Genomic DNA, 63,283 nt, shown 5'->3' with positions numbered 1-63,283 from the left:
TGTGGGCCACCCACTGGCGTCTGCTCCCAAGGGTGCTGGAGCACACGAGCTTGTCAGGCAGGAGGATGTAGAAGCGGCAATCAGGGCAGGCAGGCTGCCCAGGTGAGAGGGTGCTGGGTGGCTATGGGATGTACGAGCCTGTCAGGCAGGAGGGAGTCAAGGTGGCAAGCTGGGCAAATGGGCCACCCAAGCAGGAGAGTGCTGAGGTGATGATGGCTGGGGGCATGTGAGCCACTCTGGCAGGAGCCCTTCCTAGTGCCTGTGGAGGCAGGGGCCGGTGTGTGAGGAGAGAGGCTGCAATGGGGGCCCCGCCCTTTGTGCATCACTCAGCAGTGGCACTTTGCTTCTATGCTGGTCTGGGCTTCCTCCAGGAGCATTCCTTGTTGTGGAGCTCCTCACTCCTATCCCCTTGAGCTGTCTCCTCACAGCCAACATCATTCCCCTTCCTGGGTCTGCTCTTCAAACCCCACATTCCAACACTCAGCCCCCGTGTGCACCAGTGGTCACCAGTGGCTGGGGCATGCAGAGCTGTGGCCAGACCATCTGTGTAGGCCTCACTCTCTCCTGCCTGCCACAGACTGGCTGCTGCACTGTTCTCTGAGCCACCAAATTTCTCCTTCTGCCCCAGCTTCTCTCCCCGCTGCTTCCCCAGATGCGGGAACCTCTTCTCACCTTCAGCTCCGCTCCCCTGCCCAGGGTCACAGGTCACGTCCCACTTCATCTGCTCTTCCTTTTCCCTTCTTCTTTCTTTCGTCCTACCTGGTTACGTGGGGATCTTTCTTGTCCTTTCAGGTGCCTGAGGTCCTCTGCTAGTGTTTATCAGGCGCTCTGGGAGAATTGTTCCATTGTAGATGTTTTCTTGATGCATTTGTGGGGAGATATGAACTCCACATCTTCCTACTCCTCCGTCTTCTTGACTGACTAATCAGCAGTTTGAGTTTTAAAAGGCCACTTTTCCCCCTTTTTTAACCTTGGTTTCAGGTTCTACCTAATTTAGCTAATTAGGCTCAGTCTCAGGTCATTGTGGTCTGTATTTACATTTCTGATTTGTACCGATTTGCAAGACAAAGACAGTTGCTTTTAATTCCCCAAAGAACTGGCCTGTCACCTAAATAATATTGAAAGATTGATTTGCCCAACTACGTTTTCTTTAATTTGCTTTTCTGTATCAGTGAGAAGATTTCCAACTAGACTGAAATTTCAGAATTCTATAGTCTAGAACTTTATGGTTTAATTTATCATACCTTCAAAACTTGCATAAGGCATTCAACAAAGACCCTCTTTCTGAGTGCACAGATTAGACCCAGAGTAAAGTCTCCATTCTTTATTTTTATTATCCCTTAAATATTAGCTGTCAGTTTTTACTTTATATTGTATAGGCTCAGGTAATCCCACTGGTTTCCTTTAGTATGTTTAATTAATATTTCCTTCATATGCCGTCTTGTAATATCAAACAGGGGAAGAATTTGCCAGTGAAACATGTCTATCCCACACAATATAATTAGGCAAAAGAGAGGTAATTATCTTATACAATGCCCATTTAAACATACCAATTTTTATAAAGACTCTGGGGTCCCCAGAGAGTGGTTGAGCCAAGGGACTCAGGCACTTTTGTCAATCTTTTAACTTGATTAATTGGTCTAACTTTTGCCCCAAGTAATTGTTGGTCAGGTATCTCAGTGTAATTTTACATGTATAAAATTTATATGTAATAAAATATACTTATTTTAAACTGGGGTAAATAGGGCAGACTTGTTTGGGTCTGGCCCTTTAATGTTGATGACAAGTAGGAGATCCCTTTGGCCCATCCAATCTTAGGTAGTATTGTATCCAATCTTTGATTTATCTCATTAATGTCTGTTTTATTTATCCCACTTTAAAATAACCATCTAAAGATTTCTTATTCATTTAGAAGTCCCTTTAAAATTTTCACCTTGTTGGGAAAAAGTTTTTAGACTTTTCCTTCAGTTTTTTCCCTGTTACTTAACCTAATTAACAATAATTATTCTAATGTTTTTATTAGCATCTGTAAGACCCATTTAGGGGAAGCAGAGACCACAAATAAGGTTTCCCAAACCAATTTTTTGGGTTTGTTTGAAACTAAAGGAGTTTTTAGGTTAACCATTATATGTCTAATTTCCCACATTTCCCCCCATAGGAGCCAATGAAACAGCTGTTTATAATGAGAGCTCTCTAAAAATTTACCAATTTAGAAGTTTCTCCAATTTGAAGGATCCATGATCTGCCCATAAATGAGGTATACCTTAATAGTGACTCAAACCAATAAGACGCAAGAGGCTTCCCCACAAAAGAGTGTAAAGGATGCTGTCTAAATAAGATCCAGAAAGTTTACTCCCAAAAGTAGTTTAAGAAAGTAATGGTCTTTGTTGTACAGGCTGACACAATGAAGGTTAAGATGGCAAAAAGCCCCTGAGAGTCGTACAGTCAGACAAAAGACTGCTCAGAATCCCAGTCTATTTGACTGGCTGCCAAATGTACACCATATAAGTACTTTTGGATGGTAGTGACCAAGTTCTCAAAACACACACACACACACACACACACACACACACTCTGAAGAATATCAGAACACTTACATTTCAAAGACACAGGAAGAGAAATGCAAGTTTCCCCTAGAAAGCCTTTTGTTTTTTTGAAGTCAGAATTCTGAAAAGATGTTTTTATCAAGCCAGCTTTTTCTAACTTAACTGCATATGCAATAAAAGAGTCCTATCTTAGTCATTTTTAGGGCAAGATTTTCTTTAAGTCCCAAGTAAGTAAGCACTTGTAAATGTAAATTTTGTATGTACATAAACCTGGCCAGGATATCCGTTGGAGGCTGGAAATCTGTTGTTCCTTTTTCTTTTGTATTGAAAGCTAAGTTCCCCATTCTGAGTTCAATTTGTGAAGATCACTTTTATTTTGACAAACTCTATTAAAGTAGCCAATTCAAGGAAGACAGGTTAGTCTTCCACCTAATTACCCAGTCCAACTTTACTCAGTGTCTTTCACCTGAGCAAAGTCTCCCCAGTCTTTCAACTGAGGATAAACCACACAGTGTCTAAACTGGGCAAGATCTTCCCAGTGTCTTTTAAGTGAGGCTAACCCACTTGAGCAAAAGTCTTCCCAGTGTTTTTCTACTGAGGATAAGCTCTCAGTGTTTAAACTGAGTAAAAATCTTCCCAGTGTCTTTCACTGAGGGTGACCCAGGTACTTCTTCTTGAAACCAAGTTTCAAGGATAACCTACTACTCAAGAGAAGAGTTTAACACCACTGAATAAAACTTAGGATCATCAACCAAAACTGGAGATCCAAGAACCAGGAGATACTCACCCAAATTCGTCTGGACACTCTGAGAAAGCGGACAGGCCCAAGAAGCCTCTGCTGGCGCCAGGACTCTGGATCCTCATAGAGTTCAGGCAAAGAAGAAAAGTCTGCTCTGGGCCCCTTCATTGGTTGCCAAGACTGCTGACTGAAAAATATGCACAACCCAAAAGGAGGATTATGTTTTATTTGGCAGATTTTCTGAGGACTTAAGCCCAGAACACAGCCCGTCAGATCACTCTGAGGAACTGCTCAGAAGACCTAAGGGAGGAGTCAACCAAAACCAGGTAGTCAGAACATCAAAAGATTACTATTAATTAAAGAAAACTAGACATCTCAAGTTAAGGACTTTAGCACTTTTCTATGTATGAGAAGATGAAAGAATCTGGGCTCCGTGAAATCATTCCTTTGAGATGCACCTTAACTCTAGAATCAGTACCCTGTTTTTCTCCATCCCGAATCCCCTCAAGGTGCTCAGTTGAGGGTTCCTGCTTTGACGTCTGACTTGATGACTGCAACATCCTTTGTCTACGGATATGGCAGGGAATATTTTTCATCCACGGGTAAGAAATTGAGGAGAAAATTAACATAATTCAAGACATAAAACCATTACAATATTAAAAATTCCCAAATGTCAAACAAACATAAGTACCCTTGACCTGTAAAATGGAAGATGCCAAAGAAGGGGAAAAAAGAAACACTAAAGAAAATGTAGAAAATAAAGCATAAAATAAGATGGCAGAAATCAATAACAGTAGAACAATAATTAAATAAATCAAGATAAATGTTATCATAAGATTTTTAAATTTCAAAAAAAAACCCCATCAAACAAAACATATTGAAAATAAAGTCATAGAGAAAATTTAGAGAGCAAATATGAATGCAAAGAAGACCTGTTAGGTAGTTAGTGAGACGTTAGCAGCAAGGAGGTGACAGTGGTGGGAAAGACAAGAAGAAATTGAGTCACACGCAGCCACCTGGGGACCCTCCCTTGACTCCACCCAGAACGGGAGAAACTATGGTCGGGTGGTGGGCAGCTTATCCTGATAAAGAGAGGCACAGCAACACCAGGGGACTTCTCCAGGCTGTGCATGCCCAGACCAGACAGGCGCATAACCTACAGTAAATCCAAACTCATTATACCATAATTACAATAAATTACATGTGGTTTTGCCCCTCACCCCACCCAGTAGGAATCTCTTGGGGATTCAAGGATGAGAGCATGTGCAGCAGAAAGCTTGTTACATAGCTCAGGACTGTCAATCAAATAATGATCCTTGTCACTCACCCCCACCTCTCTGCAAAATGCTCCTTAAAAGCACTCGTAAGCCTTTCTAGGAATGTGCTTTCAATTTGCAGAAACAGTACACCCATCCCCCCCCACCCTGAGAGTGTACCTTTGCTTCGATATACTTTGCTTTGGGCCTGCTTCACTTCGCTGAAATAGCCTGTTCTCAGAAACAGCCTGCTCTTTCTCTCTCCTCTCTCTCCCTCTCTGAGAGTGTACCTATGCTTAAATAAACTTTGCTTTGTGCTTAAGCTTAACATGGTAGTTTGCGATCCTTTGCTTACTATCATGGAACCAAGATAGCTGGTCCAGGCCTTCCACTGACCTCCTCGGTTGAAGCTATTTTGTTACAAAGCATGTCCACATGGTGACAGACCTAAGTCTAAATTTTGATAAAAGGTTGAATTAAGGTGAGAATATCATATGGGAGGAAAAGACTGTAGGAAAAATAGTAGATGTAGGAGATATGTTTGTGAAAGTGCACATTCATGGCAATATAGCCAAATAAACTCACATGCTCACGTTCCCACTAAAACTGTATAAAATTATGACCAAGAAGCAGAGAATACACATTATTGTAAAGCCCTCATGGGGCATTAAGACATATTTACCATGTGAATCCTTCAGTGAATCTTGTGTTACTGCTAAGGGATAGAAAGTGGTGTCATAAGGGAATTTTGTGTAAGACTCAAAGCTCCCTTTCTATATGGTTCAGGCTGGACTTGAAGCTTCAGGGGCCTGGGAGGATGGGGCAGGAAAGGCAAGGCACACTCAGAAAAGAGAATACATACATAACACACTAGGAATATCTGAAGAGGCTGCTCAAGACCTGGCTCAGCCCCAAGGGTTTGACTCCTAGTCCTACTCTTCACCCTACAGCCCGTTAGGGTCAGGACCTTGGCTCCCCTAACCCATTCCTAGCTTCCGGGTATAGAATGAGTGCACGTCTGAATGTTAATGTTCTCTCAAAATTTACATGTTGAAATCCTACCTCTTAAAGATAGGAGGCGGGGCCATGCAAAAGTGCTTATGAGCTTTCATGAATGGGATTAGTGCCTTATAAAAGAGACTCCAGAGATATCTCTAGCCTCCTCCCATCATATGAGGATACAGAGAGAAGGCTCCAGCTGTGAACCAGGAAGAGAGCTCTCACTACGAGGTGGCCATACTGGTGACTTGATCTTGGGCTTCCCAGCCTCCAGAACTGTAATAATAAATGTCTGTTGTTTTTAATCTACCCAGTCTATGGTATATTGTTATAGCAGCCTTAATGGATTAAGACCACATATTTCAAAATTTATCTGGAGAGTGGGGACTGTCTTATCGTTGCAAACTAAGAAGTTGGGTTGAGACAACATATGAAAGATTTTTTTTTAAGTAGAAAATTATGGATTATTGGATTTGAAAGTACTAGATTGGTTAAGGAAAATGAGTACGTGTGTGTGTGCGTGTTTGCAGTGTGTCCCAAAAGTTTTTGTGCAGTTTAAAGATTTACTAACTCCAGAATTATAAACACTATAAACTTACAAAAACATCATTTGAAGGTTTAACTGTTACCAGATGCAAGTCTGTGTGCCTGATGCACAGTGAGGCTAAATACTGAAACATCAGAATTTGGAGCAGAGAAAGGTTTACACAGTGCCATGCAAGAAGACACGTGGCTCATGCCCAGGAAAAACCCCAAACTTCCTGAAGGCTTTCAGCAAAGCCTTTTTAAAGGCAAGGTGAGGGAGGGGCATGGCTAATTGTTGCAAATATCTTGGTGTTGGATCCTTTGTTCTAGCAGCTGGCCAGATGGGTCAGATCCTGGTCAGGTCACGTGTTCCTGTAAACCTCCAACAAAACAATTATTATTCTCTGTTCTGCAACTTTTTATCTCCATGAATGGGCTCTTAAAAGTCAGAGCCTTAGCAATAGGCTATCCTGTATATTTCAGGCTATAGGCAACATTGTTTTCCAAAAAGTGCAGAGCCAGCCTGGGTCACAGGGATGGACAGAGTTAGCTCCGGCAACAAAGCATAAAGATTAAAGTAAAGAAGATCTAATGTGGAGTCAGATTTGTTCTTCCCTATTACATAACTATTTATCATTCTTTCATACTTATGAATTTTGAAAAATAAATTATTTTAATTTTTGTGTGTAGTTCCCTCTGATAGAAAATGAGGCAAAACATACACTATTCACAATTCACAAAACTAAATAAGTGTAAAAGAAATTCAAGTTCTATCCCTGGGTTTACACAAGACACAAACATGATGTGGGAAAGTTGGAGCTGAGGACAAAGGAAATCCTGAGTAAAAATGTCTGTGAAACAGCCAGTCTTCCAGGGTCAGCTTAAGATGTTCAAGAGTTATCAAATTGGTGGGCCTCAAGTAAAGGTCTCTAATGGATGAAGGAACCAGGTTCCAGATGCAATGAACAGAAAATTGGCTAAGGTCTCTCTGACAGGATGAGAGTAGTTGGAAGGAGGGATCTGGAAGCCCCAGGAGGGTGCAGGTGTCTGTGGGTCTGGATGGGAAGGCGGGGCAGTGATTCAGCCTGTTTCTCTTATTGCCCCTCCCCCACACTCAGGAGCCCTTTGTGACAAGGCCACAGCTCTGTGATGCAGGCCTGGGGTTCTGCCATCAAGTGAACTCCCAGTGCTCTGTTGCCTGAGGGCAGCAATGCAATTCAGAAGATGGAGAATCTCTTTTCTTCGAAAAACATTGTTGCTATCTGGCTGAGATGCAGCCCAACTTCCTGGGTGATTAATATCATCCTTGGGTTCCTGTGTGGACTGGTGCTCTTCCTAATGTTACTCCCCTGCTTCCAGAGTAATCCATTCTTAGCACCACCTAGGAAACATAGAAACATCAGGAAGGTAAGAAACCTTTGGCTTAATCCCAGCAGAGATTATCTCTTTTTTTCTTATTCTTGTTTCCACTTTTCTAAACCACCTAGAGAGACTCCTGAGATGGGAACTCTCAGAAAAGTATAGAACATCATCCTTCTAGGGAAAAGCCAGGCCAGAGAGGGGTTAGAGTGGGCATGAGGATTTCTAGCCTAAGATCGTAGACCAGGAGTTCAGGTATGGTAGAGGGCTCCAGGGCAAGTCCCAAATGCAGTGACTAATAATGGTCAAGGACTGGATTACTAAGAGTTCAATCTCTGCAGGAAGGCTGACCCCTGAGCCCTGGTTCACCAGCCACCTACCCACAGCGGGTGTCACAAGTGAGACCTTCCTCTGTGTTGGGGCTGAGCCCCTGAGAGCCTGAGAGAAGAGGCTGGAGTGGAGGTCTGGCCTTGGGAAGCAGAATCCTATCTGACAAAGCTCACGTGGACATTTAGGTCTGAGAATGTGTGTGTTTCTTGATCAGAGGAACAGTGACAGAAGAAATCTATGGTGATTAAAACTTAAAAAATCCTTCTTGGGCTTCCCTGGTGGTGCAGTGGTTGAGAGTCCCCCTGCCAATGCAGGGGACGCGGGTTCGTGCCCCGGTCCGGGAAGATCCCACGTGCCACGGAGCGGCTGGGTCTGTGAGCCATGGCCGTTGGGCCTATGCGTCCGGAGCCTGTGCTCCGCAACGGGAGAGGCCACAGCAGTGAGAGGCCCGCGTACCGCAAAAAAAAAAAAAAACCTTTGCACGCTTCAAAGAAGAAAAACTGAAAATATTGTTATCCACTTTAAAAATAAGTAAAAGGGGAAGAAAACCCACAGAGTTTTAGTTAAATGTAGAAAGTCATGTTGTTCATGAACACAGCTTGCCTAGATAGAGGACAGTGAGAGTTGGGTGTTCGCCCCTCATTTTTTCTTCTCTCTCAGCATCAAGTAGAGCTGAAGGGGAGGAGCAGGAGTAGGAAGAAAAGTGGATCTTTGAAAGGTAAGCCTTTGCCATTCAGCCCTGCGCGCCCCCGAGAGTTAGCTTCCATCTCTCCTAACCCTGAGGGCCCAGCTTCACGGTCTCTGAGGATGCCAGTGGCAGAGCTTATTCCTCAGGAAACAGAGCCTGAGCCTAATTAACGTGGAAGCACTTTGCAAAGGACAAACCCTTTTCAAGTGAGACTTACCATCACTGTCAGGGACATGTGGCCTTGGACACTGATACTTGGGCTCCAGAGTCTAATCCTCCAAAGATTTCCCTTAAAGGGCCATTGCACTCAGCCTCCTGAAAGACTCTTAGGCCTCTGCCTTCACCACCATGACCCAGTCTCCTGATTTCCAGCTTGCAGAGATTGCCTGGAAGAACTGGAGGGGACTCACAACCTGGTTTCACTTCTGCAAAGGTAAAGAATCTTTCCCCTTCTCTCCTGGGTCGTCCTTCCTCCCAGAGCCTATAATGTGACCCCAGCCCTGGGAGGGGGAGCCATGGGAGGGCGTGGCTAAGGCCCTAGAGTGAGGGAGAGCAGGAGCTTTATGAAGTCAGTGTGGGGGCAGAGGAGGGTTCTTGGGCTGCAGGTGCCCACCCCTGCCTGTCCTGTCCAGCCATCCTGGCCCCATCTGCTCTCCTACAGCTGCCTGGGGAGGCTTCCTGGCAAGGACAACTTTCATCAGCTCTCATGTCAAGACCCTCCTGGTGAGGCGTGCAAAGCAGTGCCTGCTGGAGCCTGTGGAAGACACTGCTTGAAGGGTCGGGAACCCTGCATGAACACCTCCTGTAGGGTTTCCTTCCTTGATCCAGACACTCGAGAGGTGCTGGAAGCACATATTATACGGTTTGGGGTAAAGCACAGGTGGACCCTACCCCTCAAGGTCCTCAAGGCCATAAATGTCTTTAAGTTGAAAAAGTTCCAACCCTCCACCGTTCTGCAGTTTGCCTCTTCCCCTGCAGCTACCTGTGTGTCTGGGTCCCACTCAACAGTCCAGTTTGCTGAGTTCCTGGAGAAACCTCCTCAGGCTCATTCAGGAGAGAAGGTGAGAACAGAAGAGTCAGTTCCTACCCTGAAGAGGCCTCTCCTTGTCCCCTCAACTGTGTGTAAGGAAATCCAGAGTGCCCTGGGAGCGATTCCATCTGGTGACTGCCATGGGCCCTCAAAGGCTTCTCTGACTGGACAGGAGGGCAGGCCACCTTCTCAGTCCCTCACACTCAGCCTTGTGGGCAGAACCTGGAAGAGTGAGACTGTGGAATGGGTCAAGAGGGACAGCCTAGAGCCAGGTCCAAGTTCAGCAATGGTCAGGAATGAGCCAAGAGAGGAGAGTGGTGGTCAGGCCTCAGGAGACCCCTGCCATAGGGTAACAGTGATGGAGGTGAACTTAGGATCCCAGTCTTTGAGAGGTGAAGAGGCCAGGGAGGCTGTGGAGGCCAAGGAGTCTCCTGCTCTTCAACCACAGTCTCGTGTTATCTTGGAAACCAAAGTGTTGACAAAATCCCAAACCACAAATGTACATATGAGGAGTTTAGAGGTGCCAGGGGCCAGTAAAAGTTTCCTACTACCTAGAATGTCTGTTTTCCAACATCCAGGTGAGCCATGCCTTAACATGGAGGTTGCTAGTGAGTTTAACTCCAAAGTAAAGGTACAGTCAGACAACCAGCTTCAGGACTTTCCCAAACACAGGTTCCCTGCTGCAGACAACTTGGCTTCTCAGGTGCCTCAGTGCCATCCCCAGAGAGTCCCCACCAGAGACAGGTTAGCTTCCCAGGAGCCAAGTGGCCTTATGGAAGCCCAAAGGAGCAACCTAGGGCAGCAGGAGCCCAAAACTTCAAAACTCCAAGACTCATGGAAGAGCCAGAGCAAGATGATTGCCCCTACTTACAAAAGAGAGGACTGTAGGGGGCATAAACCAGGAGAGCATGAAGAAAGGTTTAAAGAATTAGGGACCTCTCAAGCTGGAAGTATGCGCCACCCTGCCCAGGTCAGGGGAATAACGGACTCTATTGGGAGCAGATGTCTCCAGCGCATGCCAGAGAAGAAACATAGCCCTCCAGAAAGCCTCTTCAGAAAAAGGATGAGGCTATTTTTAAAGTGGATTTTCCCCAAGAAAAAAGTCAATGGTCGAGATGCTCTGCAAAAAAAAAAGCCCATATCAGCCACTGCCCGGAGTCACGGATCAGTCAAAAGCAGATCAATCTTGAAGAGTGAGACTGCTGAGGGTCAGGCACGCATGGCAGCTGTTGGACAGATCCTAGAAGAAAAAAGAGCAATTCACCATGGACTTCATGCCACAAAGTTAAATGAACACAAACTGGAATTCCAAGTCCCAGTATGTGGGTGTTTCTGCTACCATAGGCTTACCTCCTACCCAGAGCAAGGGAGAATGATGGGTTATACAGCCTGTAGTCATAAAGCCACCTCCAAGGGCCAGAGTTGTTCTATGAGGGAAAGGAAAGTCAGACACCAACATAGTTTGAAAAGTGTAAGGTTCGAAGATGAGCAGCTGGGCCTAAGGTGCCTCCCATCCTTGCCCCCCAAGAAGGGTTTGTTTCTAGTTAGTACCTGCCAGTATGGGCCAAGGATTCCAGGTGCCCCAGCCCGCCATCAACACTGTCCAAGGCATTGTCATCTTTGGGGAGGTGTCTTGCCTGGTCGACAGTAAAATCCTTCTTTAGTCTTCCCTTTAGTAGGAAAACATGTCTCCAAGTAAAAATTCAGTCCATATAGAGAAAATGATTTTCTCATTAGCACATCCAAGATATTTAGTGTTCCCCAATACATGTATATATATATATTTTTTTTTTCCTAATAAAAGCATAGTGTAATGGCTGCTGTCTGTGCTGTGCACTTTGTCTTCTAGAAGGGATGGGCATGGAGGGAGGTGGACAGTAGCATCACAAGCTTGCTCCTTGTCTCGTGTCCCTTCATTGCACCTTATAATACTGTCATTACACAAACCAAAATTACTCTAACAATGAGACGGGAAAAACCTATGAAACCCACACCCAAGGATCTGGTTCAACCAATCTTTCTCCTTCTTCTATGCTACTTTGAACTTTATGCAACTGTAGTGGATAGGTTTACACGATAGGGCTGGAGATTCCAATTCAGTCTCCAGGAAGTGTCAGAGCCAAGTGGATGGAAGTTTGGGGGGAATAGAGTATGGGCTCTGAGTTCAGAAACAGGAGAAAGCTTGCCCCTGGATCTCTTGGTAGGGAATATACAACATCTGCTCTTAAGAGTTCCTTCTCTCTCTGATGAAGGCTGGGATTGAGATATGCCCTATGAACCCCTTTTAGCTTAGCCATAATAAAATGTACAGCATCACCCTCCCCCACCTCTGTTTTTCCTATACTTTAGAGCAGCAGCAAGGATGGCATTTCCAGCTGTGTGTGTGTAGGTGAGGGGAGTATCAGGGAGGCTGCTGAGGGCTGTGTTGAGTCCAGTCCCATATAAATGAATGGCTATGTTCATGGGTCACCTACCTTCCACTCTATGTTAACCCCAGAGAAGGAGTTTTGGATGAATGGAATAGGGGTGTGACTGTGGGTAGTAACTACCTGATGGTCAAACACTGTGAATTTAGGGTGGGATGTAGGTGTAGAAAAATCACTGGATCCAAGGAAGGAGGCAAAGTGGTACCAGATTCCCATAAATGTGCAGTTCTGAAAGAGCAGCCCCCTGACATACAACCACCATCTAAAGGCCTAAAGGGGAGGAAAAGTTAAGGGTCCAGTAGCTCATCATGGCCCCACCCCAGGGTCTCTACCCTATTCCAACTCTAAGATCACAGACCTAGAGAAACCACCTTTAGGTCAAAACAGAAAGTCAAACTTATAGAAGTAAAGCAAATCAGGGAAGGTTAATCTCTTAATACTATATTTAATAAGCTTACACATCATCTCCTCTTGACTTTTAGAAAGGATAACTTAACAATAGGTGTAAAAGCCAGGACTAGGGAACTTGGGATGTGACTCCTAGTCTGGTGACCTTCACATAAACACATGGCCCAAGGACTGCTCCAGGGGAGAGGTGGGGACTGGCTTGTGATTGTGTAGTAAGCCTTGCCTGTCTCCCAGTCCTTGATCACCCCAGAGCCTGGCAGGTGAAGAAGCAATCAGACAGGATTTGTGGTGGTGTGGAGGTGACCTGTGCAAAGTGGATGGGGCCGGGTGCAATCCAGGAGTGTTCCACTGATCTGCTTCTGGCACAGCTTTTCTTGTCTCCTGACCCCCATCCATATGGAAAAGCAGGGAGATGAGGAAGAATTTCTCTAGAGTGATTTGGTGCTTTCTGCCATGTGCAGGGCGCATGGTGGACACAGCTCCAGGTGGTGTCTTTCTCAGTGTGGAGATTTCTGTTCCAGCTGATGCCCCTGATCCAGATGACAACAGAAATGGACCCCATCCCCCATCCCTGTCAGGCCCCTCAACACGTGGAAATGCTGTGACCTGGGGTGGAGGGGGCAGAGTGAGCACAGGACTGCTCACACCCCTGGTTTCTCCCTGGAGCCAGGCCCTACCTCTGGGCCCCAATTCCCAAGGCAGCCTCCAGAATGGGCACAGCAGTGAGAGTGGAGCCAGGACTTGTGGGAGAGGTCGGTACCCAGAGGAAAGAGTTGACAGGGCTGGGACCTGAGCCTGGCTGCTGCTGGGTCCTCTCAGGGGCACCCAGAAGTGAGTTCTGGGAATATGGGGAAGCTGGACTTGGACCTCTCGGCTCCTGCTGGGAGAGTGCCACAGACAGGTGATGCTGATGGAACAGCAAGAAAACAGAAAGAAGCAAGTCCCTTTGCCCTTCTCTTGCTGCTCCATCTTCCATAAGGTACAGTAAGACAAGAAATTGAGAGACCAAAAGAAAAAAAGAAATGGAGAGACCCAGAGACAATACACAAAGACTTCACAGACACACCTCTCAAGAGAGACTTCTCACGCAAACACCTTTCTCAGAGATCACATACTGAGACCTCACACAGGGACCTCATGTTGCTTCACAGACCCTCAGACAGAAACCTAGCACAGATTTAACAGATTTCCCAGAGATACCTTCCAAAGGGACCTCATACAGAGACTTCACACAGAGATCTCACCCAGAGACAACACACAGAGACTTGGCACAAAGACCTCACAGAGACCTCACATCTATTCTTCAGTATCCATTGACAAGTCTTTCTTAGTGAATAGGAAACCACTTAGCAAACTGGCAACATGATAAATATATCATCAGTTGTGCCCCTCTGAGATCCACCAGACACTCACTGTCAGCATTACTCTAAATGGGGAAATGTTTGAGAAGTTTTGTTCTTTTGTAATGTCACTGCCTCTGAACAAAAGAATTATACATTCCAAATGTAGATTTGCAAATTTCATTGTTAGGTGTTCATTAGCTTGAAAATCACAAATTACATTTTTTTATTTTTATTTATTTTAGAAGAATGAAGAAAATAATGTTTATTTCTTAGAAATGCATGTAGTACTCTATTTTTTATTTTTAAAAATTTTTATTGGAGTATAGTTGATTTACAAATTTGTGTTAGTTTCAGGTGTACAGCAAAGTGAGCCAGTTATACATATACATATGTCCACTTTTTTTAAAGATTCTTTTCCCATATAGGCCATTACAGAGTATTGAGTAGAGTTCCCTGTGCTATACAGTAAGTTATTATTATCTATTTTATATATAGTAGTGTGTATATGTCAATCCCAATCTCCCAATTTATCCTTCCCCCCTTATCTCCTGGTAACCATAAGTTTTCATTTGTACCCTTTTTTTTTAGGAGAATCACAAATTTTAAGCACAACTAGAACACTGTCAGTCTCCAGTGAGGGAAAATATTTGTCCAGTTTTAGTTATCATCCAGTCAAATGGTATCTGGCACATTTTTTACTTTATTGAGGACAAAACTTAAACTTGAGATGGCTTACTTGTTTCCTTTGGAAACATAAGAAAAACCTGCAACAAAGGTACTCTAGGAATGAAATAAACCAAGAAAGAAGCATCCGGACTCACATTCACTTCCCAGAGGGCTGTGTAACTAGCACATTATTTTGCACATAATAGCTTGCATCAGGTTTGTGGGGTTTGCTTTATTTTTTAACAGGCCAATAATCATGTGAGGATTTTTCACAAGTCAAATTTCTGGTTTTAAATTTTACATTCTGGCAAAATTATGCTTCTGAATATTATTTTATTTCTTAAAATGTGGTAATGCCCTAAAATGATATTACACAATCATAACGTTCAGCTAACATACTTAAAAAGATGGGCTATTAAGGCTTCATTCTTAAATAATTCTATGAAATGCACATTTTCTAAGACATGCAGTTAGGATCCATTTTATATTCATTATAGGGTTAACACATTGCTTTAAAAATTTTTGAAGGATTATAAAATATATGACTTAGCCTATGCTTGACATTATACATGTTACCTCATAAAATTACTGAGGGAAGGATACCTGAATATCTGAATTGAAGGTAGTCTACATTTAATCTACATTTGGCTTATAACAATGAATAATGAAAGGCTTTCATTTATTATATATCTCACACTTTCCAAAGGGTACACTTCTAAAAGACTACTGATTTCTCACTGCTAATAAGCAACCTATTGTCCTTGCCTTGGTAAAATCTATTTTAATGACAGCTGGTTGTCTCCCAGATTATCCATTGGTATTACAGCGTCGCGGTCTTTTAAGAGGAGCAGGGCTGACACGAGGACTCTGGGCTTATTTCTACAAGAAATTTAGTTTTTCTATTCTCCTAATTAACAAATGTATAAGTATTAATTTTTCACTTTACTCCCTTACGTCGTTGAATCAGAAAACAATGGGCTGTGGTCACGTATGTCATCTAATACTCTATCAGATCACTTTGTTTTAATAGTGCAGCTTACTCAGGTAACTTTACTGATCCGAACCAAATGGAATCAATTAGGAAAAAGTTCACACAGGAAAATATCCTTTTCAAAGTTGACTATTTTAACACAGTTAAATAAGCGATTATTTTTTAATCCTTTGAGTTAAAATTGTTCAGGGTGGCCAAGAAAGTCTGGAAACATGAAAAATGTCCATAAAAGCACTTTATTACTATAATACGTTGAATGTGTTGCTCCTCATTATTAATTCACAGTTCATTAAGCTGGGCAAAATCACAATGAGCAATGTGCATTAAAGCAAAATTCCCATCAATCATTTTCCATCTGCCATACATTGTGTCAGATGATTTGTGTGTCTAATTTTCATGGAAAAACTTGTACTTTTACTCCAGAATAAGAAATCAAAGGGGATCAATCTATTAAAAAGATATTAATATTCCCAGACTCTGTGGCCTTCAGTATTTTCTTTTTAAGAAGATTCACCTACTGAAAATCTTATAAATATTTTTACCATTTAATATGCCCAGACAAAATGGATACAAAAATTAGATAAAAGAGAAAACAACAAAAACAGATCCCCTTTGTTTTCAAAACATTTGATGTTTACATCAAAATATTTTGTTGAAAATGAAGTGATTTTTAATCTATAGTTAAAAGACACTCTAATGATATTTAGAACATATTACAGATCTGGATTTTTACAAATAGATTTTTATTTAAAACAGGTCTCACACTGGTATCAATAAACCAGGCACTCTAGAACAAAATGTGGAGATGGCAATTATGCGATGACTTTTTAATACTCCGAGGGAAAAAGAGTTTTTCCAAAGTAGTCCATCTACAATATTAACCCTTAAGATCTACTCCCCTTGATAGGTTTCAATATTATTTTCTGTTTTATACACATTTACTTTATAATTAACTCCTACAGGAGGACATTTCTGGAAATGTTCCCAGATATCTACAGCCACACTTTCTGTCATGATCACACCATGGAAAAAGTAGGGAACATCCAGATCCTGATGATCCAGGGGTTTCATAATTACCCCTTTGAGGTCAGTCAGAATTATAATCATTCCCAGAACAGGGTTGGTCTTTACATTTGTGCCCCTAGACATGCAGATTGTAACACTACCCACCCAAAGGCAAGTTGTCTTCCTTACTCAGGTTTGCAGGGGCACCACTCACTGTGGTAGCTAGAAGAGTCCGTTGCCCCCACCCCGGACCTGCATTCTGTACTCTCCACAGACACATCGTACTACAAATATACAAGTGGTGCTGATGAAACTTCCAGAAAGCTATAAAATAATGCATGCCAGGCATGGTAGATGAGGATTTAGAAAATGCTAACATCTTCTCTAGGAAATAAAGGTGACATACCTATGTGGCTTTAAGCATTTTTGTGCATTAGCTGGCCCCCTGGATCTGGGAAACAGCATCTGATTTTAAAGTTTCTCAGCCTCATTCTCTGCAGTGAAATCTGAAGCTCTTCCTTCCTTCTCTGAGTCCAGAAGCTGGAATTGATACAGTCTGCTCTCTGTGATTTCTCTCTACCATTTGTTTCCAATGACCACTTCAACTCAGATATCTCTCAAATCAGGGATCACTCCTAAACTTCAGGAGGAAGGTCACTGCCCTTTTTATTCCCACCACAATTTTATGCTAGTAACCCTTTACAGTGTCAATAAACTTATTTTGTAGAATGTGCCCCCTGGACTCCACCTGCTAAATCTGTTTTTTGGGCAAATCATTTGTTACTTACCTAAACAAATTTTATAAAATCATATTTCATAAAATTGTATTTTATAAAATGTTATTTTCTTATTTTATAAAATTGGTAAATCTAGGGATTTAGGCTTAATTATTATTTTTAAAAATGTTGGTACTCATTTTGCCAATTTTTCTCTTTTTACATATATCAGAAAATATGTTAAGAACTCAACTGTGAAGATACCACTATTTTTATTTTTTTTCACTTTTCGTACTTAACTTTTATAACAAACCTTTATTATTGCACAGGAAACATGAAAGTTTGTTCCTTGGAAAACATCAGTCTTAAGAACGTACTAAGTTAAAGCTTAGCATGTTAGATCTGCGAGTAGCCTTGCCTTTTTTTTTTTTTTTTTTGCGGTACGTGGGCCTCTCACTGTTGTGGCCTCTCCCGTTGCGGAGCACAGGCTCCGGACGCACAGGCTCAGCGGCCATGGCTCATGGGCCCAGCCACTCTGCGGCACGTGGGATCTTCCCGGACCGCGGCACGAACCCGTGTCCCCTGCATCGGCAGGCGGACTCTCAACCACTGTCCCACCAGGGAAGCCCAACCTTGTCTTTTTTTTAATGTTTTTTTCTGAATTGTTAAAAAAAAAAAAGCCTTAAGAGCTTAGGAACAGAAGCAAATTGAGAATTAAAATCCAACTCATTCAAATGAAGTTTGTCAGAATAGTTTGTGTGTGGAGAGGACAGCTTCTAGGCACTTCAGAGAAACCAGCAGGACAGAATTGAGAATATCCAGCACCTTACAGGGCTTCTCACAGAAATGCTTTAATGCAAAGAGGTGACTAGATTTCACAGGGAGACCAGGGAGAGGATGCAGAGATAATTAAATCACATTCAAGCATCTGTTTACCTGGGAGGTAAGTTCCTTCATATTGTGGTCAGATGCTGTTTAGGGGGACACTGGTGCAGGGGAGGTGTTGGGAGGATGAACTCTTTTCTGAGTGATTTTGCAAGTGTGAAAATTCATCCAACAGAGATGCTAGAAAATTTTGCTCCTAGTAGCGAGCGTCCAACATGATATTTTGGGACAAAAATATGTATTTGGAAGAATTTTTCACAGAAGAGCAGTGATGGGAGGAAAAGATACATATGGGCCTGGCTAGTAATATTCTTCCTTCACAATTTTCTTGTGGGTTCCTGAGGCCTGTTGTGACTGCTTGGAGACCTGGTCCCCAAGCAATGGCCCTCTTTGTCATACTCAGGGTAACCCAGGAAGTTGCTTGTCTGAAGCAGAAAAGGTTCTCCCTTCCACTCATGTCCTCTTGCTGATCAGATGAACACATGGCATCATCTACAGCTGAGAGGTGTTTGTTAACTAGCTTTGTTTCATAGGACACAACTCATATATACTCTACAGTAATGTTTATCCCTGTCTTTTATAATCTCAAGGTAAGAAGTAATCAGTGTTAAAATCATTCTACTGGAATAACAAAGCACATGATTTTTTTCCCCTAATAGTGATTGTATTTGTTTGCTAGGGCTGCCATAACAAAATACCACACTGGCTACTAGGTGGCTTAAACAACAAAAATATATTTTCTCATAGTTCTAGAGGCTAGAAGTCCAAGATCAAAGTATCAAGTTTAGTTTCCTTGAGGTCTCTCCTTTGATGGCTACCTTCTCGCTGTGTCCTCACATGGTTGCCCCTCAGTCTGTGTTCTAAAATTCCCCCCTTATAAAGATACAAGTCATATTGGATTAGAGTCCATCCATATGATCATTTTACCTTAATTTTCTCTTCCAAAGCAGTATTTCCAAGTAGAAGTTAAGCTTACTGTACAAGCAATCAGGTATTTAATAAGAGGCATTGCTATGGAGACAAAAAAACAATGGTTAATAATTGAGGCAAATTTCGGATCAGTTTTTGAGTTCTGAGGGTAGACAGTTGAGAAGATCTCTAAATGTCAGGGTTAAAGCATCTTTTGTAGTTTGAATGTCCATCAGATGTTCAGGTAAACTTTCTGAGTGGTCCATATAGCAACAGGAACGAAGAAGATTGTCTAAACATGAGCTGCTGTGGAGATTTCTCTGAAGTTTATATTAACGGTAACTACCTTCAGTTTGCAGGACTTCAGAAAAAAAGGCAGTTTTAGTTGCAATGATTCCAAGTCAAAAGGGTGGGAGAAAATTTGGAAACACTAGTTTGGAGAGTTGTAGTCAGGTAGTGGAGGAAACTAGAAAAATTCAGGATACAGTTCAGTTTTCAGGTAATTAACAAAACTTCAAGGAAAATTAATAGCACTAGAATCTAATATCCACAATACGTATTTTGGTTTCTATTGAAAGATAATTTTTCCCTCTAAAATCACCCTCATTTCTATCAAAGATAGCCAAATTAAGACAAATTTGTTTGCAAAATAAGTCTAGATTCAATAAACTTGGTCTTATTTATATAAGTATAGCAAGGATTGTGACTGACCATATAGGCTTGTTTTTTATTTTTATTTTTTGCTTTTATTAAGAGAATTTATTGCCTCTCTCTCCTCCCAATAGCTCAAACGTGAAGAAGCAACATCAGAGGAAGACAGACAGACAAATGGCTCTTTGAGTTTGTCCTTCTTGGCACTGGTGAAGGAAGAGGCAGCTTTCTCGAAGTTTTTATCTGCTTAATTGGATGTAGTGGAGAAAGGCAAGGAAAGTCAGAGGATAAGTGAACAGGCTCTGCACCTACCAAGGATGTGTTATCCTCCTAATCGTCCCAGTAGGAATATTCCATTCATGTTCTTTGATCTGATCCTTGCATTGGAAGACACTTCTTTTTTTAATCTCTTTTTTAAATTTAATTTTTATTTTATATTGAAGTATAGTTGATTTACAATGTTGAATTAGTTTCAGGTGTACAGCAAAATGATTCAGTTATACATATACATATATCCATTCTTTTTCAGATTCTTTTGCCATATAGGTTATTACAGAATATTGAGTAGAGTTCTCTTTGCTATACAGTAGGGTCTTGTGGATTATCTATTTTATATATAGTAGTGTGTATATGTGAATCCAAACTCCTAATTTATCCCTCCCCATACCTTTTCCCTTTAGTAACCATAAGTTTGTTTTTTAAGTCTGTGAGTCTGTTTCTCTTTTGTAATTAAGTTCAATTGTATCATTTGTTTAGATTCCACAGATAAGTGATATCATATGATATTTGTCTTTCTCTGAATTACTTCACTTAGTATGATAATCTCTACATCAATTCATGTTACTGCAAATGGCATGATTTCATTCATTTTTATGGCTGAGTAATATTCCATTGTATATATGTTCCACATCTTCTTTATCCATTCATCTGTCAGTGGACATTTAAATTGCTTTCATATCCTGGTTATTGTGAATAGTGCTGCACTGAACACTGGGGTGCATGTATCTTTTGGAAGTATAATTTTCTCCAGATACATGCCTAAGAGTAGGATTGCTGGATCATATGGTAGTTCTATTTTTAGTTTTTTAAGGAATCCCATAATATTCTCCATAGTGGTTGAATCAATTTACATTCCCACCAACAGTGTAGGAGGACTCCTTTTCTCCACACCCTCTCCAACATTTTTGTAGTCTACAGTTTGTAGACTTTTTGATGATGGTTACTCTGACTGGTGTGAGGTGATACCTCATTGTAGTTTTGATTTGCATTTCTCTAATAATTAGCGATGTTGAGCAGATTTTCATGTGCTTTTTGCCCATCAGTATGTCTTCTTTGGAGAAATGTCTGTTTAGATCTTCTGTCCATTTTTTGATTGGGTTGTTTGCTTTTTTGATATTGAGCTGCATAAGCTATTTGTATACTTTGGAGATTATTCCATTGTCAGTCCCATCATTTGCAAATATTTTCTCCCATTCTGTAGGTTGTCTTTTTGTTTTGTTTATGGTTTCCTTTGCTGGGCAAAAGCTTTTAAGTTTTATTAGGTCCCATTTGTTTATTTTAGTTTTTGTTTTCTTTCCTCTAGGAGGTGGATCCAAAAAGATATTGCTGCTGTGAAAGAGTGTTCTGCTTGGATTTTCCTCTAAGAGTTTTATAATATCCCATCTTACATTTAGGTCTTTAATGCATTTTGAGTTTATTTTTGTCTGTGGTGTTAGAAAATTGTTCTAATTTCATTTTTTTTACATGTAGCTGTCCAGTTTTCCCAGCACCACTTATTGAAGAGACTGTCTTTTCTACATTGTATATTCTTGCCTCCTTTGTCATAGATTAATTGACCATAGTTGTGTGGGTTTATTTCTGGGCTCTCTATTCTGTTCCATTGATCTATATTTCTGTTTTTGTGCAAGTACCATACTGATTACTGTAGCTTTGTAATATAGTCTGAAGACAGTGAGCCTGATTCCTCCAGCTCCATTTTGCTTTCATAGTATGCTTTGGCTATTTGGGGGTTTGTGTTTCTATACAAATTTTAAATTTTTCTGTTCTAGTTCTGTGAAAAATGCCATTGGTGGGGGCTTCCCTGGCGGTCCGGTGTTTGGGACTTCACCTTCCAATGAGGAGGATGCGGCTTCGATCCCTGGTCAGGGAGTTGGGATCCCACATGCCATGCAACCAAAAAAAAAAACAAAAAAAAACAAAAAACAAAAACCAAAAATCAAAGCATAAAACAGAAGCAATATTGTAACAAATTCAATAAAGACTTTAAAAATGGTCCACATGAAAAAAGTCTAAAAAAAAAATTCCACTGGTAATTTAACAGGGATTGCATTGAATCTGTAGATTGCCTTAAGTAGTATAGTCATTTTGACAGTATTGATTCTTCCAATCCAAGCACATGGTATATCTCTCCATCTGTTTGTGTCACTTTCGATTTCTTTCATCAGCATCTTAGAGTTTTCAGAGTACAGGTCTTTTGTCTCCTTAGGTAGATTTATTCATAGGTATTTTTTTCTTTTTGATGTGATGGTAAATGGGATTCCTTCCATAATTTCTCTTTCTGATCTTTTGTTTTTAGTGTATAGGAATGAAAGAGATTTCTGTGTATTAATTTTGTATTCTGTGACTTTACTGAATTCATTGATGTGGTGTATCACACTGATTGATATGTGGATATTGAAAAATCCTTGCATCCTTGGGATGAATCCCACTTGATCATGGTGTCTGATCCTTTTAATGTGTTGTTGGATTCACTTTGCTAGTATTTTGTAAATGATTTTTGAGTCTATGTTCATCAGTGATATTGACTTCTTTTTCTTTTTTTGCAGTACCTTTGTTTGGTTTTGGTATCAGGGTGATTATGGCCTCATAGGATGAGTTTGGGAATATTTCTTCTTCTGAAATTTTATGGAATAGTTTCAGAAGAACAGGTGTTTAGTGTTCTCTAAATGTTTGAGAGAATTCACCTGGGAAGCCATCTGATCTTGGACTTCTGTTTGTTGGGAGTTTCTTTTTTTTAAATAAATTTTTAAAAATAAATTTATTTATTTATTTTATTTTTGGCTGCATTGGGTGTTTGTTGCTGTATGTAGGCTTTCTTTTTTTAGTTGTGGCAAGCGGGGGCTACTCTTCATTGCGGTGCATGGGCTTCTCATTGCGGTGGCTTCTCTTGTTGCAGAGCATGGGATCTAGGCACGTGAGCTTCAGTAGTTGTGGCATGCAGGCTCAGCAGCTGTGGTTCGTGGGCTCTAGAGAGCAGGCTTAGTAGTTGTGACCCATGGGCTTAGTTGCTCTGTGACATGTGGGATCTTCCTGGACCAGGGTTCAAACCCATGTCCCCTGCCTTGGCAGGTGGTTTCTTAACAACTGCGCCACCAGGGATGCCCTGTTGGAGTTTCTTAATCACAGTTTCAATTTCAGTACTTGTGATTTGTCTGTTCATATTTTCTATTTCTTCCTGCTTCAGTCTTCGAAGCTTGTACCTTTCTAAGAATTTGTCCATTTCTTCTAGGTTGTGCATTTTACAGGCATATAGTTTCTTGTAGTAGTCTCTTATGAGCTTTTGTATTTCTGTGGTGTCCATTGTAACTTCTTTTTTATTTCTAATTTTATTGATTTGAGCTCTCCCCATTTTTTTCTTGATGATGCTGGCTAATGGTTTATCAATTTTATCTTTTCAAAGAACCAGCTACTAGTTTCATTGATCTTTCCTACTGTTTTCTTTGTCTCTCATTTATTTCTGCTCTGATCTATATGATTTCTTTCCTTCTACTAAATTTGGGTTTTGTTTGTTCTCCTTTCTCTAGTTGCTTTACTTATAAGGTTAGGTTGTTTATTTGAGATTTTTCTTGTTTCCTGAGGTAAGATTTTATCACTATAAACTTCCCTTTTAGAAATGCTTCTGCTGCATCCCATAGGTTTTGGATCTTCGTGTTTTTGTTTTCATTTGTAGGTATATTTTTAATTTTTGCTTTGATTTCTTCAGTGATACATTGGTTGCTTATAGCATATTGTTTAGCCTCCATGTATTTGTGTTTTTTACAGTTTTTTTCTTGTAGTTGATTTCTAATCTCATAGCATTGTGTTTGGAATAGGTGCTTCATATGATTTCAATTTTCTTAAATTTACCAAGGCTCACTTTGTGGCCCAGTGTGTGATCTATCCTGGAGAATGTTTCGTGTGCACTTGAGAAGAATGTGTATTCTGCTGCTTTCAGATGGAATGCTCTATAAATATCAATTAAGTCCTTCTGGTCTAATGTGTCATTCAAGGCCTGTGTTTTCATATTGATTTTCTGTCTGGATGATCCGTCCATTGATGAAAGTGGGGTGTTAACATCCCCCAATACTATTGTGTTACTGTCAATTTCTCCTTTTATGGCTATTAGCATTAGCCTTATATATTGAGGCGTTCCTGTGTTGGGTGAATATATATTTACAATTGTTGTATCTTCTTCTTGGATTGATTCCTTGATCATTATGCAGTGTCCTTCTTGGTCCTTGTTACAGTCTTTATTTTAGAGTCTATTTTGTCTGATATGACTATTGCTACTCTGGCTTTCCTTTGATTTCCATTTGTATGGAATACCTTTCTTTTACCCTCCCACTTTCAGTCTGTGTGGGTGTCTAGATCTAAAGTGAGTTTCTAGTAGGCAGCATATATATGGTTCTTGCTTTTGTATCTATTCAGCCAGTCTATGTCTTTTGGTTGGAGCATTTAGTCTATTTACTTTTAATGTAATTATCAATATGTATGTTCTTATTGTCATTTTGTTCATTGTTTTGGGTTTGTTTTTGTAGCTCTTTTTTCTTCCCTTCCTCTTTTGTTCTCTTCCCTTGTGGTTTGATGACCATCTTTAGTGTTGCATTTGGGTTGCTTTTTCTTTGTGTATCTATTGTAGATATCTGGTTTGCATTTCCCATGAGGTTTTGATATAGCAGAGTATATATAAAGTTGTTTTAAGTTGCTGGTCTCTTAATTTCAAATGCATTTCCAATATCCTGCATTTGTACTCTCCTCTTCTCATGATTGCTTGTTTTGATATCATATTTGTGAGTAGATGATTTCCTACCTTTACTGTATGTTTGCCTTTAATGGTGAGCTTTCCCATTCATAATTTTCTTTTTTTCTAGTTGTGGCATTTTCTTTTTCATCTAGAGAAGTTCCTTTAGCATTTGTTGTAAAGCTGGTTTGATGGTGCTGAATTCTCTTAGCTTTTGTTTGTCTATAAAGCTTTTGATTTCTCTGTCAGGTCTGAATAAGAGCCTTGCTGGGTAGAGTATTTTTGGTCGTAGGTTTTTGCCTTTCATCACTGTAAATATAGTGGGCCACTCCCTTCTGGCCTGCAGAGTTTCTGCTGAAAAAATCAGCTGATAACCTTACTGGGGTTTCCTTGTATGTTATTTGTTGTTTCTCTCTTGTTGCTTTTAATGTTTTCTTTGTCTTTAATTTTTGTCAATTTGATTCATGTGTGTTGGCATGTTCCTCTTTGGGTTTGTCCTGTATTTGACTCTCGGTGCTTCCTGGACTTGAGTGACTGTTCCTTTTCCATGTTAGGGAAGTTTATGGCTATTATCTCTTCAAATATTTTTTCAGCCCCTCTGTCTCTCTCTTCTCCTTCTGGGACCCCTATAATGTGAATGTTGGCACATTTAATGTTGTCCCAGAGGTCTCTTAGACTGTCCTCATTTGTTTTCATTTTTTTTCTTTATTCAGTTCCAAAGCAGTGATTTTCACCAATCTGTCTACCAGCTCACTTATTTATTCTTCTGCCTCATTTATTCTGCTGTTGATTACTTGTAGGCTATTTTTCATTTCAGTTATTGTTTATCTCTGTTTTTTAAAACTTCTAGCTCTTTGTTAAAAATTTCATCTATGTTCTTGGTCTGTGCCTCCATTCTTTTTCCAGTTACTTGTATCATCTTTACTATCATTACTCTGAATTCTTTTTCTGGAAGATTGCCTATCTCCACTCCACTTAGTTGTTCTTCTGGAGTTTGATGATGTTCCTTCATCTGGAACACATTTCTCTGCCTTCCGTGTTTGTAGCCTCCTTTCCTCAGGCTGCAGGATCATGGCTCCTCTCACTTCTGGTGCCTGCCCCCTGATGGGTGAGGTTGGTTCAGGAGCTTGTGAAGTCTTCCTGGTGGTAGGGACTGGTGCCTGCCCACTGGTGGGTGGAGCTGGGTCTTCTCCCTCTTGTGGGCAGGGCTGTGTCAAGTGGTGTTTAGAGGCGGCTGTGGGATCAGAATAACTTTAGGCAGCCTGTCTGCTCATGGGAGGGTCTGTGTTCCCACCCTGTTGGTTGTTTGCCCTGAGGCATCCCAGAACTGGAGACTGCAGGCTATTGGGTGGGGCCGGGTCTCAGTGCCCAAATGGTGACCTCCAGGAGAGCTCACAACAAAAAATATTCCCTGGGTCCTCTGCCACCAGTGTCCTTGCCCCCACAGTGAGCCACAGCCAACTTCTTCCTCCCCAGGAGACCCTCCAAGACCCTCAGGTAGGTCTGACCCAGGCTTTTACAGAGTTACTGCTTTGCCCTGGGTCCCAGTACACATGAAACCTTGTGTGCACCCTCCGAAAGTGGAGTCTCTGTTTCCCCCAATCCTGTGGAGCTCCTGCCCTCAAGTCCCACTGGCCTTCAAGATCAAATGCTCTGGGATCTCCTCCTCTCATTGCCATGTCCCCAGGCTGAGGAGCCTCACGTGGGTCTCAGAACTCTCACTCCTGTGGGAGAACCTCTGTGATATGATGATTATTTTCCACTTTCTGGGTCGCCCACCCAGTAGGTATGAGATTTGATTATATCACGAAAGCACCCCTCCTACCATCTAGTTGTAGCTTCTTCTTTGTCTTTGGATGTAGAATGTCTTTTTTGTATGTTCAAGTCTTTTTTGTTGATGGTTGTTCAGCAGTTAGTTGTGATTTGGGTGGTTTCATGAGAGGAGGTGAGCTCACGTCCTTCTACTCTGCCATCTTTGTCTCTACCCTCTCTCCTGAATGTCACTGTGAGGAGTTCTGGCTTCTTAAAGTCCAATTTTGATTGAAATTCATGAAGGACTTCAGGCTTTACCTCTGGTCAACCACTGTCTATGCAGAATATCTCCAGGGTTAGAGGGAAATCTCCCATATAGGCTCTTTTAAATCTGCTTTGCTGGAACTTTTTATAAGGAATCTCCAGATTAAACTTTTAATAGTCCCTTGAGGCTAAGAAGCCAAGCCAATCATTTGACATCCATAGATTTGGGGGAATTTTTCTCCTCAATGTCCCCCAAATATTCTGAGGTTCTTGCATTTGCCAGGAAGTGACCTTCCTTACTCAGCTAGTAAGGCTGCTGGGAACTCTGTAAGCAAGGTACCACACTATTTTCCCAAGGGGCTTTATTGGCTCCATGAAGTCAACCTTAGTTTCTTAAAGCTGTTTGGTCAAATCTAAGTTTATGTATATCTCTCTCAAATATGACATTCTAGGCAAAACTTTAGTAATATAATCAATGTTTGCAATTATGTGCTATTATAAGGAGAACAGATTCTTATTGAAATTATGCAAATAACTATATTGCCAAGAAAATAAGAATGTTCACTGAAAGCCTCTGAATTCTGGAGGAATCGGGTAGGGAGAAAAAGACAAATGATTCAATTTTGCTTACAAGGGTATAATTTACCAAATTGCTCTAAGCTTCCGAGAGAAAAACAGGGCTTCCCTTGTGGCGCACTGGTGGAGAGTCCACCTGCTGATGAAGGGGACACGGGTTCGTGCCCCGGTCCGGGAAGATCCCACATGCCGCGGAGTGGCTAGGCCTGTGAGCCATGGCTGCTGAGCCTGCGTGTCCGGAGCCTGTGCTCCGCAACAGGAGAGGCCACAACAGTGAGAGGCCCACATACCGCAAAAAAAAAAAAAAAAAAAAAGAGAAAAACAAATTTTCCTAAATTTGGAGAAACAAAACTTAAAAAAAAGAAGCAGCAATGTTTCAAATTTAAAAATCATAGGGCTTCCCTGGTGGTGCAGTGGTTGAGAGTCTGCCTGCTGGTGCAGGGGACACGGGTTCGTGCCCTGGTCCGGGAAGATCCCACATGCCGCTGAGTGGCTGGGCCCGTGAGCCATGGCCGCTGAGCCTGCTCGTCCAGAGCCTATGCTCCGCAACAGGAGAGGCCACAACAGTGAGAGGCCCGTGTACTACGAAAAAGAAATCATAAAATGGGGCTTTCCTGGTGGCACAGTGGTTAAGAATCTGCCTGCCAGTGCAGGGGACATGGGTTCGAGCCATGGTCCAGGAAGATCCCACAAGCCCCAGAGCAACTAAGCCCACACGCCACAACTACTGAGCCTGTGTTCTAGAGCCCATGAGCCACAACTACTGAAGTCCACGAGCCACAACTACTGAAGCCCATGCACGTAGAGCCCACGCTCCACAACATGAGAAGGCCACGCACCACAACGAAGAGTAGCTGCCGTTCGCCACAACTAGAGAAAGCCCACACACAGCAACAAAGACCCAACGCAACCAAAGATAAATAAAATAAATAAATTTATTTTTAAAATCATAAAACATTATAACCATCTTCTTCAGTTTACTTAGTCCCATGTAATTAATTCTTGTTTTGTTTGATCTTTTGTTAGAAGTTTTATGAAACCATCAATTTCTCCGTTAGGGTTTTGTAAATTCTTACTCAGTTCAGTGTAATGATTTGAAATTCATCAGAAACTTGTGCTCTAGAATACTTGTTAGATCCTTTTCCAAGAATTTCTCTGAACATGAAACACATTTTCAGGAAGCTTTTGTAAAAGCATCTGAGTGAAACCATCGTCTAAGTAATAAAAGACAAATATCCATTACTAAAAATTTGATTCATTCTAATGGAATTGACAAGAAAATTTATCTGTGACACAAAACATTTAAGATAATAACTAGAATTATGACTGATAACATTATACTAGGACATATCCAATTTTAGGAATTTCATATACTTTCTAGAACATTTATATTAATAACATTCACCCTTATGATATAACCTAGAGTTTATGATCATTTATTTAGCAATGCTTCCCATGTAAGTAACATACCAAATAAGCCTAATGAGTTTCATAGCTCTCTTTTCTAATAAGATAAAACAAATCTTTTTTTTTTTTTTTTTTTTTTTTTTTTTTGCTGTACACGGGCCTCTCACTGCTGTGGCCTCTCCCGTTGCGGAGCACAGGCTCCGGACACACAGGCTCCGCGGCCATGGCTCGCGGGCCCAGCCGCTACGCGGCATGTGGGATCCTCCGGGACAGGGGCACGAACCCGTGTCCCCTGCATCGGCAGGCGGACTCTCAACCACTGCGCCACCAGGGAAGCCCAAAACAAATCTTTTAAGGTGTTCCAGGGGGCCTCTGGAAAACCTGAACGTTATTTCCAGGTCAATAAGATTTCATTTAGAATTTGGTTTGGGGGAAAATCTACTTTTTCAAAAATAAAAATGTTTTAAAACACTTTGTCAAATACGATCATATGTCACTGTGAATTAATATTTAGTTATCAATTTAATCAAAGTGACAAAGATTCACATGTAAATACAGATAGTTAAATAGTTGTACAAAGACTTAGCTCTTTTAATATTGAAAGCACTCAGTTTTTCTTCAAAATTATCAAAGACTCATAAAGACAAAATGAACAATATTTGTTTTGCTAGACAGATTACATTAAATGTAAAAAAAAAGTCTTTGTTTACAATTTCTCATTAAGAGCAGACTAATAATTAAGAAAATTTTGCAAAAAGAGAGAAAAAACAAATTTTAATTTTCTACCAGCTTACATTGGATATTAAAACTCAATCAATCACTTTATTAAATTCATTCCAATCTTAGACCTGACTACACATAAAATTCCTTTCTAAAGATTCCTTTTTAACAAACCTCTTACAACTTTCTATGTCCATTTTGGTTTGTCCCTTGTTCTCTTTCCCATTTAGAAGTAACCGGCTTTAGGACAAAAATCACTTAACAAAGTTTTTACATTAACAAAAACATCTCCATACCTTACACTTTTTCTTACCCCAAAACACATTCTAATTTCCTTATAATTCCTAGCAGCTTGAACCACATATATTATTTACAATTCTTAATCCTTTGAAGCTTTAATTTTTTTGTAAAGATAAAGTTAAAATTATTAACTGTGTAAGTATTTTGTGGCTTGGCAAACTTATAAATACATTTCATAATTTCTAGAAACATATTCTACTTCATAGTACAAGCTTTTAATGAAGCACAAGACATGTTTACTAATAGAACCAAACATATTTAGTGTGTAATAAGAGGTCAAAAGTAGGTAAACTTAGACTCGTTCAGCAATTAATATTTCAGTATTTTGTCTTAGTTGGAAATGATCTAGACATTCAATTCATTTAATTTAACTTAGCAAAACTCTAAGGGTACAATTTATCAAAGACATTTAGAAAACTATTTAAGTTGACATAGCAAAAACAATTATTGCTAAAAAAAGTTTACCTAAAAGAATTCTTATCTTATGTCTATTTAATTAATTTGTTCTTAACAATCACTCAGATTACTCATGACAATTTCATAAGATGTTAAAATAGTGTTAGCCATCATCTTAAATTATTATTATTATTACTTTTTTCTGAGAAATTTTGTAAAAGAGATAACATGAGCTTATTTGACTTTTAGTAAAACTACATAGAATAAAGCTATTATACTTAATGCTGATAACTCTTAAGATATGTCTATATTAATTAAACCTAAACCTGAACTAGATTTTACTTACCAAAAATTATCCTAGATCATGTGAATTTGAAAAATATTTGTATTTGTTTTTGTTATATTTTTGAGAATTTTTATATTGCTTGTTGGAATAAATTAAGTTTACTCACTCAGATAGCTACAGTCTTTTATTATTTATGGAGAAGACTTTTAAGTCTTCTTGCCCTTTAAGTGTACTTGCCCTTGATAAACAATTTTAAGGAGACTGTCATTTAGAGTTTGAGCAAGAGAGGGTTTTTGTTTAAAAAAAAAACCTCTTTCTTTTTTTCTTTAAATTTTAGTTTCAGGTTCTAACAATTGAGCTAATCTGGGCTCAGTCTCAAGCAATGTGGCTGTGTTTACATTTCAAAGACATGGTAAGATTTATAACTTTAAGCGACAGAGGAAAAAAATGTAAATTTTCTTCTATGAGTTTTGGAGTGTATTTTTCTATTATCATAAGTCTCAGGGTAATTATTATTTAAAATACTTTTTCTTCTTAAGTACAGGACAATTTTGTTCCAATTATCCTCAACTTTTATAATATCTACAAGAATTTGAGAGGAAGAGGTTTCAGGGTTGGTGAAGATAAATGGGCCTTGACTCGTTCCTAAGTTGCATTTCTGGTTTTGTAGAGATTTGGAAGACAAAGATAATTGTTTCTATTAGCTCTTGAATATTGGCTTCCAACTGATCTTTTCCTAATTATTTGTAGGAGGGCCTAAGGAATTGCTGAGGAGATGGGGCAATTTTTAAAATTTTTCTTAAAAAGAGGAATTCATGTTGGATCTTTAAGTCTAATTTCTGTTATTTCATCTTAATAACGATTCCCTAAGGCTAGCTGTTATACATTATTTTTCCTTTCAATTTGATCCTTCCATAAATATCAATATGACAGCTGTTTATGATGAGAGCTCTCAAAAAGGCAATCATTTAAATACAGCAAATTTAAAGGATCCATCATCTGGCCATTGAGGAGTAAGACCTTACATTAATTTCAAATAGTGACTCAAATCAGTAAGCCTTTTTATGGAACGACCCAGAGGTAACCTTTCAGGCTTAGAATAAATCCTTACCATGGATAAAATAAGCAGACTTTCAGATGGAGAGGGCACAGATGATATAGCCCCTATAATGTGAAAATTCATTTCCAAGGATAATCTAAGAAAGCAAAGGCCTTCATTGCACAGGCAGTAAGGGTGGTATAATGCAAACTGTGTCCCTGGTCTCTCCTGGGAATTTGAGGCACCTCTGATCCCAAACCTACTAATCTGTGACATCAGGCATATGCTACTGGAATGGGACTTTTCCAACACTAACAAGGCAATGAAGGTTGAAACAACAAAGGCCCCTTATGGACTGGGTCCCCTTAGGACAAACTCCTCTGACAGCTGGCACAACAAGACTAGAGTGTGCTGTTTATGACTTTGTGTCTCAGAACCCCAGTCAATTCAATGGGTTACCAGATGCACCCCAGTAAATACACCATCCAGATGGTGGAGACCAGAGATAATATTCTCACTGGACAAAAAGCCAAACTCTCAGGACATAGAAAAATACAGAAGGAAAAATCTCATCCAGTTTTTATACAGAGGACTGACAGCAAAGTTTGTCTTAATAGGCACTGGACTGGAGAGAACTGTTAACTCACCAGTCTGTGAGGCTGTCTCAAACAGCAGGCTTATAGGGCCTATGCCTGTCTTCTGCCCTATGGTTCTTTCTTCTTATGAAACATGACTCAGGAGACAGAGACAAAGAAAAACAGTGACTGTCTCTGGGAGGAAAGGATTAAGAAAAACTGAGATGAGATTACTCATTTCCAAATACCAGATTTTCTATGTCACAAGGATCTTGCTCCATAAGTATTTTCTTCTGCTAATCTAAATTTAGAGATAGAGAAAAGGAGACTCTTAAGCACTTTCCCTCCCACCAGACCTTAAAGGCCTGGGAAGTTGAGGAGATAAGAAATTTTACCTTCTGCTGGCCTTTGTCATGTGTCCTAGGATCTCTCAGCTGCAGCAGTCTTGTGGTGGGAAGCAGGGTTTAGCCAGCCTTCTGGTTGTCTTGTCAGCTGTTGAGGAGGAAGAAATGTCCCTGCCAACCTTCTTGAGTTAAAGAAGTAACAAGGTTTATACAGTCTTCTTGACCCTGCATTCCCTATCTCTGGTGCTAATGATGTCTTTCTACCTCCTGGTACAGGGAGGGCACCATTCACATGAGATATTAATTTCCTGCTTTCATGGAGACAGATAGGAAGGTCAGTGTGTCTCTCTTGCATCAGTCATTTCTTCAGTAACTTTAATTCAAAGTAATATTCCACTGAGGCATACTTTGGAGCATCCTGCCCTGGGCACCAACAAAGTCAAATGGTTTAGAGAGAAAGCAAGTCCCTATGTCAGCAGTGACCTGTGCTCATGGTGATTGTTATTCCATCTCCACAATACCATTGGGCTGGGTGCTCAAGAAACAGAGCTGTGAAAACATAGCTCCTGTCTCTTATAATTTATAGTACCAACTTCCTTTGTGTTAGACAATAATGCTGGTATATTTTCAGGATATACAAATAATAGAAAGAGACATCTATGGTACTTGAATTGTAGTGAGACATTAAAAATTTCCCCCAAAAAAATCTTTTTCTTTATACTTATAAGAAAAAAAAATGTAGATTCATTTTGGATAAGATAAAGAAAATTTATGAAGTGATAAATCTAACCTGAGAAAGTAGAAAAGAACACAGTACACAGGCTCTGAGCATTCTACTCACAGAAAATATTGTCCTGTTCTTTTGCAATATGGACTTGTTCCCCTGTCCCTATGTCTGTCTCTTCCCCTCTCTGTTTCTGCCCCTCTTCTCTCTCTCCCTCACACATACACACATTCACTCCCCTACAAAAAAACCCATTGACTAAATGCTAATTGGCAGGCACTGTGCTCAAACTGAGGCTACAGTGGTGAGTTAAAAAAAGAGATAATTTTTCCATCCTCATCAAACTTATATTCCAAGATGGAGAAAGTGAATACTAACCAAAGAGTCACACAACCATAATATTGCAACCACAACTAACAACCATAACCACTGAGTTAAGCTAAGCAAGCCACTATTGTCAGCTTTCTCTCAACCCTCAGTAGAGTGTGTTCCACTTAAAGGCCTTGAGTAAGTCAATATTCTGTTGAGAAAATCCAGGAAATTTCTCAGTCTTCCACATCTGAAATTATACAGTTTGGAATGTCAGGAACAAGAGTGAGGGGAAAGGTCATTCAGAACTGCAACTAACCAGTTTCTCTCTTTCTGACTGCTGCAATAACCTCCTAGTCTATCCTGTGTTTACTCCCATTCCTCTGGCCTGTTCACAGAGCTGCCAAAGTGGTCCCTTAAAATTTAAGCCTGATTGTGCCACTCTATACTCAAAATCATCCAGTGAATTCAATTTAATTACAATAAATCCAAAGTTCGCACCAAGGCCTCAAAGTCCTTTTTGATCTGTTCTCCCCTTCTCCCATGTCTCTCTTGGCCTCATTCCTACCACTCTCCCCCTTGTTTTCTGTAATCCAGCCAAACTTGCTTCTTCTCCAGCTTTTACTAAAACACTACTTAGTAGACAAACAATTCAATTTAAATTGGGCAAAAAATTTAATAAGACACTTAACCAAAGAAGATACATGAATGGTAAATAAGCAACTTTTTTAAATGTTCAGCATTATTAGTCATCAAAGAAAAATTAAAACCACAATGCAAATAACTTCACATCTACTAGAATGACTAAAATTAAAAAGATTGATAGCATCAAATGTTAGTAAGGATGGAGAACAACCAGAAGTCCCATACGTTCCTGAAGAAAACGTGAAATAATGTACTATTTTCGAAAACAGTTTAGCATTAATACAACCCCCTAATTTCACCCCCTAGGAATTTAAATGAGAAAAATATGTCCACACAAAATTTGTACATGAACGTTCATAGAAACAACTTTATTCATGATTGTGAAACTGAGTAGAATCCTGTGGGGCCTTCCCAGTGTTCCCTGCTTCTTGTTTGTAGAAAAAAGCTTTAGTCTCCTAGGCCTCCCTTGATTTCCAAAGAGCAGTTAATGATTATAGAACTGACAAAACTCAGAAACAAAGGAAAAGCAGTCAAGCAAGAAAAGTAACAATAGATTGAAAAACAGTGTTATTTATATCCCTTTCTCCTCAAGGGATATAGATAACAGTCTGACACATATCCTTGATGTGGTGCTCCAAGGACAATGGTGCTTCAAGGACAAAGGACAACCCTCTCTGAAAAAGTGTCAGCGTTACACCCCTTATCAGACCCTTAATTGCCCTCCCCACCATGTTGTGATGGTTATGAAATTCCTGAGCCCAGCTGGGCCATGAGACCTGTCCCAAATAAGAAAAGGCATCTTCCCTGTCCCACTGCCACCCTACAGAAGGAAAGTATATGTGCCTCCACCAATTAGTAAACGAAATTTTCCCCTTGGACCATTCCTTTGTTTTCTGGCTATAAAAACTGATCAATAGCACATGTTTGGGGTCGACTCCCCCAGACTACTAGGAAGTCAGCCTGCTGTTCTGGCAGAGACCCTTTCCTCTAATAAATTCTATCTTCTTTACATTCTGCCTTGTGTCTGGAAATTCTTTTCCAACCCACGTTTGGACCACGACACTTGAGCGTTTTTTGTAGACACTAAGGCTCTCCACCTGATGGAGGATTTGACTACATGCTGATCATGTAGGTCCCAGACTGGTTGGAACAAGAAGGCTGATGGTTAAGGTTCCCAAAACATCACCCTGTCACCTCTCCACCAACTAATCAAAAGAATGTCCATGAACTGATAATTCACCCTGAGACCCTCACTCCTAATGTTGCCTTTAGAAACACTTGCCCAAAAGTCTTCAGGGAGTTTGGGTCTTTTGAGCATTAGCTGCTTGTTATCCTTGCTTGGCATCCTGCAAATAAAACCCTTCACCACAACTGGTATCAGTAGATTGGCTTTGCTCTGTATTGGGTGAGTGAATCTGTGTTTGGTTTGGCAATAATTTTGGCAACCATGAAGGGGCCACCATCCCTAGTGGGCATCTCAACCATAGCACACTGGCCCCTGACCAGTGGCAGCTCATGGATACTACTCAGCAGCTGCTTGAGCACCTTTGTCTCAGAGATGGCCCTGAACACTTGCCACTGACCAGGCATCATTGGCCCATGGCACTTTTCATTTCTGTGGTAAAGGGAAAAAGACACATGCTTTGCTGGTTGAGATTTCTCTAGTAAGTAGTGGAACTTGTGTGTGATAATACCAGGGTATTCATTCTCTTAGCCATTTGGGTCTGTCAGTGGCTAAACATTTTTGGGATTTTCCCTTTTGGGCTGAGGAGTTTGCAACACTGAGAGACTACATTTGTTTGTTTGTTTGAGATTTTAAGATTACCAGCCATAAGCAACTGAGAATGGGTAATCAGAGCTCTGTTTCATCTTATATTCCCTACAGTGTATTTTGCAGAATTGGGAAATTCTTAGCTCTTCGTTTCATGGGCTCATACCCATGAAAAGGAGAAGGTGATATTTTTCTAAAATCATGTGGTCACAGTATTCTTTAGGCTCTGGAGAATAATGACCCAGATGGGGCACTTTTTGACATTCTAAAACTTGTTTTTGCATATGAAAAAGCTGGCTTGTTAAAAGTATCTCTTCACTATTCTGACCAGAAGGAAACGAATCTTACTAGGAGGAACTTACATTTTTCTCCCTGTGCCTTTGAAATGTAAATGTTCTACCCTGGGCTCTAATGTACTCTCACTCACTCTTGTCTATACCATCGCCAATTCCTGAGACTGAGGGGGGAAGAAAGGGGAGAAGAGTCCTTTTTAAACTCAGGCAGGAAAACTGTGAGATCTCTGTTTGTCTGGATGTATGTATGTCCATGTGTACATTACAAATATGTCTCTTTTCCTTTGGATGGTATTATCAAAGTTAGTTTGTAAATGAGCTCTATTTAATTGACTTAAAGGAAATTAAGCACTTATAGAAATTCTCAGAAATATAAAAGAAACTAACTTGAATGAATTTCAGATTCATGTGATCTGAAAAATATTCAATATTAAATGTGGGATAATGGCTGACTTGGTCTAATGTCTCATAAAGTTTTCTTGGGTAATCTAAACATAATTTTTGAGAACAAGTGAATAAAACAGAGGTAAATGAGACAAGAGTTTTTAGGTGAACTCTGGGAATAATTATGTTTTAGGAATGTCTACTTAAAAATAGCTTTTCTGGAAGTTTTAGTAACTTGAAATTTTAGAGTTTAACTAAATTAAGCTAAATGACGAGAATTCATTGAATATCGAGGTCATTTCCAAATAAAATAATATACTGAAATATTAATTACTAAACATTGGCTTCCTTTTACAGAGGAAGTAAAGATATTTAAGACTATTAATAAATATGTTTGCTGTCACACTGAGACATTTTCCATAAGAAAGCACATATTTTTAGAAATTATAAATAGCATTTATTTATAAATTTGCCCATCTACAGAATGCTAATGTAAAGAACAGCTCATAATTGCTTACTTCTTAATTTTCACTAGGAATTTAGGTTTTTAAGACTTGAGAATTCTAATTAAATATGTAATTAAAGCTACTAGAAATAAAGAGAACATTTTAGTATACAGGGTATTAGGATGTGTGTTTTCATTAAAAGAAGGTATGAAGAATAGAAATTTATTTTGTTAAAGAAAAAGGAAGTAATTTTGTCTTAATGCTGGTTATTTCTAAATAGGAAATAAAATAAAGGGCAAGTTAATATGAATATAGAAAGTTGTAGATTTCTGGGGAAAAAGTAATCTTTAGAAAGAAATTCTATGTGTTGTCAGGACTCACTAAGATTAGAATGAATTTAATTGAGTAAATGAATTTTAAGATTAAAAGTAAAGTGGTACAAAAACTTGAAATTTTTTTCTCTCTCTGTTAAGAGAAAAAAGTTTTCTTGGAGTACTGATTTGCTTTTGATTACAGATTGTAAATTTTCTTTACCTTTTAAATAATCTGTTATAACTTTCTGTATTTGCTTTTAACATCTTTCATTGTCACTTTGGTTAAATGGATAAGCATTGTTTCACAGTGATCTGTAATCCTATTTGGCCAAGTGTTTTGAAACTTTTTAACATTTTGGATAAACTTCTCAAGGATAGAATCCTAATTAAAGTTAGTTTGACCTCTAGATAGCTTTGGGATGTTTCAGAGGACCCCTAAGTCATCTCAAAGAGAGATATTAAACTAATTAGGATTATTTGGTATGTTATAGGAGGCACTGTCAATTGATTAGAGATAAATGTATCTCCAACCTTCTTAGGTTATACACTTAGATTATACTAAATATCATTAATATAGATATTCTTATAAGTTATATGAAATTAAATAAAATTTCTAAAATTTGAATATGTCAAATTTGTATGTTACAGCAGTAAACAAATTTTTTTTTGTCAATTGCATTTTAACCAGATCTTTAACTGTGTCTTTTTAAATCTTTTTATCATTCATAGATGCTTTTGCAAAAATGCTTCATCTTCAGGAAGATTCATACTAAAGACTTTCTGACAAGTGCAGGTTTCTGATAACTTTCAAATCATACTGTTGAATTGGGTAAGAAATTAAAGAATTCTAATGGAAATCCCAGTGGTTTCATAAAGGTTAAGGCTGCAAACTGTAAACAGCTCAAATGTTCATCATCAAGTGAATGAGTAATTCACATCCGCAGTAAAGGGCAATGAAATATTAATATACATAACATGGATGAATCTCAAAACATGCTGAGTGAAAGAAAACAGGAACCAAATACATACTGTTAGATTCTATTTATGTAAATTTGAGAATGGGAAAACTACAGTCACTGGAAGCAAATCATCATATCACTTTTGTAGGAAGGTGAGGATTGACCACAAAGGAGCCTAAGGAAACTTTCTGGGTAATGGAAATTTTCTGTAGCATGACTGTGGTAGTGATTACACAACTGTATATATTTGTCAAAATTCATCTAACTGTGCTATACACTTAACATGAGTACTATTAGTTGTATGTAAATTGTACCCCAATAGGGGTGATTAAAAAGAAATATATATTATGTATGACATATAAATAAATGTTTACATATATTACATATATATCATGACAATAGAATAAAATATGTTCTTAGTGATTAAATTGCCATTTAGCCAACATCCAGAATGCCAAACACCCTTATTTTTTTCTTGTTTTTCCTTTCCCTAACCTTTCAAAAAGCATCATTTTTAATAGTCACATCAACATTGCTGATTAGGTTTGCAGTAATTTGAAAACACAGAAGACATTCCTTTTAAAAATATACACAAAAGCTTCTTTCATCTGCTCTCTAGATCTTTTTATTCTTATGCCACATTCTTTACACCAGTTGATCAATTGAGTTAGGCACTCATTTACTTTTCCACAAATCTTTGTTGTGCTTCTGCTAGTTCTACATTAGGGACTATTAAGGAGGAAAACCACTGACACAAAATGGTTTCATTTGTGCTAAAGCCCACGACACCACGCATATATTTAATACTTAACCTACTTGCAATTTCGACCTTCACCAGAAATGTTATCTTAATTCTGAAATCTGGAATTTTCTGGTCAGCACCAATGTGGTAATCTGTCACAGGGGCCCTCTCCATCTCCCCCAACCCAAGAAGAAGAGGCAATCTGCATGATAAAACTCAAGGCTTCCCTTCCCTCCAAAGAGAAGATAGTACTGGTCCCAAATAACCTTTTTTCTTTTGCTAATGACTTTCTCGCCCACCCTCCTTTCTATAAAAACCTTCCATTCTGTATAACTTCTCAAAGTGCCCTTCTATTTACTAGATGGGATGCTGCCCAATTCATAAAGCATCAAATAAGGCCAATCAGATTTTCAAATTGACTCAGTTGAATTTTGTTTTTTAACAAGACATGACCTAAAACAAGACAAACATTGCCCCTGTTTTCATCTCAGGTGGCCTCAGCCTGCAGCTGCTTGAAGCAGGATTTTGGTTCCTGACCAGAGATTGAAGTCAGGCCGGGGCAGTGAAAGCACTAAATCCTAGCCACTAGACCACTAGGAACTAGTGGCCAGTGACAAGGTCCTGGCCTGTCTGCTGTGTAGAAATGAATTTCCACAGAGATGGAAAGTAGTGAAACAAGTAAAGTGTTTATTAGGAGGACAAAGAATACATGTGGATAGACACATGGGCGGGCTCAGAGAGAGAGTTGCGCTCGCATGGTAGTTTGAATCATTTTTATGGGGAATTTCTTCCAGGTTTCCTTTGACCAATCATCTTGCTTTGCCTGGTTCTGAGTTCATATTTGGTATACCTCAGGGTCCTCCCATGTTCATGTGCATCTCTTAGCCAAGATGGATTCTAGCGAAGAAGCCTATGGGTAGTTGACATCACTTACTATGGGGTGGTGCCCTCTCCCTTTTTGACCTCCAAGGAACCCTTCTGCACATGTGTAGCTGGGAAGGTCTCCTTGACTTGAGAATGAGGAATATCTAGTCTTTTATCTCTTATCTGGGCAGGGCACAGCCTCCTTTCTCGATTGTCCTGTTATTGATATTTTGGAGTTTCTGTCTAGAGGGAATGAACTCCTGCTGCTTACCCTGGGGCCCATCTATCTCCTGCTTCACTTTCACAAAACTCACAATCTGCTGGGAGAGACAGTCAGAATATGAGCACACACACACAAATAATTTTAAAGCCCGATAGACTTGAAGTCAATAGAAAAGACATTGAAAAAGAAATGGGCCTCCTTTTGATAAGGAAGTCAGAGGTTTCTCTGTAACTTCTTTTGAGAACAATAAGCCATGTCTTTTCCTTCTTCTACATTTTCTCTCCCCACTGCTGACCCCAACAAAATGCTGAAGACAGAATTTGCACTCAACAGATTACTTTTTAAATTGATGTAAAAGTATAAAGTATATTTATGTGCATTAAAGTATGGAAGGGCATACATTTGGAGCATAAAAGCTCAGGACCTGCTGGAAATATCACATAATTGATGAATATAACACTAATTATATAATAGGGAAATTAAAAAGAAATTTCAGGCTGTGTAGAGACTAAATTAAGAGAACAATAACATATATAATAGCTGAATATTTTGGCATTTGAAATTGGAATTTAAAAAATAGATAAGAGAGGAAGAAATAGGAGTCTTAATTAATAACTGAAGGACAGAGGGGGATAGGTAGCTTATTTAGCTTATTTCTGCCTTTTTAGTTGCAGAAAATATCAATTTTGAAACCAGATATGGTTGCAATGTATTAGTTCTGCACAAAGTGCTAGGATGAGTTTCCCCACACCCACAGTTTGGGGATAGTGCTTTACTCATAACTCATCTTTCATGCATTTGCCTAAATTCTTGTGGAATACAGTTGGACTTGCAGCTCATAAATATGACCTTTGGATGTGTTTTAAACACTACTGAACTCCATTTTAATTCTACATATTAAAGCCTCTGGGCTCTATTTACTCTTTCGTTATATAACATTCATTTATCTTATGAAAAACGCTGTGATTCACTGTTGGTCTAGCATTTTTTTTTCACTTATTTGGATGATTTTTAGAATCCAAACTGTATTGTTATTTATCTTGGAAAACAGAAACACTTTCGGGAGTCAATTCTCTGAGTCCCAAACCCCTCACCTGACAGCCTCTTGTGGTGCTGGGCCCTGGAGGGAGGAGACAGCAGGATCTGCAGGTGGAGAGGCCTAGAGAGCTGAGGGTATTATGTGTCTGGTTTATCGCCAAGATTAGTCAAGCCCCAAATTATAGTGTTGAGGGAGAAATTTTTCACGTAGTGAGGTATGGGGAAGTCATTTAGGCTTATACATGGTTCAGTCTAAACTTTGTGTGAACTGAAAGAGCCTGTCAAACACACACAGCACATCTGCTTTAACCATTAAGGAAAAGAAATGTCTGATTCAAAAATAAGGGGAAATGACTCCCTTCTTACGATGTCCATGTTAACACCCTCTCGAAGACGAGCTTCCTTTCCCAGGTACCAGGATCCTACTGTCTCACTAGATATGTCCTCAATCTGTCTCTTTTTAAATCTTTAAGGAATAGACCCCTGTCATGTTTGATGTATGTTCTTTGCTCTGATAAAGTATAAGACTACCATGCTTCAGCGGAGAAGTTCCTTAGAGCCTTTTGAGGGGCTGCCTCCTAGATTATAGCCCTCAGCTTGGCTCAAATAAAACTGTTTTCTGTTCCTATTATAAATTCTTTATTATTTCCCTCCACAGTGTGTTACTCCTTATGAAGTCCAGCTGTTCTAGGCTGACACCAAGCCACCCTGAAGCAGCCATCGTGTCTTCATTGCCTCTTTCTTACATCTGGGTCCTTGAAGGTTGCTGAGATCATACTTGCTTGTCTGTGTCCATGCAACCCAGGGCAGAGCCCAGGTCCTCCCACCAGGGCCCTGGATTCTGGTACCAAACCCAGGAGAAGGTGTGCTCTAGTTATATCAGCCTCACCTGGCACCAAGGCCAACATCGTCATGTGTTTTTTCCCAGACTTCTTCTGTGGGAAAGGGTTTTGTGATGTCTTGTTTTCCCTAGTTCACCCTAGAGAGATGCAAGGAGGAAGTCTGACGCAGACTTTCCAGCTTACAAACATCTGAGGGCTGTGTCTCAGGTCAGGATCAAAGTTCCCTTTTCCATGGGCATTCAAGTCAGTGAGGCAGCCTGACTTGAGGGCCAGGACTCTGCCTGTGTAGTCCTGGAGTTGATGGCTGAAGGCTGGGGACAGGGGCGCTGCAGTTCTGCCCAAGGGGAATTAAAGGCCAGAACGCCCTGGTTTCTGCAGGAGTCTGATAATCTCCTGGAATGTATGCCAGTTAACATATAATTTCTTTATCCTATTTATTCATTATTGTTATTTCTCATTGTACTTTGGGACTCAATTTTTTATTGTTATAGAAATCCAATGTTTTCAAAGATTCTCCCTCAAGGATTCTACTGTTAACATTTTTCATTAAGAGAAATGCCTGTCTATTCCAATCTTTTTTTCCCTCCATTATTTACTGTGTCTTTTCTAGGTCTTGTCCTTGTCTCCTGGGCCACAGTCAGTAATGTCTCCACTTATGTATTCTGAGTGTGTGATCATTTGGTCCAAGGGATTCTGCTGAATGAAGTATAAATTCTGATATCTTTCTCTTGCAAACTTTCAAAAACTACAAATAAAATGAAGATATGGGCAATATAAAATGAAAATATGATTTTCCATTCTTATTAATATCTATCTCTATATTTCAATAGAATTCAATTATCGGCCCCTGATGACTATATTTTTCAAAAGAATTCCCTAAATAATTATCAGTAATTCACTACTCCAATGTAATGTAGAAGATATTCTTAGTGTATTCTTCAAATTCCTGTTGATGGAATGCTCAAGTTCCCTATAACAAATTGAGCTCCTATATTCCCTCTGAATAATAAAACTAAGATATGTTTGCTAAAGATTGTTGAAAAACAACATTTTAGCTTGACATGGGCAGTACAAGTATAGTATCACTAAGCGTGAAAATTTAGTATATGTCCTGTGGACTACCAATTTCATGTTCCACAATCACAATCTAACCATTTAAATACAGAATTATTTCCTAATTCTCGTTATATAAATCTCATTATAAATAACAAGCATTTTGAAAGGTTTAAATTTTTAACTATAGCTAATTAATTTGTACCTTTTCTTTCCTATCAACAAAAATTGACTTTCATGGTTAACTCAGTTAGAAAATAAAACAGCACAATAGGAAAGAAGTAAAATATCTCCATTGCCTACAATATATAATAATATATATATAAATATGCTGATGAAGAAAACGTGGGTCTGCTCTCCCATGTGCAGTAAAGCAAATCTACTGACACCAGGTTATGGCAAAGGAAAGTGCAGCATTTACTGCAGGTGCCAGGCAGGGAGTTCAGGTCAGCTAGTGCTCAAAACCCCTGAACTCCCTTTCCTGATGGGTTTCATGAAAGCATTTTTAAATACCAGGTGAGAGAGGGGAATCACAGGGTATGTGATCAGCTCCTGCACCATTCTTTGATTGGTTGATGTGAGGTAACAGAGCAGTGTCACAGTGGTTAACATTATCAAACCGCAGGCTCCAGTAAAAGATCTCCTACTTAAAACAGTTTTAAAACTTAATAAAAATAAACATTAACTGAGTAGAGGGAAGGTATCCTCAATTTCAGAACAGTGTAAAGTCAGCAAATATCACAACTGGTGCACCCCTTGAAGATACTGATCTTGACTGGTTGCAATTTTTAAGAAAACACATTTGGGTAAAATTAACTCTGCACTTAAAAAAATTGAGTCACAGGTTTTAGGTTTTCTAAATGCTCTAAAAGGACTTATTTTTCCTTTCCAAGAAGGGACTTTCAACCTCCCCCAAAGTAAAAGGGCAGTGCCTATTGTATTGCTTTCTCTCACTGAACACACCGAAGAAAAATTGCATCATGTTGGTGTCTATCTGAATAATGTGCTCAGGGCTCTCCCTGAGTCATTGCATGGTTCTCATTTGCACGTGGGAGCCAATGGGTCTAAGTGCAGGCCACCACAAGATGTGCCACTATGGCATGTGGATTATTTTGAGCTGAAAACAATCAAGGCCCAAAAGACACAGGAAGAGCCTTTGAACTTCCCCCTTATTCCCTAAAATAATTTAAGACAGGAGGCCTGTCCCAGGAAGAAGCTATCACTAGAGATAAATGTAGTATAATACTAGGTGTGGTAGAACAGGAGGAACATTGAAAAGCCCATTTGATCAAAATCCTCTCTGTGGGGCTTCCCTGGTGGCGCAGTGGTTGAGAGTCTGCCTGCCGATGCAGGGGACACGGGTTCGTGCCCCGGTCTGGGAAGATCCCACATGCTGTGGAGCAGCTGGGCCCGTGAGCCATGGCCGCTGGGCCTGCGCGTCCGGAGCCTGTGCTCCGCAATGGGAGGGGCCACAACAGTGAGAGGCCCTCGTACCACAAAAAAAAAAAAAAAATCTTCTGAAAATATCTAACTATCTGAAGGCCTGTTCTGCCGGGTTTTCCCAGAGCATAGACTGCCTCATTCCTGATCTCTGTCCTGAATTCCATTCAGGGTGTGTTGAAGGTTGTGAAACAAAATTTATATTTTATGGCAAGACAAGAGAAATTTAAACATAAATTCTTCTCTGCCCTTTGGTCTCCTCTCTCCCCACACTGTGCATTGTGCATCTGCATTATACATTGACCAAAACTCCCCCATAGGCAGGAACACTTGCTCAACCATAAAGAGCAACATTCTCCTAACATCAACAAGACAACTCCCTCCTTAAGAGATAACATTTCTTCTTGACCTTGTAAGGGGTTACATGACCAGCAGGATGGCACTTAGATCTGAATTATGTAAACGTTCAATAAAATGTCATTTGATGTACAGCCCTCTGTCTCAAAAAAAAACTTATACACCTCCCTGGATTTCTAATGGGCAGAACAGTTTTCAGAGTTTTCTGAGATGCTCTTCCCAGGTTATAATCCTCAAATTTGGCTCAAAGAAAAATTTCCAGTTCTCTTTTAGATCAAGTGATTACTTTTTGTCAAAGTCAGAGACTACAGTGGCTAGTGACTTCATTCTTATAGAACCAGATGGTAAGGGACAATTTTATTTCACAAGATCATTAATTACTGAGACCTGTTCAAGAGCAAGCATCATGACCAGGCTGAGATCACAAATGATTTAGGCTTAAAATGGCTTCTCTTATGTCAAAAAGTTATATTTGATTCTTTTTCTTTGGGGACCCCCTACTCCCTTTGCCTACAGAAGGGCAGAGGAAAAGTTCTTCCTCTCTGACAGTCTTCATGACTGCCTTGAGAAACAATGATGGACTCAGGAGTTCTGCTCAGCCTCGATGTGCACAGAAATCTTTATGCCTATGGTAAAGGGGCATGGAAAGGAGAGGGTTCTCAATGTGTATAAGTTCAGATGCTTTCAAAGGCAGGCAATGTGCCCTGCACTATAATGCCTGTTGGGCAGGAAGAAAGTTTCCTGTACCCTTCTAGGTTTTTCTGGTTAGTCTAGGAATTAAATTGATATGAGACAGATTAAGATGAACAGGAGAAAATCAAACAAAATTTAATAATATGTATACATGGAAGAGACCCAGGAGAACTCAGTAAATCTCCCAAATGGCTGAAATCCTCACCTTAAATACCACTTTCAACTAAAGACAAAGATGTTGGGTGTAGTGGTTTGGGACTTCAAAGGGGAGGAAGGCAATTCTTCCTCGGACCTCATACATGAAGTCACCATACCTCAAGGGGAAATTCAGCTTGCACTGCAACTTCAACTAAACAACAGTTCTTCGTGTAACACTGCCGGATATTGGAAGATACACAGGCCCCTCGGCCGACCGAAGGCATCCCTTCATTGAGGCAGTTCGCTAGCCGCAGAACACCCTGCTTTAAAAAGTTGATTCAGTTTAGGGCACAGTGGGTAGCTTGTGTCTCTTTTACTTGTTAGAAAACACACGTATTTAGGCTGTGTGTCAATCTAGACATGGCGTCTATAGCGAAAAGCCTGGTTTTCCCATTTTGAAAGTTCCATTCTTGCGGCCAGAAAGAAACTGAAAAACACTGTTGTTGCCGTGTTTCTAGTCCCTGCAGGCATGGCTCTGAGAAAAAAAAGAGTTTTAAAGAAAGAAACACAGTGCTTCCTGTTCCTGGTTGGGAGCTCATCCTCCCTGCTCTATAGCTAAAGGGAAATTCAACTGAGCAGCAGCCCCGAAATAAGGCCCTGAACTGCATGCTGAATGAAAGGCGTGCAGCAGTTTCCATTAGGCAGTAGTCGCCGTTCTGCTTTAGTCGAACTGTAGTAAGATTTTCAGGACTCCTAGACTCCTCGCGAAAGCACCCGTTTCCGTGCCAGGGCCCTGAGTACCCCCAGGCTCTCCTCAGTTGAGGAGCGACATTCAGACACGGAGACACTTCGGAGCACCCGTGTGTGCGCCGAGTGAACGGCAGCATGTTGCACACGTCCTCGGGGGAGCTAGATTTCCTCAGCTCACCAGCAGCCTCAGGAAGATGACTGTAGCAGCTGCAGCAGGCCATGGAAGTCTGCCTCATTGTCATCGCTGGCCCCGTTGCCACAGTCGGAGCTATACTGAGAAAAACACTTTGCTTACAATTCCTCCCAGTACTTCATACCTGAAGTCAACCTGCCTCAAGGAGAAAGTCGGCTTGCGGTCCAAGTGCATCTAGAGCACAGTGTCTACTGTAACGCTGCAGGCTTTTGGAAGATTCGCAGGACCCTAGGAGCCCTAGCGCATTCTTTCGTTTAGGCAGTTCACCTCAGGAAGAACACGCTGCCTAGAAAAGTTGATTGTGGAAGGACTCAGTGAGAAGCTTGGTCTTTTTGGTTTGGTACAAGCCACTGAAGATTCTGCCCCATGTCAACCTGGAAATGTCGGCCGTTTGAGACAGGCCTTGTTTTCCCGCCTTGAAAGCTGCATTTATGCGGCCTTGAAGCTACGTGAAAAACACTGATGTGGCCCGGATGCTCATCCGTGTAGGCATGGCTCTGAGAAGAAAAAGAGTTTTCTCGAAAGAAAGAGGGTGCTTCCAGGTCCTGGGTGGGAGCTCTTCCTGCCTGCTCTAGAGCTAAGGGGAATCTCAACGTGGGCCCTAGCCTCGACGTAAGGTCTTGATTTGCCATCCAGAAGGGTAGGCGTGAAGCACGTTCCCTGAGGCCTTAGCCGCAGTTCTGCATTCGTTTAAGGGCAGTAAGCGTCTAGAGACTCGTGGCCCCATCGCGTCAGCGCCAGTTTCAGGACAAGAACTCTGAGGACCCGCCGGCTCCCCTGGGCTTGCTGGGCCACACTCAGACCCGTAGGCCCTTCAGGGTGCCCCAGGGTAGGCCGAGGAAAGGGTAACACACTGCAGTCTACCTTGGGGGAGCTAGATGTTGATGTTACAACTACCTGTTTTTTTTTTTTTTTTTTTTTGCAAAACCCCTTAAATATCCTGTGCCCTGCCTTACCTTTTCAGAACGGTCCCTCAGAGCTATCTGAGAGGCTGTCTCCTGACTTAAGTCCTCAGTATGTCCTCCAAATAAAACATAATTCTCAACTTTTAGGTTGTGCATTTTTTTTTCAGTCAACATTTAATTGTATGGCTCATGTAGGTACTATGCCTAAATGTAATGGGATGAGCTGTAAATTATTAAAACTAGATAAATTCTGTCAGCTCTACCACTAGCTGAGATCAGGCTTTCTTCTCTGGATACTTCTGTCATAGACCTTGGCAGATATGGGGTCTGTGTTGGTCTTAAAATTATTCTTAGAATTGTGGGGACTCATTCATTCTTTCAACAAATTTTACTGCTTATATTCTATGTGTCAGTTACAGTGCTGGGTCTTGAAATACAGAAGTCAACACACAAAAATACAAGGATAAAACACATTTTCTACCATATTAACTTTTTTCATTCATTAATTCATCCTTAAGTCATTCAACACGCATCTTCTTATTGAATACTGATGAGGGGTCAAATGCTATGCTAAACACTGAGTATATAACTGCAAATGAGATGGATAGGCCCTGATTTTGATGTCACTACTATCTTTTGTCCTGCCATATAATGGGACAGCTTCATTATTCCCTTTACCCTAAGATTTTTTTTTTTTTTTGCAGTACGCGGGCCTCTCACAGTTGTGGTCTCTACCCTTGCGGAGCACAGGCTCCGGACACGCAGGCTCAGCAGCCATGGCTCACGGGCCCAGCCGCTCCACGGCATGTGGGATCTTCCCAGACCGGGGCACGAACCCGTGTCACTGCATCGGCAGGTGGACTCTCAACCACTGCGCCACCAGGGAAGCCCTACCCTAAGTTTTTAGCACAAATTGCTAATGAAAATAAAACTGTTAGTGGAGGTTCAACATGCATAGGTAAATGAGAACACAGAACTCCCCTTTCGCATGCCCCATTCTCCTCCTTCTAACTCCTTGTGTGAACTCACTTTGTGCCAAGACCAAGAAGATGTGCCCCAGTAAGAACCAAGCTGATTTCCGCACACTGACTGGGGCTTTGCTCACTTAGAAGACTTGATGCTTAATTTTGATAAGGAACTAGAAGACCATGGAGACAACCTATAAAAATGATTTGTCTTGGGAGAAAATACTAAAAAGGGTTAATGTGTTGTTCCACATGTCTAACCTCCTGGGATTAAACCACAGGCACCAAGATCACCATGTGTACTTGGCAACAATGAGCTAAAAATGAAAAAAAAATAGCATCATACTGTTATTGTATTCGTCTTCCCCCAAGGCACTCTCCGATAAACACCACAACCTCTAAGGGAATTGAGACCAGCTTCCTTGTGAGGTAGGTTATATATGCAACTTTTTCCAAGCAGTTAAATCATATCCAGCTATCAGCACACCTTACTTAAGGTGATTGTAATGTATGAGATTAAATGTTCCTACCTGATTGGGAACCTTCTTGTCCTCAATTCATTGGCTATACTGGATTATTTTTCTTGGGTCAGACCTTCAGACTTCTACCAGAAATCGTTCCTTTGGGGAAACCAGGCCTTCCCAGAAACTCAGGAAACTGAAATGGAGACAGCAAGAGAGAAAGAAATTATTTGGACTTATAGACCTCAATTGTTTGGTTTTAAGTAAACGTCCAAGCAAACATCTTCTAAATGGTATAATAACTTTAGGGAAATTCACGGTTTATAAGTTTGTGTACTCATAAACTGTACATATTATGATAAGAGTACAGGTTGCATTTTGTGTCTTCAACTCAAGCAAAGACTTCAAAAAAGGCCCAGTTATCCTTTGTTCATTAAGACACAAAGAGAGGGCAAAAAGGGCAAGTTTCTAAGTCTTTTTCTTTAAAATTTACTTCCTTTCTTCAGTCTTCATCAAGATCTTCAGGAAATTAACTTTACTAAAGTTAATTATTCATAAAATAAACATAGGAACCTGCAGAAGACTATTTCACAGAGACCTGTAATGTACAATATCCATTGCATACATGCACCATGAGCTTGTCTTTTCAAGCACTGGCATACACAAAACTCTGTGTGTGTGTGTGTGTGTGTGCACATGTGTGCCTTTTTTGTGATGGAGCCATAGGGAGAAAATAAAGCTATTGGCTGCAATTCAGTGATGTAGAAAGATTTAAGGGTAAAGGAAAAGGCTACATCAAGTGAAGCAATAAAGTCATGAGGTTGTGCTTCCATAATAATAAAAATAGCAGTCTTCTGTAACCAAGGGAGCAGGCTCCTCAAATTATAGTCACACCTGTTAGATCATCTGCCCATAAATTTCACACTATCATTAATAGAAAACAAATGGCACTGTCTCTCCTTCCCTTTATCCATTGGCCATTCTCATATAAACGATTTTTCTCTTCAAGGTCATACTCTTTCCTATCTGTTTAAAAATATTAGGATTTAGGAGGAGTGATACATAATGTGCCATGCCTTGGTACTTGTACCAGTGATGGCTCTGTAAGGAGCACCGGATCGTTAGGAGGCTATAAATTGAATTCCCCTAGAAGCAGAACCTGAGGCAGTAATTTGAATGCAAACTGTTCATCTGGGAGGTGCTTCCAGAAAACTCAGAAGTGGAGTGGGAATTGAGAATGGAGGCATGGAAGGAAGACAACAGAGGTGCATTGCTGAATAAATTACTCCTGCAGGGAACTGCTACCAGTAGTTCAGGGGAGTTCTGTGAAACTCTACAGAACATGTCTCAGAGTTATCCCAAGAATCGGTGAGAAACTTGAAGTACTTATCTTCCAGTCCCCTCTGTCCTTGGTTGAAAGCTACACCCAGATACATTAACTCCTGTACATTTCTGGCCTGCCTTAAGGTGGATAATTGCAGGTGGTAGCATGAGTCTATCAGCATATAGTGGAATGATGAGTGCTGGGGAGATATGAGTGGAACAGTGAAACCATCTAATACAGTTGGGGCAGAATATATTAATTATTGGCTTGCAAGTCCAAATGGATAACCTTAAATTCCTGGGATAATGGTTTTACTTTGAGGTATTTAAACATGATGTATGAGTAAAAATTCTTCTATTAAATCAAGTTGAAGATCCTAAGTCCCTAATCTTCTGGAAAACTGTGGGTATCTTTTAACAGATTTTTGAAAAGTAACATGATTAAGATTTCAAATTGACCATTCATTCATTCATTCACTCATTCAACAAACATTTATTGAACACCTAAAGTATGCCATGGGTTAAACTAGGCACCAGTGTTACTGTTACTAAAATCATTATCGTGCCACCTAGAAGTCAATGTATTGTGACACTCAAATAAGAAAATCCATAGTTACCATAAAAATTATTAAAGAATGCTATAGGAAGACACGGTAAGAGCTTAATGCATTCTGTGGAGAGTAGTATATGGGGGATATCAGTAGGGCTTCCTGTAGAAGGCAATTGAAATGGATATGTAACATGAAGGAAGGGTGAATTTTTGAGGAAAAGAGAAGATAAATTCATGTTTGCCAGAAAATGAATGGTTAAGGATCAGTCCAGAAAGGAGTTCCATTCATAATCAGTATAAGAAATGCTCACTGGGGCTTCCCTGGTGGCGCAGTGGTTGAGAGTCCGCCTGCTGATGCAGGGGACACGGGTTCGTGCCCCGGTCTGGGAAGATCCCACATGCCACAGAGTGGATGGGCCCGTGAGCCACGGCCGCTGAGCCTGCGTGTCCGGAGCCTGTGCTCCGCAACGGGAGAGGCCCCAACAGTGAGAGGCCCGCGTACCGCAAAAAAAAAAAAAAAAGAAATGCTCACTGGAGTGTAAGAAAAGAAGACAATGGAGAGGGTGGTAGAAGCCAGACCATGAATGGTCCATGCATGTACACTAAGTGCTACGGTCTAGTCTTTGTGTTCCCCTCCAAATGTATACGTTGCAATCTTAATTTCCGGAGGTGATAGTATTAGCAGGTGGGGCCTTTGGGAAATGATTACGGTATTAGTGCTCTTACACAGGAGACCCCACAGAGCTCCTGAAGCTCTTCTGCCGTGTGAGGTTGCAGTGAGAAGTCTGGAACTCAAAAGAGGGCCCTCATCTGACCGTACTGCCACCCTATTCTTGCACTTGCAGCCTCCAGAACTGTGAGAAAAAAATGCCTGTTGTTTATGAGCCACCCAACCTGCAGTATAATCTTACAGCAGCCCAAAAGGACAAAGAGAGTTTGGATGTGAGATTTTACTCCCAGAAAGATGGGAATCCACTGAAGGATTTTAACTGGTAACTTAGAAGAGAGACAAGATTCATAACACAATCAGGTATTTTTATAAGAAACTTTTGTTTCATTTTCAGAACGATCACTCTGGAAATACTGTGACTAGATTTTTGGAGAAGGGTGACGGCAGTCCCGGATATAGAAAGATGAGTTAGTAATCCATTAATGTAAGTCAAACAGGAAAGTGGAGATAAAAGTGTGAATTTGTGGCTGAGCGTTCTTTTCTGTGAGCACTTGAAAAATGTTATGTCAATGCTTCTGACTCCAGAGTTTTAGACAAGAAATATGCTGTCATTGGAATTGGTGTTTCTCAATAAGTGATGCATTGTTTCTGCCTGTCCACTTGCGAGATTTTTTTGTCTCCACTTTTCAGAAGTTTAATTATGATGCGTCTTGGCAAGGATATCTTTGCGTTTTTCCTCTTTGGGTTTGTTCAGATTCTTGAATTTGTGTTTATGTCTTCTAAAAAACTGGGAACTTTTTAGTCATGATTTCTTTGAATACTTTGTCAGTCCTACTTGCTCTCTTTTTTCATTCTGGAACTTTGATGATATAAATGTTAGTGGTTTTGTTACTGTTTACACATTCTTGAGATCCTGTTCTTTCTCCCATCTCTACCGCTCAGTCTATTTTTCTCTGTACATATGGTACATTGTACTGATCTCTTCTAAGTTCATGATTCTATGCTTTGTAATCTCCACTCTACTCTTGAGCAAAGTTTTTTCATTGTTTTATTTTTCAGTTCTACTGTTCTCATTTGTTTTTATTGTTATAACTTCTAGTTTTTTGTTTACATTTTCTATTTTTCCCATTTCTGTCAAGGAACGCATAATTGCTAATTGAAGCATTTAAGTGACAGCTTATTTAAAATCCTTGTCTGATCATATCAATAGATGTTTTATCTCAGTGTTGGTGTATGTTTATTGTCTTTTCTCATTTATTCTGTGATTTCCTGGTTCTTGGTGTCATGAGTATTTTTCCATTGTATTCTAAACATTGGGAGTTATTATATGACTCTGTATCCCATTTAATTTTATTATTACTTTTTAGAAGGAAGTCATCCTATTTGAGGCGTAGTATGAGGACTGGGGGGTGACGTACAGATTTCCATTGGGCCCTACTGACAATACCCCAGCAAAAGTGGGCACTTACATTGTCTCACTGCAGACAGATCAAGTAGAAGTTCAGCTAGCCTATGGCCCTTCTGACACCTTCCCCCCAAAAGTGGGAACATTAATATCATTGTGTTGCCTTTTAGTAGGAGTGGAAGTTCATCTCCCCAGTAGTTTTCTTGACACCAGGGGAGGGGAGAAGTGAACTGTTTGCTGTCCTTCCTCCCACTTCATTCCTTCTTGTTGATGCCGGGTGTGGGTAGAGGGTCAGGTACCTGCTGGCCCCACTGACACCAGGGTAAGAGGAAGATAAGTGCCAACTAGCCCTGCTTGTGCCATCTCATTCTGTCTTACTGCCTCAGGATGGTTATGGGGATTCAGCATCCCAGTGGGTCTCACTGACATCATGTGTTGGGGGTTAGTGGGGTGCCTACTCCCTCCAATCTGTAACACCCTATTCTTATTGATGTCAGGGAGAGATGGAGGCTAAGTCCCACCAGTGGACCCCACGACTGTGTGAGGGCAGCCCAGTGTTAACTAGCCTGTCAGGCACCACCTTTTAAAGTCTGTTTGCTCATGGAAAGGGTTGGAGGCTCAGCTCACCACTGGACCACACTGAAACAACCCTGGTGGGGAATCAGAGCGCTGGCTCTTCTTGAGGGCAGGAGTGGGGTGGTGTGGAAGATCAAATCCTACCTTGGCCCAACTGAAACAACAGGACGTAGGGGATGGGTGCAATATTCCACTGGCACTTGGCTCGAGTAGTGTGTATATTCCACTGGCACTTGGCTCGAGTGGTGTGTATATTATTGCCCAAATGGTCTTCTGTCTTTAGCAACCCCTTTCCTCATACTTTGGCTAGGGGGAACAGGGTTTTGTAGGGTTTTTCTTTGAAGCTTTTTTGTCTGTTGTTCTGTTGGTGGTTATTGATTGGGGGTCCTGTAATACCCTCTCCAGGATGTATGGGAAGCAACAGGAAACACAGGGGACTCATCACCATGTCATTCCTCAAGTCCCAAAGTCCTTAGTTAAGTCTGCCTTCTCATTTCCACCTTTCAGCGTCTTCCTATGTTTGTTTGTTGTTATGTTCAGGGTTTTAGTTTTAAGTGGGAGAACCTGGGAGAAATGGGCTACTTCATCTTCTTGGAAGCAGAGGTCTGGAGGCCTTTTGATGTTAAAAAGTACTGCTGACTGTAAATTAAAATTTGATGATACACACCTTGCCCTTTAAGAATTATTCTGCTAGATGATGTGGCGGAATTCCCAAAGTTGCTACAATTTGATTTTCATACTTCTAGAAGCCAAGTGTTTTGCTGGAGTTGAAATTTAAAGATAAGCAAGAGATGAGGCTAAGATGATCTATGTGGTAACAGATTAAAGTTGGAAACATCAATATACATTCATGTTTAGCTTAATATTGCTTCATATTACCTTAATACACATGGTCATGTAGAGAGATACTTAGAGATATGTGCATATACATGGGTAATGTACACACATATTATCTCTTTGCTCTGTCAGCTGAAAAGATCTAGAAGCAATGACATCCTAGCAGCAATTAGCACACCCCACACCCAGATCCTGCTGTCTAATACCGTTCTCCACTAAAAAGACCTAGTTATCCTTGAAGAAATAGCTGATTCTAGGACTGGGGCAGTAAATATACAAGATTTATATACAAGACCATCTTATAGTGTCAGAAACTAAGGAAGTTCCAAAAAAAATATAGGATGGGGATACCTCAGAGTGGGACAAGAGCCAACTGAAAAGAGTTCACAAGGGTCAGGACTAGAGCAATTTGAGGAACAAAGTAACTAAAGTAGAATTCGATTATAACCCAAAGTATAAAATAAAAATCCATGAGTTCTTCTGATATAAATAAATAATTGGATACATAAATGCAGGAGAATAGATAAATCTCCAGTGCAAAGGAATTCCAAATAGTTTATGTAGTACTCCATCTTAAGCATAACTCCCTATTCCTTAGTTGTGGGCTGAGCATATTGACTTCCTTCCAAACAAGTACAGTATGAAAAAGGGAAAACAGTAATCTTACGATGCAGAAACCTGAAAAACACTACCTCAGCCTGGTGATCAAGGTCCACCTCAGCATTCATAATGCATATTGATACTTTATACACTTGATGTGATCTGACAAGATAACCCTTCCACTCTGTGGTCTTCCTCCCCAAAACACATAATGCCAATATTATCATGAAAAATGCATCAAACAAATTCTAGTAGTAGGCATCCTACAAAAACCTAACTACTCAAAATTGTCAAGGTCATCCAAGGAAAATCTGAGAAGCTATCAAACCCAAGAGGAGCCTAAGGAAACACGGCAACTAAATGTAATGTGATGTTTTGGATGAAATCCTGGAATAGAAAAAGGACAATAGGTAAAAACTAAGGAACTGGACTATAGTAAATGATAATGTATCAATATTTGTTAATTGATTGTAACAATGTAACATACTAATGTAAGTGGATCATCATAGAGGGAAATGGGTATAGTGTATATGGAAACACTTTATACTATCTCCTCAAATTTTCTGTAAAATTAAAACACTTCTAAAAAATAAAGTCTATAAAAACGAGGTGTTTTCTTGTTTTATGATTATGTGCCTGTATTTCCTAATAAATATGTAAATTTGCTTTACCTTCCTTGATACTGATATTACAGAAAATACTAAGTAACTCTGAAAGAATTTGTAACTCCAATTCAACAAGCAATAATTCTTGGTATTAACTTTTTGGAAGAACCCACTGAATAAATCAAAGCAAATTGTCTTTAAAGGCTGAATTTCTTTTCAGTGCTTAATCTTTTATATGATTAATGCATACCACAAGCATGATTCTGTTTCCAAGGGCAGAAAATGTTGAGTGTAGGCAATGACTAAAGTACAGTGAAATATTAATGCCTGATGCTATAACAACTTTAACGTATTTTATGTTTTCAAAATGATGAATTGTTTTTTCAGTTGATAAAGTATTCACTTTTATACATTTCCTACCCGCCTTTTCCCAAAACACCCACAAGGAAATGATACTATCATCTGATATTAGGTTCATCAATTTAAATTGGAGTTTTTGGTAGCTGTGGTTGCCAATGGTACTGGAATGTGTGACACTTTTACAAATCCTCTCCATGGCAAAATCTGATCTTCACAAGGTAAATCACAGTAGGTGCCTAAAGCCAAATAACATATAGCTTTGTAGCTAGATTACCAAGCATTTTACTTAGAGGCACAATAGGATGTAGAAAAGGCCATTTCTCTTTCTGTCTTTTTCTGCTCAAAGGTCACTCACCACCTTACTTTTTATCAGCCATCTCAGAAGTTTTCCACAAATTTAGACTATATAATGTCACTTAATGTGAATGTAGCTCAACATTCTGTTTTAGTACAGCTAATCTCACATTATCTTATTGGTGCTAAATATGTAAATCATCAGCAAATTTTTGTACTTAACTTTTTTTCTTTGATGTGGACCACTTTTTAAAGTCTTTGTTGAATTTGTTACAATAGTGCTTCTGTTTTATGTTTTGGTTTTTTGGCTGTGAGGCATGTGGGACCATAGCTCCCCGACTAGAGATTGAACCCACACTCACTGCATTGGAAGGCGAAGTCTTAACCACTGGACCGCCAGGGAAGTCCCTGTACTTAACTTTTAAAAATAATTAAAATAAGCTATTCAACACATTTCCCCTTAAAAAAAAAAGTAATTCTCTTTAGGCTGGCCCTGGGAACATACGTGACTTTGCCATTTTTTCCATGCACTATTTTCTTATCTGTTCTACTGTGTCACATTTGTTCTACCTTCTCAAAAAGAAGCATTTAAAAATTCATCTACGCACTCATGCATTCATACATTTATTAAATAAATCTATTGAACACCTACATATGGCACAGAAGGCAGAAAACTAATCTGGGTTGCACAGAAAGTAATGAACTCAGTTACAATTTTTGGTGAAAACAGGTGTTACTCAATCTACTGGAAATTACATTTCATTATGGGGACTCACAGACTCAAGGAAAACCAAAACCTAAATAATAATAAAGTAATAAAAGCACTAGCCATTTACTGAGTGCCTGCTTGTACCTGACTCTGAAACTCTAAAATCATTATGGATGTTTTGAGGATTATCTGATATAATTGTAATCTCCATTTTACAGATGAAAATAACAAGGTTCAGAGACATTAGGTTACTTGCTTAAAGTGAGGTGGCCCAGAAATCAAAGAACTGGAAATTGAACCTTAGACTTCATAATGCCAAAGTCTGTGCTTTTAATCACAATGTGTGTGTGTGTGTGTGTGTGTGTGTGTGTGTGAGAGAGAGAGAGAGAGAGAGAGAGAGAGAGAGAGAGAGAGAGAATGTGTTTAATAGAGAACTTCTGAGAAATGGAAAGAAAACTACCAGGTATCCATAAGACAATAATTTAGGAGCTTCCTACTATACAAGTAATTGTTAATCATATGGCTGAACTAAGGATCTCTCACTTTTGAACTAAGAAATCAAAGGCTTCCAGAAGTTGAGTCTAAATTTTACACTTACATAAGATACTTCATACAGAATGCTAAAGTATAATAACTAAAGAGCTCTGAAAATATTGGAAACATTCATATTAGTATGGTTTCATATTGTGGATAATAGAGGATTTAAGAAATTGGCAGATGCAACTGCAGACTCATTTGTTATCATTCCTGTGAAGGGCAAGATAAATGAATAAAATGAGAAAAATGAAAAAAGGATGGCTAGCAATTTTAGGTAGTTTGCTTAATCTCCATACTAGGAAAGACTAAGCAAAAAAAAAAAATTCACGAAATTTTATTTTGAAAGCACCTACAAGTGTATATGGTCTTTTTATACCAAAATACTTGGAATTATGAACTGTCAAATAAGTCTAATCTCCTCTGATGATAAAAATGCTGACTTTATTTGAAACTATGAAATGAAAAATGAGGTAATAATAAGAAATTCTTAAGAAAAGGAGTAGAAAAAACAAAATTATAAGAGTTATGTTAAAAAATATTTTGAAACAAACATAAAATCCCCATTACTGGTACAGAGCTTTTAAAACCTTATTTTGGTTTTAAGTTTTAACAAATATTTATATGTTTACATAATTACTGTCATAAGGAAGACACAATTTTAGGTCAGCTTTCTTCATTCTTTCTTTATTAAGCATTATTCTATTTTGCTCCATAATCTTGTAATTATAATATAGTAACTGTGTAGCTTTCTACTAAGTGGATATAATTTCCTTAAGTATTTTCCTATTGTTAACAATTAAAGGTGTTTCCAATTTTTTGTTATTACAAATGACATGACAATGACCATCTTTATATAATAATTTTCTGGATTATATATTGGCATAAGCTTCCAGGATTAGAATTAATGTGTAAAAAGCTATTAACATTTTTATCTTGCTAGACATTGCCAAATTACTTGTCAAAAGATGGAACCAAATTATATTGCAAAAATCTTTGCCAACAGAAGACATTATATATAATTTTTGATTTTGCTAAATTAATAAGTTGGAAACTTATGTTCCATTTCTTTGAATTCTTTGATAACAGAGTGCTGCTGGAGGCTGGGAGGGCAGCCATGTCCATGAAGGCTCCCCAGATTTGGAGCAGGGAAGTGGAAAAATGTAAAAAAAATACTAATTGTATTTTCCCTCGATTGTTATCTCTCACTCTTTTCTGCCTCTGTGTAACTTATATCCAGGTAGCTGGAGAAAATCATGTGGCAGGGCAAATTGGTATTCCAATAAATTAATAATCACCAACTTCAAATGGATTTTCAAGACTGGAAATATTGCTCTGACTTACAGTATGTTCTTTCTAATTCTCCCTAAGGACTATTTTCTGAGAAGCTTTACCTGCCCTCCTCAAATGTCCCTCCATCCTCTCTACTTCCTTCACTCTGAGCTGGTGAGGTGCTTCATGACTCACTAAGAACAAAGAAGTCAGTAAATAGTCCACTGCCAAATCCATTAATTCATTAGCATTTGCGTTGATCTTTGTATTCCCTTTTACTACACGAGTGAAAGTTAAAAGGCCATGTGCACTACAGATAGCATTTCATTTTCTCTCATCTTCTCAAGTACTTCACAGCACTGCATTTTCTACAGCCCATCTACTCCTTAGGAATGATTCTTGCCAAAATTCAACCTCATTCTAGACTAGTAACTCCAACTTAAAATGTTAAAATCTCTACGTGTAACATGAAAGCCTCCCTTCTCCCCTAATCCCTGCATATCTTCTTTAGCCAATTCCTGTCTGAACTTTTCAAAATTGTTATCTTCATATACTGTTTCCATGTCCTCACGTCCCATTTACTCTAGAATTTACATCCATCTGACTTCTCTCACTGTAATCTCTTTGCCCACTGTCCTGAAATTTTACTTATGAAGGTCACCAGCGATCTCCATGTCAGTATAGCCAATGAATAGTTTTTGTCCTATTTCTAGGCTTTTTCCTTCTTTAAAAAAGAAAAACAAAAACAAAAACCGTTTTTTTTCTTCTATGCTTTTACACTCTCATCATCTTCTGTCTTGGTATATTTTACTGGCTTTCTGTATTTAATCAGATTTCTAATATTCTATTAGTTTCCTTTATCTTCAGTGGAATAAACCAGTATATGAAGGATTATTCTCAACAGTTAGTTCTCATAATAACAGTACTAGGAGCAGCAGTCAATACTCTATAATGCTTATCATGTGCCAGACATTATTCTAAGACACTGTTTAAATACATATATATATACACACATATATATATGAGGTTTTCCTCCTCATAGGCCTATGAAATAAGCCTATTATTATACCCATGTTACAAATGAGAAAACTGAGGCAATGAGAGGCCAAGGTCACATGATCAGTACTTGGTGAAGCCCCGCCTGAGTTAATGCTGGAACTTTAGAGTAGACAAGTTAAATAATGTCTCACAGATTGGCCTTAAAAGCGAGCAACATTTAATTAATGACTTGTGAAGTATCAGAAAAAAAATGGAACATTTTAAATTGAATGGGAACTACTAAGTCATGTATCAGTAACTAAGATTGGCTCTTACTGAAAGAAATTATTTTTCATTATACTTTTGAAAGAAGAATATTCTTGTGTTAGTGTTTTACAGTTTTCTTCCATTCACATATTTATTCATTTATTAGACGCACATTTCCTACACACCTTCTATGTGCCAGTGTCTCCTGCAAGCTTTGGAAGATTCAGTGGTGAGCAAAAAATTACAAAGTCCTTGCTCTTAAGCAAATGTCCAGTGGTGGAGGAAGACAGAGTCAACATGTAAATAAATTTTGTACAGCGACAGAAATACGACTGGACAATGGGACGGAGAGGCAGTGAGGAGGCAGGTCTCTTTGGTCAAGATAGTAGTGGTGGCGTTTGAACCGAGACCTTAGTGATCAGAGGGAAATTGGTCTGGGTAGAAGGATTAGCCAATCTAAAGCTGGGAGAGCAAGAAGTAGAGCTTGTTGCATCTGAGGGACTGAAAAAGACAACTGTGCCTCGAACCCCATGAAGGTCAGGGAAAGATGTAGTAAGTGACCAGACAACATGGTCCCTGTAAGCCTGGCTAAGCAGTTGAAATTTTAATCTCTTTACAATAGACAGCCTTTAGAGATTAGAAGCAGTGCAATAATAGCATCTGATTTGTGCTTTTTGAAAGACTACTTTGACTGTTGAGTGTCCTACAACAGCAAACTACTTGTGTCTCTATGAAGTGCAGATAGTAAATTTTAAAAAGCCCAATGAGCTCATAAGTAGTTGGTTTACTAACTGTAATCATTTCTCTTAACTAGACTTCATCAATATAAGCTTGGTGACCTTGGGGTCCTGGGACATATTAGATTAGGGAAACCCAACAATTTTCAAATACTGTGATTTGAAAAATTCTCGAAATTGTTGGGGTTCAGGAAGATTATTTTATTGCTGGGCCTGGATGGGAAGTTTAGAATAAGAAAAGAAAGTATGATGGCTGGCTTCCATCTATTCTCCCTTTCTGTGGGAGAAATGATGGTGGGGTGACTACTTTGCTGTTGACCCAATGCTTAAATTTCAGAGCTAGTTCAATCCAGTAAATATTTGCTGAACAACTATTATATGTTAGGCACCTAGCTGAAACTGGGAATATAAAGAGAATAATTCATAATAAAAGCAGGTATTACTAATAAGAGACAGGCACTGTGCTAATGCTTAACATGCACTATCTCAAGTTACATTAATTTACACACTAACCATATAGGGTAGATGCATTTATTATACCATTTTCCGGGTGAGAAATCTAATCCCTTTAAGGGGCTTAAGTTATTTCTCCAAGGTTACACAGCTAGTTAGGGGCATAGGCAGTATTTGGACTCAGGTCTGGTATCAGCACCAATTCTCTTAACCATTATGCTCTATAAGGACCTTACTTGAGAAGTTCAGGATTATCCATATATGGGTACAACCAACCCTAAGACCATCTGGCAAAACTGGCTGCTTGAGAAGTCCTGGATTTATGTAAGATGCTCTTGGAATGGAGAAGATCGTGAAGGAGGGTCCCCAAAACACACTCTCTATACTAAGGGGCAACAGAAGAGAGAAAGAATTAGCCTACAGCAGTATGATACTGAGGACCAAGAAACAGTGTTTCTCTCTTTTGTGAATAGTTATTAAATTATTTCTACTTCAAAGTATCAGAAAGAAATCACAGTACTATGGACAGTTTGCGGAGCCACCCTATCTTAGCGTGAATCCTGGCAGGTATAGAGTCCATAGTATGACCCTGGCACCTAAGTGTAGTTAAGTAAGCTTTCATTTTTCTTTAGCCTTAAAGTAAAGTAGCTTTCTGATAGGTATAATTTAGGAAAGTCTTCAAAGAAAATATTTAAAGTCCACTATCTCAGAGAAAAGCGATTTTGCAAAAGATCTATCAGGAAAAGCAAGGCCAAACACACTAATTATTTAGTGAGACTTGTATTGTTATATCATTGCTCATGTTGTTTCTTTATGCATTTACCTGGAAGAAGGCTTTTAATGTTCAACAATTCTCAAAGAGATAAAGACCCACACTGATGTGTCAGAAAGAGCTTTGCCTTGGAATTAGATCAGTTTAGGTTTGGCTACTTACTAGAATTAGGTAACATTATTTATCTTTCTGAGCCTGTTTCCTATCTGCAAATAAGGATAACACTATCTATTACAGAGGGATGGGTTTAAATTAAATGACACATGTAAATGAAATATATCCTTCCAGACTGAGAACATACCTAGTAAATGTTAAGTGATCTGCAAATATTCTGCTTTCTTGAAATGGATGAAATCTGTTATGTTCTTAACCAATGGTCTAAATATCAAGACAATATTTAGTTAAAAGTTATATTTGTTCTTTCACTGTCCATCTGCATTTTAACATATTCTAACATATTCTCCTTGATCAATTGTGTCAATATTAGTAACATTTGTCATTTAAGCTATTACTGTTCATATGTTTAAAATATTTCAGTGTGATATAAGTCATTAATCAAAGGGATGCCTAGCTGGCTTTATCAAAGATTTATTTGAAGTAAAAATAAAAGACACAATTTTCATTTTCACCAAGTTTTATTGAACGGTGTATTCATTAACTGTATGAACTTTCTGGCCGACCCAATACAGTAGCCAAGACATGGAAACAACCTCAGTATTTTTTTGTGGATAAGTGGATGAAGACAATGGGGTGCATACAACCTACTATTATTCAGCCATGATAAAGAAGGAAATCTGGCTATTTGTCACCACATGGGTGGATTTAGGAGGCATTAAGCTAAATGAAATGTCAGACAGAGAAAGATAAATACTTTAGGATCTCATATGTGAAATCTAAAATACTGAACTCATGATAGAAAGAATGGAATGATGGTTGCCAGAGCTGGGGGTTGGAGGTGAGGAAAATGAGTGAAGATGATCAAAAGATAAAAACTTCTAGTTATAAGATAAGTGAGTAATGGTGATGTCATGTACAGCTTGGTCACTGCAGTTAACAATACCGTATTTTATGTTTGAAAGTTGCTAAGAGAGTAGATCTTGAAAGTTCTTATCACAAAAATAAAATTTGTAATTATGTGAATTATGGTTAACTAAAGTTATTGTGGTAATCATTTCACACTATATATATATATATATCAATCATCACATTGTACACCTTGGACAGATAGAATATTATATATCAATTAAATCTCAATAAAACTGGAAAAATCTCATTTATATTTTAGCATAAATATATCAAATTGGGTTTCTTGACAAGATTAATAATAACTATAGATAAAAGGAAATAAGATACTGTTGTTGCTGTTGTTTGCTTTTCCAGAGTGCAAAACACTAAAAAGGGGGGAGGTGAGTATGGGCTTGCAAATGCTGCTCCATGGGCCCTAATGCTGTGATACAGACATTTAGTCCAGATCTGAAAGAGAACTTGAGTCATTTCAACAAATCTGCAAAACAGTCATGTTCAAACGTGAAGAGATGAAGAGATATCAGTAAATTCTTTTTCACACTGCAAGAAATCTGCCTTCAGCTTTCAGCAAAACCTCAGTTTTCGGGTTATGAGGGTAACAGTTCTTAAGCAAGCAGTACAGTGCTTCCACCAGTGCTTTCTCCCTACGATGAATAAGTTTTCAGTCTCCCCACCA

General features: G+C 39.5%; 1 protein-coding gene and 1 long non-coding RNA gene across 2 annotated transcripts; one reads left to right on the top strand and one right to left on the bottom strand.

Annotated features, from left to right (window-relative positions):
• Positions 1–3,076: 3,076 nt before the first annotated feature.
• Positions 3,077–32,728, bottom strand: LOC308610569. The gene is made up of 3 exons (XR_014014584.1): positions 32,182–32,728; positions 18,840–18,923; positions 3,077–3,472 (listed from the first exon to the last, which is right to left on the bottom strand). It is a non-coding gene; the product is annotated as an uncharacterized lncRNA (long non-coding RNA).
• Positions 6,803–16,129, top strand: LOC308610568 (spermatogenesis-associated protein 31A6-like; the record flags this gene model as incomplete). The annotated part of the gene is made up of 5 exons (XM_081259655.1): positions 6,803–7,472; positions 8,415–8,472; positions 8,815–8,875; positions 9,104–11,080; positions 16,063–16,129. Exons 1-5 carry the CDS (start codon positions 7,290–7,292, stop codon positions 16,127–16,129), a joined length of 2,346 nt encoding a protein of 781 aa, XP_081115781.1. The 5' UTR covers positions 6,803–7,289.
• Positions 32,729–63,283: the final 30,555 nt, after the last annotated feature.

Source organism: Mesoplodon bidens, assembly GCF_964165515.1.
Source record: "Mesoplodon bidens genome assembly, contig: HAP1_SCAFFOLD_1122, whole genome shotgun sequence".
Classification (NCBI taxonomy): Eukaryota; Metazoa; Chordata; class Mammalia; order Artiodactyla; family Ziphiidae; genus Mesoplodon; species Mesoplodon bidens.
Note: the sequence above shows the minus strand (reverse complement) of the source record. Positions and strands in the feature narration are given on the sequence as shown.